This window comes from Thalassophryne amazonica, chromosome 4 (assembly GCF_902500255.1).
Source record: "Thalassophryne amazonica chromosome 4, fThaAma1.1, whole genome shotgun sequence".
Classification (NCBI taxonomy): domain Eukaryota; kingdom Metazoa; phylum Chordata; class Actinopteri; order Batrachoidiformes; family Batrachoididae; genus Thalassophryne; species Thalassophryne amazonica.
Window position 1 is genome coordinate 124184292 of NC_047106.1, and position 72089 is coordinate 124256380.

Consider the following 72089-nt stretch of genomic DNA (forward strand, 5'->3'; position numbering starts at 1 on the left):
TATTGATGTGAAACTGTCCGTTACTGATGTCCAGGTGAGACATGGGAAAGTTGAAGGAAGAGAGGGGTTGATGTTTGCCCTGATATCATGGATTTTATTAATAAAATAGGACAAAACGTTTCACACAGTCTTCGTTAGACTGAATGATAGCAGCAGGAGATGCAAGTGCGACAATGTCTCTGATTGTGTCAAATAAAACTTTTGGAATCTGTCTGCTGTTAAAAATTAATTAGAAAAATAGACAGCCCTCGCATCTTTCACCAAATTGTTAAAATTAAAAGCTCGTTTAAATGAAGGAGGTGGACCTGGCGCTTTGTGGATTTCCACAAATGCTCCACTTTTCGAGAGACTCTCTTAAAACTGCGAATAGTCATTCATCCAATGGGAGGAGTTATTCAACTCTGTCTATAATAGACAAGCAATGATGATTAAAAGAATTAGCTAAAATATTTACATCATTTGAAGTTAAGATCTCATCAGATCTCATCCAGATTAAGAGACAAATTAAAAAGAACACACATGATCAGAAATGAAAATGTCCTCAGAATAAATACAGTCAATATTTAGGCCAAGAGTAAAAACAAGATCTAAAATATGGCCTTTGTTAGGGCCCCTTCACACACTTGGCACTTACAAAATGTGTGGCCATTTGCGCTGTTAGCATGAAAACAGTCAGCAGACGATCACTTTTGAGCTGGATGTGAAATTTGTCTAAGTGCCCTCACAAGTGTGGTGTTACAAAAAGCAACACGTGTGTGCGTGTGTCACACCTCCCCACCCGCTCCCTCCAACACATGTGGCATGCCGGGGGGGAGCACACTTGCATAAAATACTTATATGTAAGTACAGATCTGATTACATGGAGGCTGGACAGGTCTGAGCACACACAGCATGGGGAGGTGCCTGTCAGCTGATCACAGCACACTGACAGCTGCATGATGGCTCAGTGCACACATTAAAAACACAGAAACCACCTCCAGGACAGGTATATAAATAATTATGGCAATACCTACATATGTAATTACATAACAAATAACAAAAATGAATGACCACATAACACAGAGTGACATGTTGGTCTGGCCACTGAACGGACAGGGTGGTATATCTGCCCACAGCTGCTGCTGTTGTGATCTCTACTCCTGGATGTCCCAGCTGGAGAACACATATTGTGTTTTGAAGGACATGAACATATCTTTAAACAACAAGAAAAAAAGAGTAGAGCCACTTAGGTGCCAGGTGTTGAGAACCAGGGATAGTAGGTTGAAAAGCTTTTTTTATCCCATAGGAACTCTCCCTACTTATCTAAATGGCTCAAGAATATGGACAGCATGTATATAAGTGACATTTACATGACATTACATGACATCTGACAATATTGAGATACGATATTTTGGCCATATTGTATAGCCCGACTGTCAACTAGCTGAAAACTTTGAATATTAGTTTACATCCATTCATCCATCCATCCATTTTCTTCCACTTTATCCGGAGTCGGGTCGCGGGGGCAGCAGCTCAAGCAAAGCCGCCCAGACCTCCCGATCCACACACACCTCCCCCAGCTCCACCGGGGGAACCCCAAGGCGTTCCCAAGCCAGCCGAGAGATGTAATCCTTCCAGCATGTCCTGGGTTTTCCCAGGACACCATGATCAACCAGGATCCCATTGGGCCTCCTCCCAATGGCACGTGCCCGGAACACCTCTCCAGCGAGGCGTCCAGGGGGCATCCGTAAAAGATGCCCGAGCCACCTCAACTGACTCCTTTCGACGTGGAGGAGCAGCGGCTCGACTCCGAGCTCCTCCCAAGTGACCGAGCTCCTCACCCTATCTCTAAGGGAGCGCCCAGCCACCCTGCGGAGGAAACTCATCTCGGCCGCTTGTACCCGCGATCTCATTCTTTTGGTCATGAGCCAAATCTCATGACCATAGGTGAGGATCGGAACGTAGATCGATCGGTAAATCGAGAGCTTTGCCCCCCTACTCAGCTCTCTCTTCACCACGACGGTCCGATACAGCGACCGCATCACTGCAGATGCTGCACCGATCCATCTATCGATCTCACGCTCCATCTGTCCCTCACTCATGAATAAGAACCCTGGACCCCGTACTCCCGGAGCACTCCCCACAGGGTGCCCCGAGGGACACGGTCAAACGCCTTCTCCAGATCCACAAAACACATGTGGACTGGTTGGGCGAACTCCCATGAACCCTCAAGCACCTGATGGAGCATGTAGAGCTGGTCCAGTGTGCTGCAACCAGGACGAAAACCACACTGCTCCTCCTGAATCCGAGGTTCGACTATCGGCACCGCAAAGCCTGCTGGTATGACCTGTACGTGTCACATATAATAATGTCCACCACCAAACCTCCATGTGCTACTGCTTGCACGCTGCCACAAATCTGAAAAGGCTGTTATATTCACAATAGACCTTACAGTACAGATATTGGTCCATTCCTTACCATGGGTAACATGAATAATGTGAACTATTGTCTCCATCATAACTGCATGTAACACAGGCAGCTGTGTCTCTCTGTTGTGTGCAGTAATGTGTCATTACCTGGGTCAGGCTCGGAGCTGGATGGATCTCACGCTGTAATAAATGATCAACTTCTAACTCTGTAGGAGATATGACATGGAACTTGTGCCAGGCCGTTACACCATTAATAAACATGAGTCTCACCTCCAACAGTGGTCCAGGAGTGTTTCACAGCACAAACATGGACGTGAAGCAGGGACAGCAGCCGGCGGTTAAAATCCTCTCACCCAAAAGAAAAAAAAAAAAATTCCATGTGATAATCCAACAATCGCGGCATCCAGAGTTGCATTGTTCTCCTGAAGGGGGCAAAAAAGAAAAAAGAAAGTTCCCTGGAAAGGCGCTCTGTCTGAAGTAGGGGACAGCATGGCCCAATGCCAGCAAACTTTGAGCGAAGCTGTCCAGTGGCATGTGCGCGCACGTGTACCCCACATGCACTTAGTGGCATAAAGTTGTATGCAAAAGTTTGGGCACCCCTGATGATTTCCATGATTTTCCTTTATACATCATTTGTATTATTTCCAGTTCATATGATTAACATGGCTTCATCAAATCAGGACCTTCAGCGTGCACTGGGGCAGTTTGCAGCCAAGTGTGAAGCGTCCGGGATGAAAATCAGCACCTCCAAATCTGCGGCCATGGTTCTCGACCGGAAAAAGGTGCTTTGCCTTCTTCAGGTCGGTGGAGTGTCCTTGCATCAAGTGGAGGAGTTTAAGTATCTCGGGGTCTTGTTCACGAGTGAGGGACGAATGGAGCGTGAGATCGATAGACGGACCGGTGCAGCATCTGCAGTGATGCAGTCGCTGTATTGGACCGTCGTGGTGAAGAGAGAGCTGAGTAGGGGGGCAAAGCTCTCGATTTACCGATCGATCTACGTTCTGATCCTCACCTATGGTCATGAGATTTGGCTCATGACCGAAAGAACGAGATTGCGAGTACAAGCAGCCGAGATGAGTTTCCTCCGCAGGCTGGCTGGGCGCTCCCTTAGAGATAGGGTGAGGAGCTCGGTCACTCGGGAGGAGTTCGGAGTCGAGCCACTGCTCCTCCACGTCGCAAGGAGTCAGTTGAGGTGGCTCGGGCATCTTTTCCGGATGCTCCCTGGACGCCTCGCCGGAGAGGTGTTCCGGGCACGTCCCATTGGGAGGAGGCCCCGGGGAAGACCCAGGACACGCTGGAGGGACTACCTCTCTCGGCTGGCTTGGGAACACCTTGGGGTTCCCCCGGAGGAGCTGGGGGAGGTGTGTGTGGATTGGGAGGTCTGGGCAGCTTTGCTTGAGCTGCTGCCCCTGCGACCCGACTCCGGATAAAGCAGAAGAAAATGGATGGATGGATGGATGATTAACATTGCCCTTTTGTGTAAAAAGTTAGAAATAAGCAAAACACTGATAAACCTTGGATCACTAACGGACTTCAGAATGCAGATTTTTATTTTTTTAATTTTTTTTGCACAACCAGTTTTTAAAATTTAGAACAAATGAAGCTGAGAGAAGATATATGGCATATAAAAACTAACTAACATTGTGCGATCTTGTAAAAGGCAGTACTATAGTGATTTATTGGAAAAAATAAAACAAATATAGAGTATTTGGAAGTTTTTAAATGAAATCATAAATCAGAAAAAGGTTGTTAAAGAATATCCTGCTTATTTTTATACAAATACTGACACAATGGTTGAAGAAAACAGAGCTATGGCAGATCATTTTAAAGGTTATTTTGTTAACATGGCTCAAAATTTAGCAAATTCAATTGTATCTTCTAAAACGTGCTCTTTGGATTACAGCAAAACAATTAATACAGTTCTGGATTCAATGTTCATTAAAGGAATGGACGAAAAAGAAATTATTGACATAGTTCATAAACATAAGGGAAAAAAATCAACTGATAATGAAAATTTTTATATGTTTTTAGTTAAAAATAGTATTGATTGTATTGTTAAGCCTTTAATGTATATCTGTAATTTGTCATTAATGACTGGTAAATTTACTTTGAAAATGAAAATAGCTAAAATTATACCATTGTTAAATTCTGGTGACAAACTTTTTTTTTTTCAAATACAGTTTTATAAAGAATCGCACTTCATTCGATTGGGCTGTAATGGATTTCGTTGAACAAATTTCAAAACCCAATTGAAAATAAGCAATATACTGCAGGGTTGTTTTTTTGTTTGTTTGTTTTGTTTTTTATTTACAGAAAGCATTTGATACTATACATCATACTTTAATAACAGACAAATTACAGAGACGTATGGCATCAGGAGACTGGCACATGAATAGATAATGAGCTACGTACACAATAGGCATCAGTGTGTCCACATTAGTGGGAAAAATTCTGAATTCTTGAAGGATTCAGTCCTTGGGCCATTGCTGTGTCTTTTGTATATTACTGATATATGTTTGGTTTCTAAGTCCGTAAGTTGTATTTTATTTGCTGATGATACAACTGTGTTTTGTAGTGGGGATCATTTGGTACAGCTCCTGGGCTTGATGGAGAATAAATTACAGAAATTTAAACAGTGGTTTGATTCAAACAAATTATCACTCCATTTTGGCAAATCTAAGTATATCATATTTGGGAATAATTCCAGGAACTTAAGCAGAAATTTATTATTACATGATATCAAAATTGAAATTGTAACAGATACAAAATTTCTTGGTGTTTATATTGATGATAAATTAAACTGGAAAACACATATTAATTATGTTAAATCTAAAACATCAAAAGTCATTGCAATTCTGCATAAATCACAAGACTTCCTCTCCCAACATTCATTAACCATTTTAGATCATACATTACTTGTTCCATATATAACATATTGTGTTGAGGTTTGGGGAAATACATATAGAACTAATACTAATCCAATATTTCTGTTGCAAAAGAGAGCTATAAGAATTATCAGTAATAAACCATATCGTGAGACAATGAATCTATTTGCTTGTTTACAAATTTTAAAATTCTGGGACTTGGTTGATTACATCACAATACAAATTATGTATCAAGTTAAAAATACACTTTTGCCTCAACATATTCAGGATGTCTTTAAAATGAGGGACTCCAGCTACAGTTTAAGAGGAACATTATTATTTGAGAAATTAAAGATTCGAACTATTGTAAAAAGTCATTGTGTTTCCGTTAAAGGTTTTAATATTTGGAACAACAGTCCTGATAATATTAAATTACTTGGTACCTTAGTTGGCTTCAAAAAGCTTTACAAAAATAATATATATATACCTTTATACCATAGTTTGAAGAACTAAGTTTACCATTTTTGTCATTGTGCATGGGGTTGTGCACTCTTGCTTGTTTGGTTGTGTTTTAAAATTTTAGTGCATTGATTAAGTTATATTGTTTGTGCACATTTCTTTTGTATTGTTGTGATGAGTATATATATTTATATATGTATACATTCTTTATTTTTATGGTATAAGGGGAGGGTATTTATAAGCTTTGCTTCTGCCTTCACCCTTTTAGCTACATGGGTCCACTGTGCATTGTTCTTTTTATGAGTTTTGTTTTTGTCTCTGTTGTTGTTCATCTGTGTGCCGAATAAATAAATTAGTTAATTCATTCAAATTCATTCCAGATAGAGAGGTTAAAGACAAGAGGATCATCAGCTCAAATCCTCATCAGACTGGAAAATCACAAAGGGCTCATGGGCATGGTACCTTATCTCCAAGTTGCTCCCGGTTTGTAGTTGAGTGGCTTGCACCCTGACATTGGGGTGTAAAAAGGGTGAAGGTGAAGTATCACTGAAAAGTGCTTTGAGCTTCTGATTCAAATTAGAACTCACCAATGACATGTCTGTTACGCCATTGGTGATTTTTCCCACTGATATAAGAACACTTAAAAGGCTGTCCCACTTGTCCAGTGGACAAATCTTAATGTAAGAGGTCTACAATTGGAAAGAAAATTGTGAATAAAAATTTGTTCATAATGTAAGTCTGCTTCAAATACAGGCTTGGATTATTTATAAATTATGAAACATCTGTATGACAATTTCCACTATGTGATTTAAAAATACTTGACACTTTTATCAGTGTACAGGGTCCCACATTCACATCCAAGATAATACTACATACTTTTTTGTTATCACAAATATGCAGCCTGAAAATGTCTTCACTGGTAATTTGAGCTTCAAGGTTTGCAGTAAAAAGTAGCAGCACTATAGGACTATTCGCTGGAGTGCGGGGTTTTTAATCTGTGACCTTTGCTCAAGGCCTGTGCTCTGTGATAATATCTGTTCCATGAAAACGGGACAAGAGGGCACTTTAAGTTTGAACTGAAATTGCCTTGATATTGTCAGAGCCTTTAGATGGGTCATGCAGTCAGGGATTGGAGGTGGTTTTTCTTTATCCATTTGTCTTAGGCATTGTTTTTTGAAGGCAAGTTTTCATTTTGTTATCACTACCTCTGACATTTTCTCTGGGGTTTTCCTATTCCTTTGGACTTAAATGACCTTGTAGTTTACTGGGCAATTTGTCAGTGGATCACAGTAGTCACTATCACTCATGGAAGTGGGCAGCCAACCAAACATGTGACAGTAAATTGTTGGGGAGTACTTATATACGTACACAGAATTCCCCACCACCACCCCTGCTGGCAGACTTTAATAAATATATATATATATATATATATATATATATATATATATATATATATATATATATATATATATATATATATATATACACAGTGGGGGGAAATAAGTATTTGATCCACTGGCCACTGTAGGTTTTCCCACCTACAAAGAATGGAGAGGTCTGTAATTTTTTACTGTAGGTACACTCCAACTGTGAGAGACAGAATCTAAAAAAAAAAAAAAAAATCCAGAAAATCACATTGTATGATTTTTAAATAATTAATTTGCATTTTATTGCATGAAATAAGTATTTGATCCCCTATCAACCAGCAAGAATTCTGGCTCTCACAGACCTGTTAATTTTTCTTTAAAGTAGACCTGCATTGAAATAAATGCAGTCAGATCTTTGGACCAAAAAATTACTTATATTTACACATAAGATCCTTCTGAATGTAGTAAAGTAAATCTGCAAGCCCAGATCTGTCATTCAACAGAGAAATCTTCATTTAAAAATGACAGATTTACAGCTAAAATTTAGCCCTCCGCAAAACTGTCATCACATCCGGGACGCTGACGAAACGTCAAAGAAAAGACCCTATCCCAGCATGCATTGCGTGCACCAACTGTAATTTGTGGATTTACGTCAGTTTGCATATGCACCTTTTTCTTGTCTTATACGGAAGGATCTACTTTTTTTAAAACTTCATATTGTCTTGCAGCACGTTTGGTGAGTACACATTTCTTTTATTTGTGCTTGAAAATTATTTTGGTGGACTTTTTCATATGCCCGTTTGATTGAGTGGTGTCGCATTGAAAATCTACTGTCTTTCGCCTCCGGTGTTACCGTCGCGGGGTACGGAGGCGGAACACGCAAAGAATCCAAGTCATTAAAAAGATATTAACCTCTCTCAGCGGCCACGGAGCTCTGCGGCTCCGATTACCGAGACGTGCGGCGCTGCGGAAAGTCTGTCCTTGCAGCAACAGGTGTCACCGGCTGCTCCGCATCAAAACAGCGAGCATAGTCTCTGGAATTTTGCCAAGTTGGCTGCACCTCCATTCAGTAGACAGGGAGGTGGTGCCGGCTGCACAGCAGACACGGGGGCGATGTGAGTGGCCCACTTCAGCATTTACAGGAGCACGCAGACTCGGTAAGCGCATCTGAGGCAGAGCGAGGCATCGGGGAAGAACGTTGCCCGCTGTCCATGTCGCCGCTGATCTGAGCATGCAGAGCTGTATTTCACATTCATTGCAGCTTACTTTTGGATGCTGAAACCAGGATGTGTATAATAGTAACATTACTAACAGATAAAATCAATTTCAATGCGGGATCGGACTGAAGGCGGGAGCGCTCCGTCTTCTGCCGGACGTCAATGCAATGTCCCGGATGTACAAACAGTTTTCTCCGAGGGCCAAATTTTAGCTGCAAATTTGTCATTTGTAAATGAAGATTTCTCCGCTGAATTTGGGCTTGCAGATTTACTTTACTGCATTCATAAGGGTCTTATAAATACATATAAGCTATTTCTTTCTGAGATCTGACCACATTTATTTCAATGCAGGTCTACTTTAAGAAGCCCTCCTATTCTGCACTCTTTACATGACAGGCAAGTAAAGAAAAATGCTTAAAATGGAAGTGGGTCAAGATGGCCATATTCGGGGGGTCTGGGGGGAGCACTCATTGATCATCAATCCAACAACTGGCTCCATGAACCCGCCCCCCCACCCCCTAATGGTGGACATTGGGTGGAAAACATCGAGCCAAAGGGCAGGCGTGAATGATGTCTCTGCAACGGTTTCATGCATGCGGGAACACAGTGCGAGCAAAAACAAACAAACCGCTGTGAAAAAACAATAAATAAAAAAATATGTGCTGCGATAGTTTCATGCACATGGGAACACAGTGTGCAAATAAAAAATACATGCCACCCACGGGATTTGAACCTGCACTTTCCAAAAGCTCTGATTGCCAGCCAGAAACTTTACCACTGAGCTACCATCACTGTCCGGTAAAAGATGCGGGAAAATGCCTGATATCAAGAAGGACATGGATGTATTTAAGAAAAAAATGAAACCACACACCGTATAAAAACACTGCATTTTATTGAAACTCTCTTATCAAGCGGACAATACAAGTATGACCCATGGTCACAGAGAGACTCAGAGCGCTCTTATCATGTCCACATCTGCTGACAGCTTGTCCAGCCAGCCCCGCATGCATGTCCTGCTCGAAACTTGTGTCTTGTGGATGGTGCGCCATAGGACAGACACTGCGTGATGTGGAACAGCTCTCATGTGGGTGATGTGACATTCAGATCGCCTGCTGCGTGTTATGATCTGATGGTCTGCACTTGCTACAGTCCATGGCAGCACTGACATATGTTTTTAATGCATGTCCACGTGAGGACAGCAAGCAGACACGCACATCACAGTGGGCAGTTGTTAGTTCATGTCCGTCCAAACACAGTACGTGTTCCCCAGCTGGGACGTCCACAACCACAGAGCTCCACAGCTGCTCCTGTCGGTGGACACACCCCGTCACTTCAGTGCAAACACCAATGTGTCACTGTGTCTGTTTGCAAAGCCACACTCGTGGGGGCACTTAGACACATTTCACATCCAGCTCGACAGTGATTGTCTGCTGACTGTTGTTGTGCTAATAGTGCAAATGGCCACACATTTTCTAAGTGCCAGACGAGCGGTGTTAGATATTCGTGTGTCAGCTGGAATTTGGCTAACAGCTGCCGCGATAAGGTTCAATGGGCTCTCACAGTGCATACTCTTTCTTTCAGCGACTGGTGTGCGCAAATATTTGTAGCAACAGGTGCACAATGCATTGGAGGCAGCTACAATTTTACATGTATTACATATGACTCCTGCTTCATGTGCACTTCATGCGTAATTCGACCACATTTGTACTATGTGTGAAGGGGCCCTTAGGGTTGAAAACCCAGAGCGTGACAATTAGGATCCAAATGACAGCGAACAGACTGAATAAAAAGGAATAACAATTTATTGTAAAGAGTGAACAATGAATGGTGGTTGTGGCTGAAGCAGGCACTGTAGAGCAGAGGCACGACTGAAGCTCAGGGCTGGATAGCTGTCCAGGATGTAGGAAGAACTAGAGTGCCTTAATTGAGAGAATGGTGACATGATGAGTCAAAAAAAAAAAACAGTCACGTGACTCGTGGTGCCATCTTGGGTTCAAAATAGCATTTTCTGTTAATGTGTCTGCATGTAAATCCAGCTATTTTATATATTTATTCACTAAAAATGCCGGGTTGCTGTGCATTTGGATGTACAAACAGACACAACAAGGGCTTCAAGATGTATAGATTCCTTTCAGATCTGAGCAGAAGAAAAATTTTGGAAAATAAAGTCAGCTGTGTGGGACAGAAGCCGACATCATCGTCAAAGTTTTGAGAGGTAAATATATTGTCCAGTCCCATGTACAGTAAAACTCACTTAAATCGTCATTGTTCAACTATAAACCGGATATTTGCATTCACCAGACAAAAAAGGCCGTTTTTGTATTGTTTCTCATGTAATAAACACCGTAGATATGGGATTTTGTATAACAGATTTTACTCACATCAGATAAAATGTCCCATCCGATCGCAGTGTATTTCTATTAAAGACCCCAAGCAGTGCAAAGTAACAGAGGTACAAATTAGTTCAGCCCTGACACTCGCTGATTTGAGGAAAGTGGGACAGGAGTCATTTCTGTAATTAAAAGCCAGAACGTTTATTTTTTTCACACCATGCTCAGACTCAGACCCTCAGCCTGGACATGCACCTGTTAAATAAGACACAAAAGGCTCTGATTTGACACTTTTCTGCTTTCACTCTTTCATACGAGGGCTGTCAATAAAGTAACAGTCCTTTTTATTTTTTTCAAAAACTATATGGATTTCATTCATATGTTTTTACGTCAGACATGCTTGAACCCTCGTGCGCATGCGTGAGTTTTTCCACGCCTGTCGGTGACGTCATTCGCCTGTGAGCACTCCTTGTGGGAGGAGTCGTCCAGCCCCTCGTCGGAATTCCTTTGTCTGAGAAGTTGCTGAGAGACTGGCGCGTTGTTTGATCAAAATTTTTTCTAAACCTGTGAGACACATCAAAGTGGACACGGTTCGAAAAATTAAGCTGGTTTTCAGTGAAACTTTTAACAGCTGATGAGAGATTTTGAGGTGATTCTGTCGCTTTAAGGACTTCCCACGGTGCGAACGTCGCTCAGCGCTCTCAGCCGCCGTCGTCAGCCTGTTCAAGCTGAAAACCTCCACATTTCAGGCTCTATTGATCCAGGACGTCGTGAGAGAACAGAGAAGTTTCAGAAGAAGTCGGTTTCAGCATTTTATCCGGATATTCCCCTTTAAAGGAGATTTTTTTTAATGAAAGACGTGCGGACAGATCCGCGCGTTGGGACGCAGCCAACGCGGTGCGGCGGCACAGGAAAAACACCTCCGTGTTGATAACCATTTGTAAAATCCAGGCGGCTTTTGATGGCTTTCAGTGGAGTGAGTATATGAGAAATTGTTTAACAGGCAGGACATGTTCCAACTTGTCCTTAAGGCTTTCAACAGAGGTGTTTTTCCTGTGGCGGAGCGTCGCGGCGGCTGCGTCCCGACACGCGGACCCGTCCGCACGTCTTTCATTAAAAAAATCTCCTTTAACAGTGGAATATCCGGACAAAATGCTGAAACCGACTTCTTCTGAAACTTCTCTGTTCTCTCACAACGTCCTGGATCAATAGAACCTCAAATGTGGAGGTTTTCAGCTTGAACAGGCTGACGACAGCGGCTGAGAGCGCTGAGCGACGTCTCGCACCGTGAAAAGTCCTTAAAGCGACAGAATCACCTCAAAATCTCTCATCAGCCGTTAAAAGTTTCACTGAAAACCAGCTTAATTTTTCAAACCGTGTCCACTTCGATGTGTCTCACAGGTTTAGAAAAAATTTTGATCAAACAACGCGCCAGTCTCTCAGCAACTTCTCAGACAAAGGAATTCCGACGAGGGGCTGGATGACTCCTCCCACAAGGAGTGCTCACAGGCGAATGACGTCACCGACAGGCGTGGAAAAACTCATGCATGCGCACGAGGGTTCAAGCATGTCTGACGTAAAAACATATGAATGAAATCCATATAGTTTTTGAAAAAAATAAAAAGGACCGTTACTTTATTGACAGCCCTCGTATTTCAGTAGTTTTTGCAGCGTGCATGCTGAATGCAAATGGATCAGAAAGTTTGCAACTTTACAACACTCAATGGAAAAAGAGGAAATGTTCAGCTTACCTTTGAATTGGAGGTGATGATTGTAGAAAGAAAAGCTTGTTGAGGGTCAAATTAGTCCAGAATAAAACATAATCCAGGGACGGAGAACTTTAATACTGTCACGCAAGTCATTGCATGACACAGAGTTCCAGAGCTGCAGAAGCATAAAATTAGGCTTTAAATTCATTAAATAAATCATCATGAATTGTAAATGTATGTAAATTTTTAGCTTAACTATTTTTATATTTATTTTGATAGCTCCTGTACCTGGATGCGTTGCTGTATGTGGTTAAATGATTTTTTAAAAATGTTGAAAACATTAAAGGTTCATTCAGTAGTTCAGAGCAGTTGGAACCAAAATGGCACCATGTTCTGAGTTGACGCTACTCTCACAATTAATCAATCAATCAACTTTTTTTATATATAGCGCCAAATCACAACAAACAGTTGCCCCAAGGCGCTTTATATTGTAAGGCAAGGCCATACAATAATTATGAAAAACCCCAACGGTCAAAACGACCCCCTGTGAGCAAGCACTTGGCAACAGTGGGAAGGAAAAACTCCCTCTTAACAGGAAGAAACCTCCAGCAGAACCAGGCTCAGGGAGGGGCAGTCTTCTGCTGAGACTGGTTGGGGCTGAAGGAAAGAACCAGGAAAAAGACATGCTGTGGAGGGGAGCAGAAATCGATCACCAATGATTAAATGCGGAGTGATGCATACAGAGCAAAAAGAGAAAGAAACAGTGCATCATGGGAACCCCCCCACAGTCTACGTCTAAAGCAGCATAACCAAGGGATAGTCCAGGGTCACCCGATCCAGCCCTAACTATAAGCCTTAGCGAAAAGGAAAGTTTTAAGCCTAATCTTAAAAGTAGAGAGGGTATCTGTCTCCCTGATCTGAATTGGGAGCTGGTTCCACAGGAGAGGAGCCTGAAAGCTGAAGGCTCTGCCTCCCATTCTACTCTTACAAACCCTAGGAACTACAAGTAAGCCTGCAGTCTGGGAGCGAAGCGCTCTATTAGGGTGATATGGTACTACGAGGTCCCTAAGATAAGATGGGACCGTTATTTAATTAAGGTAGTGATTGCATTTTGATTTGTTATTAACATATCATGAAGTATAAACTGTAAGGTACAATGGAGCTGATGGTTGGCAGGTGATCTGAGGAAGATAGGAAAAACAATTTGTCCAGGCTAGGAGTCGAAGAATCTGAGGAACATGAACAGAGGCCAGGTACCCTGCAGGTAAACTCAGTTTCTGGGTCTGAAGAGTGGAAGAGTCAGGTTATAAATATAGGTGCTGGTGATGAGGAACAGATGAGACCAATCAGCTCTGTGATGTGGCACCTGGAAGACACAGGAGGGGAGGGGAAGAGAGCAGACCAAGACAGCACAATACACTCATAAAATTAAATATTTGTTATTACTATTATTGGTGTATTTGCACTTGTGCAATGAGATGGATCAACCAACTAAATCAAAGACTGGGCAAACTGAGTCAATTACAGATGAAACCAAAAATCTTCACATCAACTAATTTCATAATCCTGTCCTGTGATGCAGTAATTCTTATTTTGTTTTGTTCATCCTTAAATACCTTCATACATTGTGCAAAGCTGATGACTTATATGCATATGAATACTCAATATGCATACCCATTAGGCCACTGGTATCCACATGATTGCCATGAAAGATAATCTTGCTGAAGTGTCTGAGACCTAAAGCAACATGCAGGCGCTTGTGAAACAGTCAAGATGTGCTTTGTGGGCTATAATTAAAAGGTTGAATGAAACTGTGATTTTCTATCCGATCTGCATTCCAGGTTGCTGATGTTTGCACTGCTCTATTTTTAAGCCACATGCATTCACATTTTCATGCTTTATAACAAACCATTTCATGAGGGGTGGTGGCCAAGTGGTTAATGCGCTTGGTTTCAGTGCAGAAGGTTCCGGGTTCAAATCCCACCCCTGCCACATTTCTCCATGTAAGGTGGAGTTGCGTCAGGAAAGGCATCCGGCATAAAACCTGTGCCAACTCAACTTGCAGATCCACCTTGGATTTGCTGTGGCGACCCCGAGTGCAAACAAGGGAGCAGCCGAAGGGACTTACTTATAACAAACCATTTCATGATCAAAATAAATCATAAAGGTGAGCAGCTTTGTGTTACTAAGGTTAGAGGACCTTGCTAAAGGGGAAGACAGTCTCATTTGCATAATGTCTCATCTCAGTTCTCATATAATAAGGGGTGTAAGCTTTAAACCTCAGCACCTGTGGCCACAAATTCAGATGGCGGCATATATTGTAACATTAGCATGAATATTGAGTTTATTTTTCTACTCTTGCTGCAAAATAGTTTGAGAGCTGCACTTATATTCATAGAATATATATATTCCCATCAGTCACTGTCATATGACATATTATTTGACCATCTTAAAGGAGAAAATATGTGATTGTGACACTGTGCTTTATGTTGTAACAGATGAAACTTTAAGAATGTTATTACAAAAATAAATCAATTTTATGAGGAAAAAAGTGTTTTGTAATATATATGAAGTTTTCATATGGCAGAAGATCCAAGTTGTGATTACAAAAAGACTACAACCCCTGGCAAAAATTATGGAATCACCGGCCTCAGAGGATGTTCATTCAGTCTCTACTTTTAAGATTAGGCTTAAAACTTTCCTTTTTGCTAAAGCTTATAGTTAGGGATGGATCAGGTGACCCTGAACATCCCTTAGTTATGCTGCTATAGACGTAGACTGCTGGGGGGTTCCCATGATGCACTGTTTCTTTCTCTTTTTGCTCTGTATGCACCACTCTGCATTTAATCATTAGTGATTGATCTCTGCTCCCCTCCACAGCATGTCTTTTTCCTGGTTCTCTCCCTCAGCCCCAACCAGTCCCAGCAGAGGACTGCCCCTCCCTGAGCCTGGTTCTGCTGGAGGTTTCTTCCTGTTAAAAGGGAGTTTTTCCTTCCCACTGTAGCCAAGTGCTTGCTCACAGGGGGTCGTTTTGACCGTTGGGGTTTTACATAATTATTGTATGACCTTGCCTTACAATATAAAGCACCTTGGGGCAACTGTTTGTTGTGATTTGGCGCTATATAAAAAAAAAATTGATTGATTGATTGACTGTTTAATTTTGTAGAAAAAAAAGCAGATCACAGACATGACACAAAACTAAAGTCATTTCAAATGGCAACTTTCTGGCTTTAAGAAACACTATAAGAAATCAGGAAAAAAAAATTGTGGCAGTCAGTAACGGTTACTTTTTTAGACCAAGCAGAGGGGAAAAAAATATGGAATCACTCAATTCTGAGGAAAAAATTATGGAATCATGAAAAACAAAAGAACGCTCCAACACATCACTAGTATTTTGTTGCACCACCTCTGGCTTTTATAACAGCTTGCAGTCTCTGAGGCATGGACTTAATGAGTGACAAACAGTACTCTTCATCAATCTGGCTCCAACTTTCTCTGATTGCTGTTGCCAGATCAGCTTTGCAGGTTGGAGCCTTGTCATGGACCATTTTCTTCAACTTCCACCAAAGATTTTCAATTGGATTAAGATCCGGACTATTTGCAGGCCATGACATTGACCCTATGTGTCTTTTTGCGAGGAATGTTTTCACAGTTTTTGCTCTATGGCAAGATGCATTATCATCTTGAAAAATGATTTCATCATCCCCAAACATCCTTTCAACTGATGGGATAAGAAAAGTGTCCAAAATATCAATGTAAACTTGTGCATTTATTGATGATGTAATGACAGCCATCTCCCCAGTGCCTTTACCTGACATGCAGCCCCATATCATCAATGACTGTGGAAATTTACATGTTCTCTTCAGGCAGTCATCTTTATAAATCTCTTTGGAACGGCACCAAACAAAAGTTCCAGCATCATCACCTTGCCCAATGCAGATTCGAGATTCATCACTGAATATGACTTTCATCCAGTCATCCACAGTCCACGATTGCTTTTCCTTAGCCCATTGTAACCTTGTTTTTTTCTGTTTAGGTGTTAATGATGGCTTTCATTTAGCTTTTCTGTATGTAAATCCCATTTCTTTTAGGCGGTTTCTTACAGTTCACAGACGTTGACTCCAGTTTCCTCCTTTCCATAATTTATTCCTCAGAATTGAGTGAGTCCATATTTTTTTCCCTCTGCTTGGTCTAAAAAAGTAACCGTTACTGACTGCCACAATTTTTTTTTTCTTGATTTCTTATAGTGTTTCTTAAAGCCAGAAAGTTGCCATTTGAAATGACTTTAGTTTTGTGTCATGTCTGTGATCTGCTTTTTTTCTACAAAATTAAACAACTGAATGAACATCCTCTGAGGCCGGTGATTCCATAATTATTGCCAGGGGTTTTAGGATGGAAATTTCAGAGGGCATATATCAGACAAATCTGGACAGTTCCAGAATTTTTAATTGGGATTTTAACTTTATTGCATATTTGCAGACCTATTTGTTACAATAGCCAAATTTCATAAAGATGACACCTGCCCTTTCAGTGCAACAAGTCCAGAGGTTTTTTCAAGACCAGTGTTGACAAATCTCAGCAAAAACAATGAACCAATATTTATGAAAAGAATGCTTAAAATTCCTGTTTAATGAGTTGGTTTCAATTTAATTCAATTCGTTTCCTTTATATACAACCAAATCACAACAAAGGTGCCTCAAGGTGCTCCACACAAGTAAGGTCTAACCTCACCAACTCCTAGAGCAAGCACACAGGAGCCACTGGTAAGGAAAAACTCCCTCTGATTTGAGTAAGAAACCTCAAGCAGACCAGACTCAAAGGGGTGACCCTCTGCTTGGGCCATGCTACAGAATGTTAGGGTTTGGATTTTTGTTTCTTGCTTGTATTGTTTTGCTCTGTTTCATTTTTGTATTTGGTTGTTTTTTATGTTTGTTAGTTATCTTGCTGGGCTTTTCCTACTTGGGCTTTCTCTGTCCCTTTCTCTCTCCATGCTTGGTGTGGTGCTTTCCATGCAACCCTGGTTCTAATTAGTAGCTCATCACCTGAGTGTATTTAAGGCTCACAAGTTTCACTAGTCACTGACCAGATCGATCTGCCTTGTGCCTTCTTTCCAGTTCTGTTCATGTCTTTTCCCTAGTCCTGCTTGCCTCATCAGTTTTGATCACCTGCCTGTGTACCTGACTCCGCCTCTGCCTGATGTTTTTGTACTGCTGCTTGTTTTGTACTGCCTTCATGTGTACTAACCTCTGCTTGATACCTCACTAAACCTTTTTGAACCACAGAGCTGCTTGTCTGAGTTTTGTATTTGTGTCCAACCATTCCTGACCATCGAACCTGATAGATTGATCTGGCCAGCCATGGACGCAGCAGTCTCAGACACATTTCTGCGAGTGGTACACCACAACAGTCAGCATCTAGCACTGCAAGAGGATCAGCTGACCACGCTTAGCTCTGGAATTAATGAGCTGGCGAAATGGCAAGACTCGTTCATGTCCTCTGTAAGCACTCAAATGCAGCAGCTCTTGTCCAAGTTGGATCATCAGGCGAGCTACCGGCACTTCTCTTTCGGGTTCATCAGCAGCCGCGCCGGCTTCTGTACTCGCACCTGGGTTTTGCAAACAGCTGTCTCAACCAGAATGATTCTCCAGAGAAACGGGTGATGACAGACCCTTCATAACTCAGTGTGAGTTACACTTTGAACTCATGTCATCAATGTTTCCATCCGAAAGGATGAAGATAGCAGTCATGATCACCCACCTGACCAGTCGAGCAGTGGCATGGACCACAGCAGAGTGGAGTCATCAATCTGCTTCCTGCACATCCCTGAGTGCCTTCACGATGGCTCTAAAGTAGGTGTTGCAGCATACCTCCCTGGGGCGCGAAGCTGTGCGCTCATTGATGAGGCTGAAGCAGGGCAGCTGCCATGTCGCAGACTACACAATACACTTCTGTATTCTGGCAGTGAAGAGTGAGTGGAATGCAGCACCACTCCTCAGTGTGTTCTTCCAGGGGTTAGCTGAAAACATCCAGGATCAACTCATCGCCGTGGAACTCCTAGAAGATCTCGACCAGCTCATCGCACTGGCAAGCTGGACTGATCCATGACTGTTGGATCATCCTCGTCATGAAGTTCGTGATCCTGCACGCCAATCTGCCATGCAGTTGGGCAGGACTTGCCTGTCTATGGAAGAGTGACAGTGATGCCGAGAGGAAGGCTTATGGTTTTACTGTGGACAGAGGGGTCACATGATCCCCGGTTGTCCTGTCAGGGGGTGCCTCTGTGCAGTCCAAGGCCAACTTGTGGGTGAGTCAAAATTCCATTTCTCCCTCTCCCACTCAAAATTCAATTCCTGCTAAATTAATTTCTGACCATTCATCCTGTTCAGTATCTGCATTGGTCGATTCTGATTCAGACACTAATTTATTGTTATCTTCTCTTGCCAGGATACTCCGTCTTAAGCTGTTTTGGCTCTCACACCCTCTAGTGGTCTGTGCGGTGGATGGTCATGAGCTAGGTCGCATAACCCACTGCACTCAGTCAGTTCATATGATTATCGCTGAAAATCATTCTTAATCAATCAATCAGTCAATTTTTTTATATAGCGCCAAATCACAACAAACAGTTGCCCCAAGGCGCTTTATATTGTAAGGCAAGGCCATACAATAATTATGTAAAACCCCAACGGTCAAAACGACCCCCTGTGAGCAAGCACTTGGCTACAGTGGGAAGGAAAAACTCCCTTTTAACAGGAAGAAACCTCCAGCAGAACCAGGCTCAGGGAGGGGCAGTCTTCTGCTGGGACTGGTTGGGGCTGAGGGAGAGAACCAAGAAAAAGACATGCTGTGGAGGGGAGCAGAGATCAATCACTAATGATTAAATGCAGAGTGGTGCATACAGAGCAAAAAGAGAAAGAAACAGTGCATCATGGGAACCCCCCAGCAGTCTACGTCTATAGCAGCATAACTAAGGGATGGTTCAGGGTCACCTGATCCAGCCCTAACTATAAGCTTTAGCAAAAAGGAAAGTTTTAAGCCTAATCTTAAAAGTAGAGAGGGTGTCTGTCTCCCTGATCTGAATTGGGAGCTGGTTCCACAGGAGAGGAGCCTGAAAGCTGAATGCTCTGCCTCCCATTCTACTCTTACAAACCCTAGGAACTACAAGTAAGCCTGCAGTCTGAGAGCGAAGCGCTCTATTGGGGTGATATGGTACTACGAGGTCCCTAAGATAAGACGGGACCTGATTATTCAAAACCTTATAAGTAAGAAGAAGAATTTAAATTCTATTCTAGAATTAACAGGAAGCCAATGAAGAGAGGCCAATATGGGTGAGATATGCTCTCTCCTTCTAGTCCCCGTCAGTACTCTAGCTGCAGCATTTTGAATTAACTGAAGGCTTTTTAGGGAACTTTTAGGACAACCTGATAATAATGAATTACAATAGTCCAGCCTAGAGGAAATAAATGCATGAATTAGTTTTTCAGCATCACTCTGAGACAAGACCTTTCTGATTTTAGAGATATTGCGTAAATGCAAAAAAGCAGTCCTACATATTTGTTTAATATGCGCTTTGAATGACATATCCTGATCAAAAATGACTCCAAGATTTCTCACAGTATTACTAGAGGTCAGGGTAATGCCATCCAGAGTAAGGATCTGGTTAGACACCATGTTTCTAAGATTTGTAGGGCCAAGTACAATAACTTCAGTTTTATCTGAGTTTAAAAGCAGGAAATTAGAGGTCATCCATGTCTTTATGTCTGTAAGACAATCCTGCAGTTTAGCTAATTGGTGTGTGTCCTCTGGCTTCATGGATAGATAAAGCTGGGTATCATCTGCGTAACAATGAAAATTTAAGCAATACCGTCTAATAATACTGCCTAAGGGAAGCATGTATAAAGTAAATAAAATTGGTCCTAGCACAGAACCTTGTGGAACTCCATAATTAACTTTAGTCTGTGAAGAAGATTCCCCATTTACATGAACAAATTGTAATCTATTAGACAAATATGATTCAAACCACCGCAGCGCAGTGCCTTTAATACCTATGGCATGCTCTAATCTCTGTAATAAAATTTTATGGTCAACAGTATCAAAAGCAGCACTGAGGTCTAACAGAACAAGCACAGAGATGAGTCCACTGTCCGAGGCCATAAGAAGATCATTTGTAACCTTCACTAATGCTGTTTCTGTACTATGATGAATTCTAAAACCTGACTGAAACTCTTCAAATAGACCATTCCTCTGCAGATGATCAGTTAGCTGTTTTACAACTACCCTTTCAAGAATTTTTGAGAGAAAAGGAAGGTTGGAGATTGGCCTATAATTAGCTAAGATAGCTGGGTCAAGTGATGGCTTTTTAAGTAATGGTTTAATTACTGCCACCTTAAAAGCCTGTGGTACATAGCCAACTAACAAAGATAGATTGATCATATTTAAGATCGAAGCATTAAATAATGGTAGGGCTTCCTTGAGCAGCCTGGTAGGAATGGGGTCTAATAAACATGTTGATGGTTTGGATGAAGTAACTAATGAGAATAACTCAGACAGAACAATCGGAGAGAAAGAGTCTAACCAAATACCGGCATCACTGAAAGCAGCCAAAGATAACGATACGTCTTTGGGATGGTTATGAGTAATTTTTTCTCTAATAGTTAAAATTTTGTTAGCAAAGAAAGTCATGAAGTCATTACTAGTTAAAGTTAATGGAATACTCAGCTCAATAGAGCTCTGACTCTTTGTCAGCCTGGCTACAGTGCTGAAAAGAAACCTGGGGTTGTTCTTATTTTCTTCAATTAGTGATGAGTAGAAAGATGTCCTAGCTTTACGGAGGGCTTTTTTATAGAGCAACAGACTCTTTTTCCAGGCTAAGTGAAGATCTTCTAAATTAGTGAGACGCCATTTCCTCTCCAACTTACGGGTTATCTGCTTTAAGCTACGAGTTTGTGAGTTATACCACGGAGTCAGACACTTCTGATTTAAAGCTCTCTTTTTCAGAGGAGCTACAGCATCCAAAGTTGTCTTCAATGAGGATGTAAAACTATTGACGAGATACTCTATCTCCCTTACAGAGTTTAGGTAGCTACTCTGCACTGTGTTGGTATATGGCATTAGAGAACATAAAGAAGGAATCATATCCTTAAACCTAGTTACAGCGCTTTCTGAAAGACTTCTAGTGTAATGAAACTTATTCCCCACTGCTGGGTAGTCCATCAGAGTAAATGTAAATGTTATTAAGAAATGATCAGACAGAAGGGAGTTTTCAGGGAATACTGTTAAGTCTTCTATTTCCATACCATAAGTCAGAACAAGATCTAAGATATGATTAAAGTGGTGGGTGGACTCATTTACTTTTTGAGCAAAGCCAATAGAGTCTAATAATAGATTAAATGCAGTGTTGAGGCTGTCATTCTCAGCATCTGTGTGGATGTTAAAATCGCCCACTATAATTATCTTATCTGAGCTAAGCACTAAGTCAGACAAAAGGTCTGAAAATTCACAGAGAAACTCACAGTAACGACCAGGTGGACGATAGATAATAACAAATAAAACTGGTTTTTGGGACTTCCAATTTGGATGGACAAGACTAAGAGACAAGCTTTCAAATGAATTAAAGCTCTGTCTGGGTTTTGGATTAATTAATAAGCTGGAATGGAAGATTGCTGCTAATCCTCCACCCCGGCCCGTGCTACGAGCATTCTGACAGTTAGTGTGACTCGGGGGTGTTGACTCATTTAAACTAACATATTCATCCTGCTGTAACCAGGTTTCTGTTAGGCAGAATAAATCAATATGTTGATCAATTATTATATCATTTACCAACAGGGACTTAGAAGAGAGAGACCTAATGTTTAATAGACCACATTTAACTGTTTTAGTCTGTGGTGCAGTTGAAGGTGCTATATTATTTTTTCTTTTTGAATTTTTATGCTTAAATAGATTTTTGCTGGTTATTGGTAGTCTGGGAGCAGGCACCGTCTCTACGGGGATGGGGTAATGAGGGGATGGCAGGGGGAGAGAAGCTGCAGAGAGGTGTGTAAGACTACAACTCTGCTTCCTGGTCCCAACCCTGGATAGTCACGGTTTGGAGGATTTAAGAAAATTGGCCAGATTTCTAGAAATGAGAGCTGCTCCATCCAAAGTGGGATGGATGCCGTCTCTCCTAACAAGACCAGGTTTTCCCCAGAAGCTTTGCCAATTATCTATGAAGCCCACCTCATTTTTTGGACACCACTCAGACAGCCAGCAATTCAAGGAGAACATGCGGCTAAACATGTCACTCCCGGTCCGATTGGGGAGGGGCCCAGAGAAAACTACAGAGTCCGACATTGTTTTTGCAAAGTTACACACCGATTTAATGTTAATTTTAGTGACCTCCGATTGGCGTAACCGGGTGTCATTACTGCCGACGTGAATTACAATCTTACCAAATTTACGCTTAGCCTTAGCCAGCAGTTTCAAATTTCCTTCAATGTCGCCTGCTCTGGCCCCCGGAAGACAATTGACTATGGTTGCTGGTGTCGCTAACTTCACATTTCTCAAAACAGAGTCGCCAATAACCAGAGTTTGATCCTCGGCGGGTGTGTCGTCGAGTGGGGAAAAACGGTTAGAGATGTGAACGGGTTGGCGGTGTACACGGGGCTTCTGTTTAGGGCTACGCTTCCTCCTCACAGTCACCCAGTCGGTCTGCTTTCCCGGCTGCTCGGGATCTGCCAGAGGGGAACTAACGGCGGCTAAGCTACCTTGGTCCGCACCGACTACAGGGGCCTTGCTAGCTGTAGAATTTTCCACGGTGCGGAGCCGAGTCTCCAATTCGCCCAGCCTGGCCTCCAAAGCTACGAATAAGCTACACTTATTACAAGTACCATTACTGCTAAAGGAGGCCGAGGAATAACTAAACATTTCACACCCAGAGCAGAAAAGTGCGGGAGAGACAGGAGAAGCCGCCATGCTAAATCGGCTAAGAGCTAGTAGCTACGCTAAGCTAGCGGATTCCTAAAAACACGCAAAGTGAATAATGTGTAAATAATTTAGAGGTGATTCAGCAGAAGGAGTGCTTTAGTTAAGGCACGTAAAGATTACACTGGGAAACAAATCGTAATCTAGATAACTAGATCAATCTAACTGCGCAGATTAAACAGCTAACAGATACAGAAAAACACCGCTGTGCTCCGGAACAGGAAGTGATACAATACCGCAGTGAGAGCCAACCACCAGTAGAGGCAATCCATCAGCTTTCATGTATTTGATAACATGACTCACCGGGCTACTCTTGGGCACCTCTGGCTCCAACAACACGGCCTGAATTTTGATCGGTTCAAAGGACAGATGTCATGGGGGCCGACGTGTAAAAAAAATTGTCTCCCAAAACCTGAATGCTCTCAACCCAGTGTTAACCCGGATTTCACTGGCGTTCCTCCTTGTTACTATGATTTGGCACCCGTCTTTAGGAAAGTCAAAGCTAAGTTGTTGCCGTCGCTCCGCGATTATGATTGTGCCATTGAGCTACTGGCCGGGACTAGTCCCCCTTGGGGAAAGTTGTTGGGCTGAACTGGAGGACACCGCCAGATCTTTTCATCTATGGAAGTGGAAATCTGGCCTCACAATTGTCTCCTTGTCACCTTAACTTGTTTCTCATTGTGTTTTTCCTGGATTACTCTGTTTGCTCATTGTTTTATTTTTTTTTCCTTCTCTTGCAGTCCACAACCGCCACCCGCTCCACTGGCTCACCTGGCAACCTGCACCTGTGACACATCCTCCAGTGACTTCACCTGTTAGTCTCCTACTCGACACCTCAACAGCACAATAAAATTGTCACCTTTGGCTTTTTTCACAAACCTGCCTCATTGCATTTGAGTCTGTTTTCAGTTCCGAGTGATTTGCAACAAAAGGCTTGTGATCAGTGACCAATTTAAAGTTCTCAAGGCCCACAAGGTACTTTTCAAACCTCTCACATGCCCAGATGCTTGCCAGACATTCCTTTTCCATCTGTGCAGATCTTGTTTCAGCATCTGATAGCTGGCAAGAACAGTATGCGACTGGTTGCCAATCTCCATCATGTTGCTGCAGCAGCATGTTTCCATTGCCATAGCTGCTGGTGTCTGCTGGTCAGTTCATATTGTAGAACTTCAGTAGTGGAGACGTAGACAGGATGTCTTTGATATCCTGAAATGCCTCCTGTTGTAGGTGGTCCCACGTGACGTTCATAAGTTCTTGGATCTCAATAGTTCAGACAGTGGCTGGTCCACTAATGTCAAATGAGGGATATATATTTCCCAAATATGTGACCATCCCCAGGATCCGTATGAAATCCTAGACGTTCTGTGGCTGTGGTAGCTGTCTGACAGCTTTTACTTTGTCAGGATCAGGCTTTACTCCTGACTTGTCAATCACTTGGCAAAAGAAGTGAAGCTGGTTCTGTCTGAATATACACTTGTCTTTGTTTAACTTTAAGCCAGCAGTCTCCATTCTCTCCAGGATTTTGCTTAGGTGCTGGTCATGCTGTCCTGTAGTGATGCCGTACACAAGTATATCATTCATGTAGACTTCTACTCCCTCAAGACCACTGAGGATCTCAGCCATCTTTCACTGGAAGACCTCTGAAGCACTTCTGATGCCAAAAGGAACATGTTTGAACGAGTATCTCCCAAAGGCCATTAGGAACATGGTTAATCTACTACTTTCTGGATGCGGAGGTATCTGCCAAAACCCTGAGGCAGCGTCCAGTGACGTAAACAGTAGTATTCCACTTTGTGTGGTGTGATACTATCTCAGACTATAAGCATGCACTACTGGCTAAAATGCGGGCCTATTACACTGATTTGATCAACAAAAACAAGCACAACTCAAAGTTCTTGTTCAACACATTGGCAACACTTATTCATGGACAACCACCTGTAAGTCATTCTTCTTGTACATCACAAGATTTTTTAGATTTCTTCGAGAAGAAAATAGATGACACTGAGTTAAACATATCCCAGCATGCCAAAACCCAGCCATGACACCCTGCTATCGAAGTGGGTGCCATCACTGAGGTATTACCTAGACTTACAGAATTTGATAGTATCTCACTAGGAGAATCTTAGAAGCATGGTGTCTAACCAGATCTTTACTCTGGATGGCATTTCCCTGACCTCTAGTGATACTGTGAGAAATATTGGAGTCATTTTTGATCAGGATATGTCATTCAAAGCGCATATTAAACAAATATGTAGGACTGCCTTTTTGCATTTACGCAATATCTCTAAAATCAGAAAGGTCTTGTCTCAGAGTGATGCTGAAAAACTAATTCATGCATTTATTTCCTCTAGGCTGGACTATTGTAATTCATTATTATCAGGTTGTCCTAAAAGTTCCCTAAAAAGCCTTCAGTTAATTCAAAATGCTGCAGCTAGAGTACTGACGGGGACTAGCAGGAGAGAGCATATCTCACCCGTGTTGGCCTCTCTTCATTGGCTTCCTGTTAATTCAAGAATAGAATTTAAAATTCTTCTTCTTACTTATAAGGTTTTGAATAATCAGGTCCCATCGTATCTTAGGGACCTCGTAGTACCATATTACCCCATTAGAGCGCTTCGCTCTCAGACTGCAGGCTTACTTGTAGTTCCTAGGGTTTGTAAGAGTAGAATGGGAGGCAGAGCCTTCAGCTTTCAGGCTCCTCTCCTGTGGAACCAGCTCCCAATTCAGATCAGGGAGACAGATACCCTCTCTACTTTTAAGATTAGGCTTAAAACTTTCCTTTTCGCTAAGGCTTATAGTTAGGGCTGGATCAGGTGACCCTGGACTATCCCTTGGTTATGCTGCTTTAGACGTAGACTGTGGGGGGGTTCCCATGGTGCACTGTTTCTTTCTCTTTTTGCTCTGTATGCATCACTCCGCATTTAATCATTAGTGATCGATCTCTGCCCCCCTCCACAGCATGTCTTTTTCCTGGTTCTTTCCCTCAGCCCCAACCAGTCTCAGCAGAAGACTGCCCCTCCCTGAGCCTGGTTCTGCTGGAGGTTTCTTCCTGTTAAAAGGGAGTTTTTCCTTCCCACTGTAGCCAAGTGCTTGCTCACAGGGGGTCGTTTTGACCGTTGGGGTTTTTCATAATTATTGTATGGCCTTGCCTTACAATATAAAGCGCCTTGGGGCAACTGTTTGTTGTGATTTGGCGCTATATAAAAAAAAAGTTGATTGATTGATTGATAGGTGTGCTAATTTGATCCTATACCAACACAACTGTTTAAGGACCTGTGGCCCACTCTTGTTCTGACTGTGCGAGACATTATTAATCTGCCATTAACCGCTGGATCTGTTCCTAAATGTTTCAAAACTGCAGTGATTAAAATCTAATCTTGATCCTAAGAAATGTAATCTTGACTCTAGTATGTTGAAAAACTGTAGGCCAATATCAATCGAGGGGGCAGCCACATGACACGATCACATCATCAATCAAATCACAGCAGCTGGTGGACCACCTTACTGAGAATAATCTTTTTGAGCCACTACTTTTAGAAAATCCCATTCCACAGAGACAGCTCGCACTGAAGTAGTAAATGATCTTCTCCTTGCAATGGATTCGGACATCACTATGGTTCTGGTACTGTTAGATCTTAGTGCTCTGTTTCATAAGGTGAATCACCGTATTCTACTCGATAGGCTGGAGAATCACTTTGGGATAACTTGGAATGCCCTTGCATGGTTGACATCATACCTGACCAGTCATTCTCACTATGTGTACCTCTAACCTTAGTGACATGAAATTTGGGGTTCCACAGGGGTCCATCTTAGGCCCCCTGCTTTTCTCCCTTTATATAGCACCCCTTGGGAACATGTTGTGGCATTTTAGGATTACCTTTCATTGCTATGCTGATGATACTCAGTTATATGAGGTCTGTGAGAAAACTATCCAACCTTTTTATTTTTTTCAAAACCTATATGGATTTGAATCGTGCGCTTGCATCAGACAAGCTTGAACCTTCATGCGCATGTGTGAGTTTTTTCACGCCTGTCGGTTGCGTCATTCGCCTGTGGGCAGGCTTTGAGTGAGCACTGGTCCAACCCCCTCGTCAGATTTTTATTGTTTAGGAATGGCGGAGCGACTGCCGCTTTGTTCCATGAAAATTTTTTCAGAAACTCTGCCAGACAGCCAGATGGAAACCATTTTAAAATGGATTAAAAACGGCCCACGGCGGCGGAGGGCGCACCGCGTCCCGAGCGGCCATCGACAGGCTGGAACGAGCAGATCACTTCCAAATTTAAGGCTCCGTTGATGCAGGACGTCGTGTGACTAGCAGAGAAGTTTCAGAAGAGGTCGGGATCTGCAATTTATCGGCACATTCCACTGTTAAAGGAGATTTTGTAATGAAAGACATGCGGACGGATTCGCGCATCCCGACGCAGCCACTCATGGCGCTGGACAAACAACACCTCCGTGTTGGAAACCATTCATAAGATTCAGACGGCTTTCAGTGGCTTTTCAGTCGAGTGAGTATCCGAGAAATTGTTTAACAGCTGGGCATGTTCCAACTTGTCCTGTGAGACTTCGAACTCACAGGAGAATTTATTTTTTGAAAAAAATAAAAAGGACGGATACTTTTCTAACAGACCTCGTACATGCCAATAACTGCTGGTAATGTCATCCATGCAAAATCCTTAGATGACTGCCTTGCATCAGTGAAAAGCTGGATGTCTAGCAATTTCCTACTTTTAAACAAGATTGAACCAATGGTTCTTGGTCCAGTGAGACATTGGCATCAATTTGACCAGCTAATGCTTAGCCTAGGCTCATGTGTCATACATCACGCTGACAAAGTGAGGAACCTTGGGGTAATTTTTGATCCAACGTTGTCCTTTGACCTCCACATTACAGATATTACCACTGCTTTCTTCCACCTTCAAAATAGAGCAAAGATTTGTCCCATCCTGTCTATGGCTGATGCTGAGACCCTGATTCATGCATTTGTTACGTCCGACAAGGACGTAATAAAATGACCTGCGTTTATTTGTCTGTCTGTCCATCTGTCGGTCTGTTAGCAGGATTAAGTCAAAACTACTGCATGGATTTTGACAAAATTTTCACCACGGATACATTTTAGGCCATGGGAGACTCTATTAAATTTTGGAGTTGATCCAGAACCGAATCCAGATTCTGGATCAGGATTTGACTTTATATATGTGGATATATATCACAGATATATATTAGGCCATGGAAGACTCAACTGAATTTTGGAGGTGATCCAGATATGAATCCGCATTTTGGATCAAGATTCACTTTATGTAGGCTTTGAAGGATTATTCTCTTATTGTGCACCTGCTTTGAGGAATGATCTCCCTGCATAAATAAAACAGTCAGATCATGTAGAGACTTTCGAGTCCAGACTTAAGACGCACTTATTTTCTCTTTCGTATGGCTAGCATAGTATGGTACTATGCTTTCTACCTTTTAACATTAATTTTATTAGTAAACAGAGCGGGTTGTGGCCTCAACTTTATCTGAAGTCTTTATCTGTTCGTTCTCAGCTGGATTCTAGCCCAGATCTAGCAGGGGTGCCGTCATGCTGTCATGATTTGGCACTCATATTTAGCAAGAGCAAGGCTAAACCATTACTGCCCCACCGAGAGTATGATTGTTCTATCGAGCTTCTCCCTGGGGCAAGCCCACCTCGGGGAAAGCTCTTTTCACTGTCGGCTCCTGAACGCAACGTGATGAATGAATACATACAGGAGTCCTTAGTGGCTGGTTTGATTCGACCTTCATCGTCGCCCGCAGGGGTGGGGTACTTTTTCATCGAGAAAAGACAAGTCGCTCAACCCTTGTATTGATTATCGTGGGCTAAAAGACATTACCGTAAAGAACTGTTATCCACTACCTCTCATCTCATCAGCATTTGAGTTGCTGGAAGGAGCCAAAATATTTACCAAACTCGATCTCCGCAGCGCCTGCCACTTAGTCCAGATTAAAGAAGGAGATGAGTGGAAACACACTTTTAACACTCCCTCACGTCATTATAAATACTTAGTTATGCCGTTTGGCGTCACCAATGCTACTGCAGTTTTCCAGAACTTGGTTGACATAACATGACATGCTACATGAATTCCTGAACAAATTCGTTTTTGTGTACCGTGACAATATTCAAATTTTTTCTCCTGATCCTAAAACTACACCAACCATGTTTGCACCATACTCCAGACCTTGTTATGTCACAATCTGTTCATAAAAGCAGAAAAATGTGAATTTCACAAACTGACCATTTTGTTTTTTTGGGTTTGTAATCGCGGAGGGAGAAATTAGGATGGACCCTGATAAGTTTGCCGGTGTGCGTGACTGGACTGTACAAAGATTCCTTGACTTTGCCAATTTCTATCGTAAGTACATACATAATTAGTATTGTTGTGTTGTGTAATCAGTATTGTTGTGGCTCTGTTACATGACGTCACATCATCATTCTGGCCGTTTATCTGGACACTGGAGTACAATGAGGCTTTCAGGGTTCTAAAGAAATGCTTTACAGCAGCCCCTGTGCTGCTACTCCTTGATCCCGCTCGACAGTTCCTGGTTGAGGTTGATTCTTCCGATATTGGTGTGGGTGCGGTCCTCTTGCAGTGTAACCCCTCTGACAATAGGCTGCATCCATGTGCCTATCTGTCCAAAAAGCTGATTGCCGCAGAGCGAAATTACAGCATCAGAGACCGCAAACTGTTGGCAGTGAAAGTGGCCTTGGAGGAGTGGCATCACTGGTTGGAGGGGACACGTGCCGTTTTTGGTTTTCGTAGCTCATAAGAATCTAGAATATCTGTGATCCGCCAAGCGCCTAAATGCCCGACAAGTGAGGTGGGTGATCTTTTTCAGTCGATTCAACTTTGTACTTTTGTACTGACCAGGTTCTAAAAATGGGAAACCAGATGCTTTATCCCATCTGGGTGAACCACTTGATGCCCCGTCTGATCCGGGAACAATTCTGCCAGTGTCCTGCTTTGTTTCTGCTCTCACGTGGGAAATTGAATCTGAGGTCCGGTCTGCTGCTGCTGGGGTCCCGGTGCCTCCCGGTTGTCCCACCGGCAAGCTTTTTGTCCCAGCCACACTTAGAGGGGACGTGATCAGGTGGGGACACGATAGTCATTTCTCTTGCTACCCGGGAATAAAGAAGACTATTTTTTTGTGATTCGACAGAGGTTTTGATGGCCTGGGTTACTCAAAGATGTTACTGAATATGTAAATGTCTCTCAGTCATGTGCCATCTATAAGTCGTCCAACCGTTCTGTACCCTCACATCCTTGATCTCACATTACATTGAACTTTGTAACCGGTCTTTCGCCCTCAAAGGGTAATATAGTAGTTCTTACAGTTGTAGATAGACTGTCAAAGGTGGTGCATTTCATTCCTCTGCCCAAACTCTCCTCTACCAAGGAAACAGCCGAGGTTATGCTCAGCCAAGTGTTTAGGTTACACGGTCTCCCCCAGGATATTGTGTCTGACCGAGGGCCCCAATTCCTGTCAAATTTCTGGAGGGAATTCTGCCATCTCATCTGGGTTTCAGCCAGTTTAACATCGGGCTACCATCCACAGACCATGGTCAGACAGAATGTTTAAAGCAGGAATTAGGAAAAGGTCTCCGAATCCTAGCCTCGCAACAAGCCAGCCACCTAGTCTTCACAATTACCATAGATTGAATTAGCTCATAGCCACCTGCCCTCTGTATCTTCTGGTTATTCTTCATTTCATGTCATTTATGGTCATCAACCCTCTCTATTTCCACCCACAGATCTTAACTCCTCAGTCCTCTTAGTACCCAGTCTCATTCTCCACTGCCGACGAACCTTCGCACCTCCCAAGCCTGTAAGTCTGCTGCTAACTGGAAGAGGTCCTGTGTGCCATCATACGAGACTGGCCAAAAAGTTTGGATCTCCACTCACCATCTCACGTTAAAAGGACTGTCCAGAAACTGACTCCCAGGTTCGTCGGTCTATTCCCAGTATCCAAAGTTATTAATCCAGTGTTTGTTCGTCTCCGTCTCCCTAGGTCTTTATGTATTCATCCCACCTTTCACATCAGTCATGTCAAACTGGTCAAAACCAGCTCTTTATGCCCTCCGACTGTTCCCCTGCCTCCCACCCGGTGTGTGGATGGTGGCCCAATGTTTACTGTGCGGCAGATCCTGGACTCTCGCTGCTGTGGACATGGGATCCAATATCTTGTTGATTGGGACAGTTATGGCCCTGAGGAGCGGTCATGGATTCCCTCCCGCTTCATCCTTGATTCTGCTCTTATCCATTAATTTCATGCCTCCCATCCTGCTGTGCCTGGGCTATCTGGGGTTGGCTGTGGGGGGGGAGGGGGGAGGACTGTCAGGGTTTGAGTTTTTGTTTCTTTTCTGTTTTATTTTGTTCTTGTGATCTGTTGGTTATGTTTACATTTCTTTGGTTTTGGTTTGTTCATTCTCTTGCTGGGATTTCTGCTTGGGTCTGCCTGCCTCTGCTTCTCTTGTCTTTCTCTTGGTTCTTGGTGATGGGTGTTTCTCTCTCTCTCTGGCACGCCTTTGATCTGGTGCTTTCCATGCACACCTGTTTCTGATTTGCTGATTGTTACCTGGGGTTTTAGAAGATCACTGGTGTATTTGTCCCTCACCAGTTTGTCGTGCCTTGTGGCTTCATCCCAGCTCTGTTTCTGCATTCATAGTCCTGCCTGCCTCATTGTGTGTACCTGACCTCCAGCCTGTTGCCGCGACCATGCCGTTTGCCTGATGTTTTTTGTACTGCTGCTTTTTCTGGACTGCTTACTTGTATACTAACCTCTGCTAACCACATCATTAAAGCCTTCTAAAAACCAGAGCTGTTTGTTTGAGCCATGCATTTGTGTCCTGCAATTCTTGACCATCCAGCATGAAGAGGTTTCTTCCTCATATCATCAGAGGGAGTTTTTCCTTACCACTGTCACCTACCTGTGTGCTTGCTCTAGGTGTTGGTAAGGTTAGACCTAACTTGTGTGAAGTACTTTGAGGCAGCTTTGTTGTGATTTGATGCTTTATAAATTAAATACATTGAAAACAGTGGCGCCACTCATTTTGTAGTGATTTCCTCAGCAGTTGGAAGGACATACTTCTCTCTTTTTGCAAAAAAAGAATGTTTTCAGCCTCTGGAACCATGGCACATATTAAAGAACTGACTTGAACGTCACCATCATCTTTGTTCAGTTTTGTGGTCATGTGGAAGTGCTGGAAACGCTGCTTCCAATTACAGTGCTCGGTCAACTGGTCGAACTTCGAAATTCTCCACAGCATCAAACTTTGCCATTTTCTCAAAGCTGTACATCCTTCACCAGCTTCTGACACCATGTAAAAGTATGTGATGCCCACATGCTGCTTTCAGCTTTAATAGAATGTCTTCAATCATGAACTCAGGGTAGCAGATAGGAAGAGGTGCAGACCGGGAACACGGCACATACAGACAGAAAGGAGACATGGACACGCAGACACACAGCAGGAGTTGCTGTAGCAATCTAACAGTCATGCTTTACGGGATGCCCATATATGACACACATATATGTATTGTCACACATCTGCCACTTCCATGTTGGGCTAGAGTTAATTGCTTCCAGATTCACAACCCTGCCCTTGTCACTCTTTATCAGTTGCAGGAAGACTTGTGGGTGTGCAGTGCAGCATGGAAAATCTATATTCAACATTCAACACTGGGATTGGGTCGAAGTTCGTTGTTTTCCTACCGTTGACTGACTGAACACACTGGTCTGGGTAAAATAGATATGGGTTGAACAGGGAGAGATCTAAAATGAGCAGATGATCTCCACGAAGATTGGGTACCCCTGCATCTAACCTTCTACACTCCTCTTACACCTTCACTACTCACAAAAGAAAAGGAAACCTGTTCAAGAATAATCATCAGCGTCACAATCTATTATCTTTCCAAAGTAATTACATAAAAGCACTTTCACCAACTTAATAGTGTGTGTCATTACAGATACAGTTCTTAGGGGCCCTTCACACATAGTACGAATGTGGTCAGATTGCACATGAAGCAGGAATTGTATGCAATTCGTGTGAAATCAGAGCTGCCTCCAACATCTCGTACACCTTTTGCTACAACTATCTGCGCACACCAGTGGCTGAAAGAGAGTGTACACTATGAGAGCCCATTCGATCCCTCTCGCCGCAGGTGTTGGCCAAATTCCAGGTGACACACCTAACATCTAACACTGCTTGCTTGGCACTTAAAAAATGTGTGGCCATTTGTGCTATTAGCACGAAAACAGTCAGCAGACGATCACTTTCGAGCTGGCGATGAAATTTGTCTTATTGCCCCCACGACTGTGGAGTTGCCAAGTACAAATGTAATGTGCCAGAGTGTCAGCTCCCCCCATAACATGTGCGTGTGTTTCGCATGCTACCCCCTCTTGTGTGTGTGTGCGTGCGAGGCACCTCTCATTTGACCACAGAGTAACACCTTGGTCTGTGCGCTGAATGGACAGGGGGCATGGTGGTTGCCGACAGCAGCGGCTGTTGATAACTCTGGTCCTGGACGTCACAGCGGCAGAATGCATACCATGTTTTGATGGACATGCATGTATGTGTGCTTGCTGTCCTCATGTGGAAATACATAAAAACATATATCACTTGTGCGACAGGCTGGAGAGCGCGCACACTGACAGGCTATCCCAGCTGAAATGGACAATCAGTTCATGTAGACACGCAGCTTGCGATCAGAATGTAACATCTGTCTGACAGGACATGTGTGTCCTGTGGGCGGCGCACCACAGGACTATATGACCAGCCAACAGTGCAACAAATACAGCACTTTCAGTCATGTATCAACAATAATACACCGTAACAAACGCCGTTTGGTCAGTTATCACAGCGCTTTTTTTTCTTTAAAAAAAAAAATACATTCATGTCCTTGTTGATTTCAGGCATTTTCCACACCTTTTACAGGACAGTGATGGTAGTGCAGTGGTAAAATTTCTGGCTGGCAGTCAGAGCGTTTGTAAATTCCAGATTCGATTCCCGTGGGTGGCATGTTTTTTGTTTTTTTTTCAGCAGCTGCACAATGTGGTTACACATATTCCAGCTGCTCAATTTCAATTTATTTTCATTTATATTGTGCCATATCACAACAAAGTTGCCTCAAGGTGCTTCACACAAAGTAAGGTCTAACCTTATCAACCCCTTGCACTGTGCTCGTGCGCAACACCATCACATGCAGAAAACTGTCACAGCAGGATCGTGCATGCCTACCTGTCGACTCAATGTTTTTGTGGTTCGTTCATATGAGCTATTCCGCCGTGATTCACCCTGATTTGTATTTATTCGTACTATGTGTGAAGGGGCCCTTAACAAAGTTAATTCATGCTGAAGAAAGTTCCAATGCCACTGCAACCAGTGGCTGCATGATTCATATGGGAGTTTCCAGTACTGGACAAATAAATGACCGGAGACAGTCACACCTACCAACTTTTATGTGTTCTGTATGAGGATGTTAAATTCAATTCTTTCTTAGTAGTTGATTAGAAGCATTGGTGGGGATGTTTGTCTTTTTTTCACTAGATACTTCCATATGTTATGCAAAAAGGAATTACAGCTCTGGGGTAGGGTGTAATAGGGTGTACCCCGCCTCATGCCCTATGACTACTGGGATACACTCCAGCTTCCCCCGTGACCCTTCATGATGCCAAATAATTTTTTTTTCTCCCTGTCTGCATATATAGTAATGGTAAGTGCCACACTGGCAGAACCATGTATGAACATTAATACCCATATATGTGATTTATTCTTGCAAGACAGAAGGTATGTAGTGCATAAGTGAATGTGGTGTGTGTGTGTGACCCCCATCCGCCCTTCCCGATCAACCTACAACATCCTACTCAAAGTCAACTGAAACCTATATCAGGAAGGGCCGACCACCAAAACAACACAAAGACAGACAAGAACGAGAGACAAGTGGTGAAGACAATAACTGTGACGTGAGACACCGAGGAGACGGGGCCCTAACCATACAATATACCATGAAAAAACAACTACATATGAACAAACAGTGACAGCAACAGTCTGTTGTCTAATTAGTGACCATCCATACCCTAATCTAGAACACCATAGTGTTAATCCTCTTAAGAGCACCCAAAAACCGAATTGTGGTGATGGCCACAAACACATAACCATCCACACACAGAGACCCAGATGACAGCTAAATATCCGGTCACTACTGTGACTGGTGTGTAGTGCCAAGACAAGAGTACAGAACCTTACCATATGACATGGACCACTCCGGCACGTCAGCAGCCACGCGGCCGGCCGCGAGCACTGACGGAAGTGGGTCCAGGATGCAGGGCCCCGGGGGAACCAGGAGAAAAGGGGCAGCAGAGGGGCATGGGGCCAGGAAAGGCAGCCCCCACAGCCACCGGGCAGCACAACAAGCCAACAGGGGAGCGGCCGGACGGTGCCGGAACACACCGCCAACGCAACCCCCCCCCATGGAGGCACAGGGAGTCACCCCAGACCCAAGGGAAGCACACGGGGCTCCAGCATAGGCCCACCAATAGGGGGAGCCCCAGAACCACACCACCAGGGACACGGTCCCGGAGGGTGGGAGCGAGCGGCGGCAATGACGGGGAGCAAAGGACCCACCGCAACCGAATCCAAAGCACAAGGTAGGAACACCGACCCACATGAGGGCGGGGCCCAGCCCCCAGACAAGAGGCAAGGCCCGACCCCGGGGCCAGGAGCAGCACAAGGTCCCCCAACACCAGGCCCCCCAGCGCAGCCAGCAGGGCTCCCCAAAGTCCCCCACCCTGGATCCCACCCCAACCACCAAAGCCCATGACCAGGAGACCACCCGAGTGAGAGCAGGGCCCATCCCGCGGAGTCACATGGGTCCCCATCCACCCAGCAGCTGCCAGCCCCCCAGTGCCAACTCCCACCCTCCACCGCCACCACCCACCTCCACAATGGGCCGCAGGACCCCGGGCCCCACAGGCCCAGAGCAGGGGCCAGGGGACCACGGCAGAACCGGCGAGGCAGACCACCTACCCCAGAGCCCCAGACATCCACAGCCATCCGGGGCCAACCGCATGTGCCATACTCACCCTACCTACCAACCCAACCATAATTATTATGCTGCCGTGGGTGGCCGCAGCACACCGCTGTGCCACAGCCTGCCCTGCAAACCCACCACCCCACCAGGTGCATTAAAAGGGTGTGACACATGAGGCCCAACCACAAGCAGCAGGCAGAAGGAGAGGTGCGGAAAGGGGAGGAGGCCACCCACACCAGCCCCACTGGGCCCCCAGCCCAACCCCAGATCCGGCGGAGCTGCCAGGGAAACTACGGGACGGGAGAGGTGGGCAGCCCCGGAGGAGCACCGGAGGCCAGGGAGGAGCAAAACAACAGGGGGGACAGGGGGCCACCCCGCCCAGAGGTCCCTGAACCAAGGAAGGTGCAGGATGAGACCCCGGAGCGGCAGCCGAGGAGCCAAGGGAGACAGGTGGGCCCCACAAACCCGGAGGGAGAGGCTGGGGCACAGGGAGCCACGCACACCCGAGCCCTGGGGAGAGGCACCACCCTCTGTCCAGCCACCGGACCCCAACCCACCAAAGGTAGAGCAGGCAGACCCAACTCAAAAGGAACATTGCCCGCCAAACTCCCCCCCCCGCCCCCCACCGCTAATAGCACCAGAAGCCCTGCGGCACGGCACCCGGGCCCCCACCGGCGGGCCGGTCAGCCGCACAGCCTCCCCTCAGGCACAGAGGTGCACCCACGCCTCGAAAGGGAGGAGCCGAAGGGAGCGCGGGCCAGCACCTGACCCAACCCCCCCAGAAGCCTGCAACACCAACCGGCAGCACCGGGAAGCAACCCCCCCAAACCCCGCCCCAACCTCAAATCCCCCAGCAAGTCCAGGACCCAACACCCGGACACCAAACCATCCACACACAGCCAGGCCACACAGCCCCGCCACACCCGAGGGGCCACCCACTCTAAAAGACACAATCTCTCTCCTTCACCAATTCAATCATATTCAATAAAAGAAGAGGGAAAAAAAAAACAAAACCCCACAGTATCGGTCTCTGACAACAAGAGTACCCCAACAAACTGCAACCTGGATCAGCAGCACAAGAGAGAGAAAAGTCAGTAGGTCAACAATAATAGGAACAAATCATAATCTAATATTAATACAGTGCAGGTGCAAAAGTGGCATTCCCTAACAGGCAAAAAGAAAAGAATTATATTTTTGATTTTTTTATATTAGCCCTCCAAATTCAAATTTATTAAATTGATAAATAAGGACCATGTTTCATTAAATTTTGGTGCTTGGTTTTTTTGATGAAGTGGCTATTTTTTCCATCGATATATATTCGATAAGGAGGTTTGACCAGTGGTTAATATTGATTGATTGTTTATTTTTTCAATTCAGCAAAATTGTTTTTTTTGGCAATAGTGCAGTATAGTATAGTATAGTTTTAGATTGTTTAGTTGGCAGTTCAATAATTGTCGTGTCTCTAAGTAAACATAAATTAGAAGATAAGGGAATTCTATATCCCAAGATAGAGGACAGTTTTTCAGTGACTTTTGACCAAAAACACTCGACAGGTGAGCAGAGCCAAAGAGCATGAAAATAGGTATCAGTGGTGTTTAGCTCATACTGTGAACAAACATCAGAGTCTGAGAAGCCCATTTTATATATCTTATATTGTGTAATGTGTTTTCTATGAAGAACTTTGTATTGGATGAGTTGTAAGTTGGTGTTTTTTGTCATTGAAAATGTGTTCTTACAGATCTGTGTCCAGTGGTCAGGGTCAGAGGTGAGGAGGAAGTCCACCCCCCATTTTAAGCTGGGTAAATGTAAGACAGTGTCTACACCTGATATTAACATATATACCTTAGACAAGGTTTTCTTTATTGGGAGGTTCTTGATGTCTGTCACTAATGCGGGTGGTTCTGGTGGGCACTGATGCATCTGAATTTTTGACATCACAGCATACTTTACTTGATGGTAATGAATAAAATTTCCTCCTATAATTCCAAACCTCTGCATCAAGCTATTAAATGGTATAAACCTTTTATTTTGAAAGTGATGCAGATGTGTGATTCCTGTCTGTTCCCATGTGCTGACATGAAGAGTTGCTTTACTGATCTTAAAGTCTGGGTTGTGCCAAATAGGAGTCTCTATACAGATTTCCATTGGTGAGTTTGTAATTTCTAAGGTTTTCCACGAGGCATTCAAAGTGGAAGAAATCAATGGATTTTTAAAACGTTTATGGCATTTAATGGAAGCAGTAATAAAGGGTAAATCTGAGAGTTTGATGTTGTTACAGTCTAACTGTTCTAATTCAATCCAGGAGCTGTGGACTGGATCGGGATGAATCAGTTTAATCAGGTATTGTATCTGGTTAGCCAGATAATAATGGAGTAAATTTCATGCTTCCAGACCTCCTTGAGATTTATTTTTCTGAAGAGTAGCGAGACTAATTTTAGTTTTTTAATTTTTCCAGTAAAACTTTGAAATGGCCGAATCTAAAGTCTAAAACCATTTGACTGTGGGCTTCAATGGAATCATTGAAAAATTGTAGTTAATTTGTGGTAATACTTTCATTTTGATAGTTGCTATCCATCCTAATAAGGAGATGGGGAGGTTGTTCCATCGTTTCAAATCATTACAGAGTTTGTCAGTGAGTGGGGCAAAGTTCAAATGGGTCAGCTCTCGTAATTTAGAAGAGATATTTATGCCTAGGTACTTAATATTGCCAGTGGGAAAGGTATAGTGTGGATCTTGAGGTGAAGGGTTCCATGAATCCTTGGTTAAAGGAAGTATCATCGATTTTGACCAGTTAATAGAGTAATCTGATAGTTGTGAGAAAGTAGTGATCAGTTTCAATACTTCTTGTTGTGATTTTGAGGGTTCTTGGAGATATAGTATGATATCATCAGCATATAAATTGATTTTGTGGTCAGACGTCGAAGACTTGATACCCTTGATGTTGACGTTCTGACGTGTTGCAGCCGCAAGTGGTTCTATAAATATTGCAAATAATAACGGTGAGAGTGGGCAGCCTTGTCTAGTCCCTCTTTGCAAAGTGAAACTTTGAGAGGTAATCTCATTAGTTGTGATTGTGGCCTGTGGTGAGTTATATAGAGTTGTTGTTGTGTGTTGGGGGGTTTGGCTGGATATTTTTGTGTTGTTTTCTTTTCTTTGCTCTCCAGGTGGTATGCAAACTGGTTTTTGTCTGTGGAGACGGTGCTGGCAGAAGAGTCCTTCGCCCTCATCAGCATTATTAGCTGCACTTGTGGAGGATGTTCACGTGCAGGCCTAATGACTCGCAGCACCTGTGGATGATGCTCACGTGCAGACTTAAAGACTTTCAGCTGAAGCAGATAATGAGATGGCGTTCTGCATTTAAGCCATGAGTGATTCAAGCAGAATGGCCGGGAACTCGACCTTGTGACGTTCGTTTGTGAGACGCTGCGGACCGCGCCAGGGTTTGACACATCGTGCCTGTGAAGGAGGACGGGTGAGGGACACATGCTGTCAGCACACATCAGAGGTGATTATTGTCTGAATGATCGTTAATAGTAATTTGGCATTTTGTTACGCAGTATATTTGAACATTGATGAGAATTGTGCAGTTTGCTTCTCACTGCCGTGGCGTACAGACTGATGATCCTCCACCTGTTGTGAGAAGCTGCTCATTTACATAAAGCTTAAATTCAGACCTGAATGTGTTGCTGATAGTGTGTGCCTCTGAAAGATATTTGCTGTAGCTATGTTGACTTACCTCACCTTTTCCATCCTTCACAGAGTCAGTTTGTCGTATCCACCTGGGGGGTGTTCGGCTGTGAGTCTGGGTCCATAAGCGCCGAGGCTTCGATCCATTTGGGCGCTGGAGAGCGCGCCGTCCTTCACTCCGCCAGACAAACTAAATATTTATGTTGTACACTAATTATTGCACCGGAGGGGAAATAAAATCGTTTTGTTTGTGGAACCGCTTTCTGGTTATTTAGCGCTGGGTTCGGTCAGACGTTGGTCCGCTCCTCAACCTGCGTCTGCACATAACAGTTGTGATCCAATGAATAAATGATTCTCCAAAGCCAAATTTAAGAAGTACTCTATTAAGAAAACTCCATCTGACTCTATCAAAGGCTTTTTCTGCATCCAATGACACCACTATTGCCTTTGTATCGCTACACTGTGATTTGTCAATGAGATTGAGAAGTCTTCTGACATTATTGGTAGAATGTCGACCCTTAATAAACCCAGTTTGGTCCTTATGTATTATCGATGGCAATATTTTTTCTAAGCGAGATGCCAATGCCTTAGCAATGATTTTTACATCAGTATTTATTAATGATAGCGGACGGTAATTAGAGGTCAGAGTAGGGTCTTTTTCTGGTTTCAATATAAGTTTTATTGCTGCAGTATTCATATGAGTGGGAATTTGACCTTTAATCCAAATTTCTGAAACAGTCCTAAAGAATAGTGGAGTCAGTATCTCCCAAAAATGTTTCAGGAATTCGGGAGGAAAGCCATCTGAACCTGGAGCCCTGCCATTAGGCATTTTATTCAAAGCTGCATGTAGTTCTATGATAGTTACAGGAGTGTCTAATGATTCAGTGTGCTCTTTAGAAAGTTGAGGTAAGTTTAGATTATCAACGAATGACTGGATATCTACTGGATTAGGTGCATTCTCTGGTGAATACAGATTACTATAATAGTTCTTAAATATCGGACTAATTTCCTGTGGAGACTGTGTGTAGTTTCCAGCTTGATTCCCGGATAGATGTTATCCTTGATTTTACTTATTGCGTTGTAGTTGATTTGCCACAAATTTACCTGACATATTATTATGTTCAAAATTATTATATCTAAGTCGTTGGATGAGGAACTGGTTTTTTTTTTCAATATAATATTTTTCAAGTTGGAACTTTGCCTTATTTAAATCAGACAGAGTTTGATCACTTGCGTCTGCTGCATATTTGTTTGTTAAATATTTATTTTTTTCATCAAGGTCATTTTCTAATTTATGTTCCATTTTATTTTTATAAGAGGAATATGAAATAATTTTCCCTCTGATTACTGCTTTCCCTGTTACCCAAAGCCAAGAAGGAGAAACATGCTGAGATTTCATTTCTTTCTATAAAGTCTGCCCACTCTTTCCTTATGATTTTATCAAATTCACAGTCCTTTAAAAGTGAGGTGTTAAAGCACCATGAGTGGGATGGTTTAATAGTGGATTCTATTTGTAATAAAAGTGACACAGGTGCATGATCGCTGATAGTGATGGAATGAATTTTAGAATTAATTTTGGGAATTATAGAATTACTAGTTAGGAGCAAGTCAATTCTAAAATGAGACTGGTGTACAGGAGAGAAAAATGTGTATTTCTTTGTCAATGTATTTTTGATCCTCCAACGTATCCACCAAAGAATTTTTGATGCAACACATCCATTATGTCTTACTGCTTCCCAGTTAGGACATAGACCATGGAGTTCCTCAATGGGACCCAAGCTGAGTGCGTGATAGATTAATTTTATATTGGTAAGAGGCTTCTCTGTCTAACTTACAATTAAGTTTTCTTTTACATCTGACATACAGTGGAGTAAATAAGTATTTGATCCACTGTCGATTTTGCAAGTTTTCCCATCTACAAAGAATGGAGAGATCTGTAATTTTTATTGTAGGTACACTTCAAATATGGGAGACAGAATCTAAAAAAAAAATTGCACTGTATGATTTTTAATTAATTAATTTGCATTTTATTGCATGACATAAGTATTTGATCACCTACCAACCAACAAGAATTTGGGCTTTCACAGACCTGTTAGTTTTTCTTTAAGAAGCCCTCCTATTCTGCACTCTTTACCTGTATTTATTGCATCTGTTTGAACACCTTACCTGTATAAAAACAGTTGTCCACACACTCAGTCAATCACACTCCAACCAATCCACCATTGCCAACACCAAATAGCTGCCAAAGGATACCACAGACAAAATTGTAAGCCTGCACAAGGCTGGGATGGTCTACAGGACAACAGGCAAGCAGCTTGGTGAAACACAACAACTGTTATGATTATTTATTAGAAAGTGGAAGAAACACAAGATGACTGGGATTTCATGCAAGATCTCACTTTGTGGGGTAAGGATGATTCTGAGAAAGCTCAGAACTACACAGGAGGACCTGGTCAGTGACCTGAAGAGAGCTGGGACCACAGTCACAAAGATTATATTAGTAACACACGATGCTGTCATGGTTTAAAATCCTGCAGGGCAGCAAGGTCCCCCTGCTCAAGCCAGCACATGTCCAGGCCCATTTGAAGTTCACCAGTGGCCATCTGGATGATCCAAAGGAGGCATGAGAGAAGGTCTTGTGGTCAGATGAGACCAAAAGAGAGCTTTTTGGTATCAACTCCACTCGCGGTGTTTGGAGGATGAGAACCCACAATCATTGAGATTTTCACCAGGATTTACATGGTTGAGATAATGAAAATGTTTTTGCCAGACATCAATTGTCATGATTGTGCCCTTATCTATACAAAATGATCGACATGGGTGCTGGTGAGAATTTTATTTTTTTTTGACTGAAACTTTTTTGACGTTGCATGGATTGCACAACACGAGCGCCAAAGGAGCAAAGTCCTAGGGTTCTCCAGGGACATGTCCTCCTGGAAAAAAAAAAAAAAAATGGTGCATTTTGGTGCTTTCAGGTAGATTCTTGACACACAATTCTTACTTAGAAAAAAAATCACTTTCTATGGTTATATTTTGTTCAGATATAACTGAGAACACTTTTTCTAAGTAAATCCTTTGACCGCAAGAGAAATTGTATACAGTGATACTTACCAATTTTTTTATGATACCACCATAACTCAATATATCACCCTACAATAAGACACCCAAAGTAATTGGTTTAAATAATTTTATATGTACCAAGTGCATTCGGAGATTTCTGACATCTGTCAAGGGTTGACGAGAACTCAAAATAAGAGATATGTGGTTCACATCGTGACCTGGACTTTGCCTGGATTCAGATTCCACCACACAATGCAATAATTGCATACTGAATGTTTCGACTGATCAAGATGTTGCAATCTGATATTTAATTCACAAGCTGAAACAAAATGGTGTCTTCCTGATCTTGGTTTTACATTGTGATGTCATATCTTTCTGCTGCAGAACCTGCATATTAATCCAATTCCCAACAAATCCTGAGTCACAATCCAGATCCGGATCACCTCCAAAATTCAGTGGAGTCTTCCATGCCCTAATGCCTTTCTGTCATGCAAATTTGTTGAGAATCCGTGAGGTAGTTTTTGATGTAATCCTCCAAAGCCTGTTTAAAGTGAAATTTTGATCCAGAATCCTGTTCCAGATCACCTCCAAAATATATCCAACCATCCATTTTCTTCCGCTTTATCCGGAGTTGGGTCGCGGGGGCAGCAACACAAGCAAATTCGCCCAGACCTCCCGATCCACACACACCTCCCCCAGCTCCTTCAGGGGAACCCCAAGGCGTTCCCAAGCCAGCCGAGAGATGTAGGCCCTCCAGCGTGTCCTGGGTCTTCCCCGGGGCCTCCTCCCAATGGGACGTGCCCGGAACACCTCTCCAGCGAGCCACCTCAACTGACTCCTTTCGAAGTGGAGGAGCAGCGGCTCGACTCTGAGCTCCTCCCGAGTGACCGAGCTCCTCACCCTATCTCTAAGGGAGCGCCCAGCCACCCTGCGGAGGAAACTCATTTCAGCCACTTGTACTCGCGATCTCATTCTTTCGGTCATGAGCCAAATCTCATTACCATAGGTGAGGATCGGAACGTAGATCGATCGGTAAATCGAGAGCTTTGCCCCCCTGCTCAGCTCTCTTCACCACGACGGTCCGATACAGCAACCGTATCACTGCAGATGCTGTACCGATCCGTCTATCAATCTCACGCTCCATCCGTCCCTCACTCGTGAACAAGACCCCGAGATACTTAAACTCCTCCACTTGAGACAAGGACACTCCACCGACCTGAAGAGGGCAAAGCACCTTTTTCCGGTTGAGAACCACGGATTTGGAGGTGCTGATTTTCATCCCGGACGCTTCACACTCGGCTGCAAACCGCCCCAGTGCACGCTGAAGGTCCTGATTTGACAAAGCCAACAGAACCACATCGTCCGCAAACAGCAGAGACGAGATTCTGTGGTTCCCAAACCAGACCCCCTCTACACCCTCAAAATCTGTGCAGTAGTTTTGATGTAATCCTGCTAACAGACAGACAAATAAATACAGTTGTGCTCAAAAGTTTACATACCCTGGCAGAATTTCAGTTTGTTTTTTTTGTTTTTTTGTTTTGTTTTTTTTGGCCATTTTCAGAGTATGAATGATAACACAAAACCTTTTTTTCACTCCACTCATGGTTAGTCTTTGGGTGAAGCCAATTATTGTCAAACAACTGTGTTTACTCTTTTTAAATTAAACACAAATTAACCAAATGACCATGATTAAAAGTTTACATACCCCTGTTCTTAATACTGTGTGTTGCCCCCTTTAGCATCAGTGACAGCTTGGAGTCTTTTGTGGTCGTTGTGAACGAGGCTCTCTGATTGTAAAACTGCCACTGAATATGTCTTGGACTTTATTTACATCAATTACAAAAGAAAGAAATACAAACAGTATGACACTCTGTGGTAAATCTGCACGGAGTAGACAGTTCTCAAAAACTGAGTGACTGAGCAAGAAGGAGAAGAGTGAGGAAAGCCACCAATACAACCAGACAACCCAGAAGAAGTTAAAGGCTTATGTAGCTGTGTTCGGAGAAATTGTGCACAGCACAGATTTTGCCACTCTTAGCTTCATAGTGGAGTCGAGAGACGTTTTCACCAAAGCAGATCAAATCTAGGCTTGCATCTCAGATGTACCTTCTGACAATTTGTAGCTAAATTTTTAGGTCTTATTTAAGAAAACCCTCCTCTATACCACTTATTGTGAAGTTGTATAACTGGTAATACAAAATAGAAACTGCACGCTGTGCTTTGTAGATTTCCACAAATGCTGCACTTTTTGACATAAACTCTAAAAACTGTGTATACTGTCATTCACCCAGGTGGTTATTCAGAGGGGCACATGTATGCTTTTAAAAGGATCCGCTCTGTCCAAAATAGAAAGGAAATGATGATTCGAAGACTTAACTAAAATATTAATGTCATCTGAACTAAAAAAAAACTCATCGGGTTAAAAGCAGCAGAAAATACATCTGTAGTAATGTGAGAGCAAATCACATGAGGAGCAGACAGACAATCCAGATGAAAAAAGAATACAAACATGATCAGAAATAAAAATGTCCTCAAAATAAATAGAGACCAAGAGTAAAAACATGATTTAAATTAAAGCATGACGTGGGGGGTGATGCATGTTGGATCAAATTAGAAGATTCCATCACACTAATGAATTTCCCTGCACATTTATCTGAAGCATCATCAACATTGAAATTAAAATCACCAACAATTAAAAGCATTGACAGCTTGAGAGTTGTAGAAAAAAAAGTCACTAAACTCCTTGTGGAATGAGTTGCATTGACCGGATGATGGTAACGACTCTCAGTTCACCTGCTGGCACACAGAGCTACTGTTACACACCGCAGCAAGTTCTCCACCACGCCCTGACAAATGCGGCGAGCTGAGATATTGATAATTTTTGGAAGAGAGCTCAATGATGGGGCGAATTCCATTTCCCTCTGCCAGGTTTCAGTCATAAACAAAAAGTCCAGTTCATTGGACTACTTGAATGAATGTAATCATTCAAGATAAAAGTCTTATTTGTAACAGCACACATATTATCACCGCCATCCTGAGAGGAGCTGTAGCAGGATTCTTTGCAGCCAAGTCTGGCACACAGGACCTGCAGAGACGAGCCAATGCACCCGTAGGTTTTACACACCGGCGGGGGGGCATCACAGCCAGAAAGTCAGACCTGACAGAGGCAGCAGGGCCTCCCGTGATGATCCAGTGAGGGAGATGGTTCGTACATCTGCACATCCAGAGAAATCAACTTGATCAAACAAGAAGGATAAAGTTTTGCCACAACTCCGCATTTTCAGAACAGCCTCAGCCTCACCTGGACACTAGCTCATGTTCACTTCCGCTGTCTGGATTTTGACGGAAACATGTCTATACATACAGAGCATACTGTACACACAGAATTAGGTTGATTAGTATGATTTCTGTCCCATGTAATTTAATAACTATTACCCTTAAAAGTGCCTGACGAGTCTCTGTTGTGCACTGCACTTTTTTCCACATTTTTCTGTTACAGACTTATTCCAAAATGGATGAAATTCAAATTCTGCACACAATACCCCATAATGACAATGTGAAAAAAAGTTTTGAGAGTTTTGTGAATTTATTCCAAAATAAGAAAAAGAAAAAGAAATAGCATGCACATACATATTCACCACCTTTGCCATGAAGCTCAAGATTGAGCTCAGGTGCATCCTGGTTCCAGTGATCATGCTTGAAATGTTTCTACAGCTTAAATTGGAGTCCACCTGGCATAAATTCAGTTGCTTGGGCATGATTTGGAAAGACACACACCTGTCTACATATAAGGTCCCGCAGTTGACAGTGCATGTCAGAACACAAACCAACCATGAAGTCAAAGGAATTGTCTGCAGACCTCCGAGACAGAATTGTCTCGAAGCACAATTCTGGAGAAGGTTACAAAAACATTTCTGCTGCTTTGAAGGTCCCAATGAGCACAGTAGCCTCCATCATCCATAAATGAAGACGTTCGGATCCACTGGGACTCTTTCTAGAGCTGGCTGCTGTTATGGCATATATTGTTGCATATTGTTGCCAGTGACAATATATGCCAATGTTCACAGCACCGGCACATAATGTCACTGGCACATATCATCCTCAGCGACAAATATACCGACAATGAAGGTACATATTGTCACCAGTCATCAGAGCAAGAAGTAAAACTGAGAGGTGATAGCGATTACGCTGATGACCACGATGGCACACATCTTTGTACAATAACACTACCACTAACCTTAGTGACATGAAATTTGGGGTTCCACTGGGGTCCGTCTTAGGCCCCCAGCTTTTGTCCCTTTATATAGCACCCCTAGGGCACATATTATTGCGTTTTGGGGTTACCTTTCAATGCTATGGTGATGATACTCAGTTATACGTGCCGATAACCGCTGGTAATCTCATCCACATAATCCTTAGAAGATTGCCTTGCATCAGTGAGAATCTGGATGTCTAGCAACTTTTTACTACTACTACTACTACTACTACTACTACTACTACTTTTAAACTCTGACAAGACTGAAATGATGGTTCTTGGTCCAGTGAGACATCGGCATCAATTTGACCAGGTAATGTTTAGCCTAGTCTTGTGTGTCATACTGACAAACGGAGGAACCTTGGAGTAATTTTTGATCCTATGTTGCTACGTTGTCCTTTGACCTCCACATTAGAGATATTATCCACCTGCGAAATATAGCAAAGATTTGTCCCATCCTGTTTATGGCTGATGCTCAGTCCCTGATTCATGCATTTATCTCTTCGAGATTGGACTACTGCAATGTTATATTTTCTGGTTTACCGCAGTGCAGCATTAGGGGTCTCCAATTGGTTCAGAATGCTGCTGCCATACTTTTGACATGAAGCAGAATGTTTGATCACATTCCACCCATTTTGGCATCCCTTCACTGGCTTCCTGTCCCAGTGAGATCAGATTTTAAGGTTCTGCTACTAGTCTATAAAATTGTTCACGGACTGGCACCTCCCCACCTAGCTGATCTAATTAAGCTCTGTGTACTGGCCGGGGCTCTGCATTCTCAGGGTGCAGGACTACTTTGTGTCCCTAGTGTGAATAAAAAGTCTGCGAGTCACAGAGCTTTCTCTTTTCATGCCCCTGTTCTGTGGAATGATCTCCCTGCTTCAATAAAACAGTCAAGAGTCTGTAGAGACGTTCAAGTCCAGACTTACGACGCACTTATTTTTCCTTTCATATGGCTAGCATACTGGCACAGTATAGTTTTATGCTTTTTACTCTTTTAATTCATTTTATTAGGAAACGGAGTGTGCCACTGCCTCAACTTTATCTGAATTCTGGGTCTTTTTGTGAAGCTTAGGGCTAGTGGCCGGCGATCACCTTAGTATTTCTTTTGTTCTTCTTGTTGCTTAATTCTGACAAATCATACTGTATTTGTTGTCTTTCTGATGTCTGATTGTTTTTTTTTTCTCTCTGTTTGATGTGTGGCTCCATCCAGAAATGGGTGTGGTGTCTGTTTCTGAAACCCTCTTGTCCTGTGCACCGGAAACATGTCCTGTACATTCATTTTGTGAATTGTTTTGTAATTTGTGTCAGTAGCATGGCCCAAGCAGAGGGTCACCCTTTTGAGTCTGCTCTGCTTGAGGTTTCTTCCTCAGAGGGAGTTTTTCCTTATCACTGCCACCTGTGTGCTTGCTCTGGGGGTTGGTAAGGTTAGACCTTACTTGTGTGAAGTGCCTTGAGGCAACTTTGTTGTGAGTTGGCGCTAAAATTGTACCAAAGATAGAGACCGCACAGCCATGAATGATCCGCACAGCCACAGCGCTTGCTCTCTCTCTCTCTCTCTCTCTCTCTCTCTCTCTCTCTCTCTCTCTCTCTCTCTCTCTCTCACACACACACACACACACACACACACACACACACTGTTTTCCTGCTGAGCAATCTTGGAACGTTTTGGAAACACAAAGTCTTTCAACTGTAAAATAAACCATAAAGTTATAAATATATCATCGGCTACGCTCATACGAGAAACTCTGGATTAATACTGAAGGATTTTGATGGAGATTTTTTCCTTTTCCGGCACAGAATCTGTTCAGCTGTTCTCCTCAGCTGCACTCTGAACTGGCGCTTGATAGCATTTCATAGCCTAGGGACACTGTAACTGTCCAGGGGACAGATAATTGATTTTGAATTTATTTTCTATTTTTTTTAAGAGTTTGAATTCATGTTCTTTAAAAAGGTTAAATAAATAAATATGTCAAAGAGTTATTGTAAAATGTACATATTTACAATGGGTTTATGTTAAAATATAAGTTTACTTTTAAAGAGTTTTGTTAAGTCACATGACGACTGTTTAGTTTGGGTTCTCATGTGTGAATTTTGGGTAATGTAATCTGGCTACAGAGCAGAGCACGCCACAATTGCTACAGAGAGAGAGAGAGAGAGAGGGAAGAAGATGATGACCCCAACTAACTGATAACTGTTAACTGATAACTAACTGTTTGATTTTAGAGGCGCACACGGGAAATGTGACTTTAATTTTGTTTCATATTTATTTGTGGAAGTGTTTGTGTTGTGTATAGACAATATTATTTTGTTGTGGCGAGCTAGTGTTTTTGGGGTCCGTCTATTGACTGAATCTAGCGTCAGCAACTTATTTGAATCTGTGTAATTAGCGGTGCTTGTGTAACTTGAACTGTTTGCATGTATTATTTTTAGTTTTCATGGTGTCTGGAGGTGTCTGGAAGTGTCTGAAGGTGTCAGACGGTGTCTGTGAAGAATAAACGCTAAAAAGACATCTGTATGATGCATGGCCTTCATCAACTAAAACCTGAGTAGTTATAGTGAAAACGTGTCATCGGTGCGGCTGAGCACAAGAGTCCCGAAGAGAGGAGAGCCGTGTACGCGCTGGAGAGAGAGTGACGCCGTTCCCAGAAAAGCAGGTGATCGGGATGGGCCGAAACAGAGAGAGACTGCCGGTAACGGTGACAGCACCGCTGAAGAGCTCTGTGTTTCACAGCAGCGTGGACTGTGCAGCGAAGCAATTATTCACTACGGGCGCCGGAGTGCAGTGATTGTGTGATCCAGGTTCTGCTGTCAGAGGAGGCACAGCTGTGCAGGCGGCAGCAGGTTTGACTGTCACAGAAAGACGATTTTCAAACAGGTTTAAGTGAGAGAACATTATATTCCTCTTCATAACTTTTCAGTTTGTGATTTATTAACATTTGAAGGACCTGTTTTATCTGAGGTTTAAGTTTCCATTCAGAAGAGTTGATCAGTAAGTTGTATTTGCATTTCATTGTTGCAGTAAATCACAGTATATGTTTGTGTTTTGCACAAATTGATGACACATAGTGTCCTTTTGAAAAACTGTAAAATGTCAGTTCAAAGGGAAGAATTACAAAGTAACGAGGTATAGTTTGAGCATCTTCAAGACGAATTCAACAGATTAAATGAATTACTAAAATCACAAAGTGATGCTGCTGAACAGAAGTTAGAGTCACACATGGGTGACATTCATGCTCAAAATGAAATACTGAAAGTAACAATGACAGAACCTAATCCCACACAGCCGAAATAGGGAAATCTATTCGAGAAAAAAGGTTAACCCCAAAAATGCTAGAACTAAAGCAACAAGAGGCTCTTCAGAAGGAGGGTAAATTCTCAAAACTATATGAAAAATGCAAAGTGCAAGTTAAAGGTGTACGTGGCAAACTTAAGGAAGAGTGCTCTGATGAGGACTTAATTGATGGATGCTGTTGAGGAGCTTGAAAAACAAGTGAAAGATGCGTATGATAATATATGATCTCAATCAGCACCTTCTACACAGGCTAGAAGAAAAATGGATTCCTGCTCAGCAGTAACGAAAGATTTGATGAATCTAATGAAGTGGGTCAAGATGTATTCGATGCTGAAGCAGAAAATGTAAGGCTTCGTTCAGTACTTCACAAAGAGTATGCCCAGTCAATTTTTGGATCTTCAATGTCCAAATCCACTGTTCAGTCAGAGAGAAGCATCACATCTAAAAGAGCAGAGTATGCTGCACTACTGGCCGCAAAAGAGGCTGAAATTAACATGGAGGACGCAATAGCTTCACAAAGGGTAGAACTTAAAAGACTAGAAAATAAGAGAGATCTAGATGTTCTCGCTACTAAACTTAAGGTGTACTCTTAAGCTGAATCAGTTGAGATCTTTGATAAAAGCAAAGTAACACACAGTAAGAGTCCCAGTTATCCTTTAGCACCTATTGGGGAAAACAAAAAGGATAAACAATGTCAGAGTAATGCAAATGAGCAAATAAGCAACAACACAGGGGAAGTCTCATTAGTTCAAGCTCTCCATGATACAATGGTTCTTACAAGACTACCTGCACCTGAGCCTCGAATCCTCTCAGGTGATCCTCATATTTTTTTTTTTAGAGTGGAGCACAAGCTTCAAAACATTGATAAACTGCCGCTGTACCAATCCAGGCGAAAGGTTGTTCTATCTTAAAAGATACATTAGTGGAGAAGCACAATCTGTAGTTGAAGGAAGCTTCTTCAGAAAAGATGATGAAGTCTACAGTCAAGCATGGCAAGCACTGAATGCTCAGTATGGTCATCCCTTCGTCATCCAGCGGGCCTTTAGGGAAAAACTGAATAACTGGCCAAAGGTGGGTTCTAGAGAGTCATTTAAGCTAAGGCAGTTCAGTGACTTTTTGATAGCCTGCGGCAATGCCATGCCTCACGTCAAAGGGCTTCAGGTATTAAATGACTGCGAGGAAAATCTAAAGATGCTTCAAAAACTCCCCAATTGTTTGACCTCTCACTGGAATCAACACGTTACAAAACAGCTGCGACAATCAAAAGAATATCCAAACTTTCAGGAGTTTGCTAATTTTGTAGCAAGAGAAGCAGATATTGCATGCAATCCTGTAACATCTCTTCAAGCCCTAAAGTCTCAGGAGGAGAAACCATCAAGAGATGTAAAACGACCAAAGGCTAATGCATATGTTACAAATGTGAGAGCACCAGATCAGTTACTTTCAGCCACTAAAGTAGTCAGTGTTGCGGAAGGCAGCACTAAGAGTCCACATGACTCAAAAAGAGCAAATACTTATTTTCATCTGCACAACCAGTTCCTTGCAAGTTTTGTGAAGAAAATCACTCCATCCACAAATGTCAGAAGCTCTCCAGCAAGTCTGCAGAAGAGACAAGAAAGTTTATATTGGACAACAATTTGTGCTTTGGTTGTCTCAGAAAAGGGCATAATTCAAAGAACTGCAAGAATAAAGCTACTTGTAGCATTTGCAAGAAATCTCATCCCACACCACTTCATGAGGACCGTCCGGCTGCACACACCGCTTCTCAGGTCATACAAGCAGAAGAAAACACATCCTCGCTTTCCTGTTGCGTGGACAGAGGTGATGGTGGGAGTACATCCATGATTGTGCCTGTATGGATTTCACTAGCCGCGACTCCTGAAACAGAGACCTTAGTGTATGCACTTTTAGATACACAAAGTAGCAACACCTTTGTAGATCAGTGGATTTGTGAGAAATTGGGAGCAGGATTAGAGCCAGTTAAGTTGAAGCTTACCACTATGATGGGAAGAGATTCCATTGTACAGAGTCATAGAGGTAGTGGGCTTAGAGTAAGAGGTAAGAGGGCTTTCCACACAAAGCTTTGTTACCCTGCCACCTGCATATACCAGAGATTTCATCCCACTTGAACGTTCTCACATTCCCACATCTGAAACTGCCAAAAGGTGGAAACATCTCAACCAAATTACACAGGAGATGCCAGAGCTGATGGAGTGTGACGTTGGACTTTTCATAGGTTATGACTCCCCAAAAGCCTTGGCTCCACATCTGGTCATAACTGGAGGTGACGATGAGCCATACAGCATCAAGACTGACCTCGGTTGGAGTATTGTTGGAGGCTCATCAAGCATCGCAAAGGTCAACTAAAGTAACTGGTTTTTGTCATTGCGTGTCTGTTAAAGAGTTTCCAACTTTGACACCAACTACTGTTATCAGAGCTCTTGAAGCTGACTTCAAAGATACCAATGCTGGTGTAAAGATCCTTTCACAAGATGACATTCAGTTCATGCAGTTTCTTAATGAGAATACACAACAGAATGCTGATGGCCACCTGGAAATGCCACTTCCTTTTAAAACACGTCCACAGCTGCCAGAGAACAAGTGACTGGCCTTGGTAAGGCTGAAGCAGCTTCAAAGAAAGTTTGACAGAAATCAAAATTTCAAAGAGGACTACATCCAGTTTATGGAAGGAATCTTCAGAGATGGAGATGCAGAGAAGGCTGAAAATAAACCCATCAAACTGGTCAGAGAAACACAAAGTGTGTGTGAAAGAGGAAAATTACACATGCACAAGTCCATCTCAAACAACAGAGAAGTTTTGGAGTCAATACCTGACAGTGAATGTGCAAGTGGGGTTCATGATGTGGATCTCAGTCACAATGAGCTCCCAGTCCAGACTGTGTTGGGTGTAAAATGGAATGTGAATAGTGACACCTTCTCCTTCAATGTCAATCTGGATGAGAAGCCTGCAACACGATGGGGAATTCTCTCCACTGTTGCCTCAGTGTTTGACCCGCTAGGTTTTCTAGCTCCTTTCCTGCTGTTGGGGAAGAAAATCCTGCAGGAAATGTGTCAAAAGGGAATAGGATGGGATGAACAACTCCCCACAGAATTAAAACCACGATGGCAGTGCTGGTTAAGTGATCTAGAAAATCTACCCAAACTACAGATTCCAAGATGCTTTACTCCTGAGAAAAACTGCATCACGTTTCAGATGCAAGCAGCTATGGATATGGCCAGTATTCGTACATCAGGGTGATGACGGAAGACAAAGTGCATTGCTCTTTAGTCCTAAGTAAAGCAAGAGTTGCACCAGTCAAAGTTGTTACCATACCTAGACTAGAGTTGACCGCGGCAGTCGTTTCTTCGGCAGTCAGTTGTCTAAAAAACAAGGAGCTGGAGCTCAAAATAGATCAGGAATATTTTTGGACAGATTCACAGGTAGTTTTGGGCTATATTAACAATGAAGCTCGAAGATTTCATGTCTTTGTTGCAAATAGAATCCAAAGAATCAAAGAAAGAACAGATCCAGCTCAGTGGCACTATGTAGACACTAACCAAAACCCAGCAGATCAAGCTTCCAGGGGCTTAAAGGTGTCAGAGTTGATGAGTTCAACTTGGTTCACAGGGCCACAATTTTTGTGGGAAAGAGAGATTGCGATTCAGAAAACTACTCCGCTGCTTATGGTGGGAGATCCAGAGGTTAAAATAATGTAGGTACTACTTGCCAAAGCTGCTGAGGATGACAACTTTTTGGAGAGATTTGAACGGTTCTCAAAATGGCATACGGCACTGAATGTTGTTGCTCGAATTAAGAAATTGGCAAAAGGAGCCAAAATGATAGAGCCTGTGAATGTCGAAGATAGGAGAACAGCTAGTCTTGTACTTGTGAAGCTGGCACAAAAACACGCATTTAAAGAGGAAATGCAGATGTTAAGTAACAGTAAACTGCCATGCAGTCATCAGCTGTTGCAGCTTCACCCTATAATGCAGGATGATGTTCTAAGGGTGGGAGGGTGACTAAAGGGGGCGTCCTTACCTCAGCATTTACCTTACCTCTATTTTCTTTTTGTGGGATGGATTGTTTTGGGCCATTTGTTACCAAGCAAGGTCGTAAGGAGAATAAGAGGTACAGTCTTTTGTTTACCTGCTTAGCTTCCAGGGCAGTACACATTGAAATGTTGGAAGACTTAACAACAGATGCATTCATCAATGCAATGCGATGTTTTATAGCCATTTGTGGAGCTGTGAAACTAATTAGATCTGAACGGGGAACAAATTTTGTTGGAGATAAAATTAGCTAACAAATGTCTTGAAAGAAGTAGACAAAGACAGGTAACAAGTTTACCTGGCTGAGAGACAATGTGACTTCATTATGAATGTTCCTGATGCCAGTCACATGGGAGGAGTTTGGGATAGTCAGATCAGGACAGTTAGGAGCACCCTTAACTGGGTTCTCTCTAAGAGTGCTGGAAGATTAGATGACGCCTTGCTGAGAACGTTTTTCTATGAAGCCATGTCAGTTGTAAATTGCCGCCCACTTACCACTGACAGTATTAGTAATCCCAAGGGTTTGGAGTCACTCACGCCCAACCACTTGCTCACTGTTCCACTCCCTCCTCCAGGAAAATTTGTGGCTGAGGATATATATCTTAGAAAAAGATGGCGCAGGGTTCAGTACCTATCAGAGCAATTCTGGAGTAGATGGAGAAAAGATTACTTGACTAACATCACGATTAGAAAACGCTGGCATTCCTCAAAAAGAAATGTTAAGATTGGAGATGTCGTCATTGTGAAAGAGAATGAAGTTCCCCGCAATGAGTGGAGGCTTGGAAGGGTGATAGATGTTTGCAAAGATGCAGATGGACTGGTACGAAAAGCCACAATACAAATGGGAGACCGAAAGGGCAAAATTAAAGGTCAAAAGATCACAACATCAAGCATACTTGAACATCCTATTCATAAATTAGTTGTGCTTTTTGAAAACAACTAAAGTGTGATTTGCTTCAAATCTTGAGAGGCACAAACGCTAGTGTTCAAAAGAAATTCCTGGATTTATTCATTTCAACAAAAGTGTGATAAATCATAGTAATTTGGTGGGAGTGTAACTGTCCAGGCGACAGATAATTGATTTTGAATTTATTTTCTGTTTTTTTAAGAGTTTGAATTCATGTTCTTTAAAAAGGTTAAATAAATAAATATGTCAAAGAGTTATTGTAAAATGTACATATTTAAAATGGGTTTATGTTAAAATGTAAGTTTACTTTTAAAGAGTTTTGTTAAGTCGCATGACCACTGTTTAGTTTGGGTTCTCATCTGTGAATCTTGGGTAATGTAATCTGGCTACAGAGCAGAGCACGCCACAATTGCTACAGAGAGAGAGAGAGAGAGGGAAGAAGATGATGACCCCAACTAACTACTCTGTTTGGTTTTAGAGGCGCACACGGTAAATGTGACTTTAATTTTGTTTCATATTTATTTGTGTGAGTGTTTGTGTTGTGTATAGACAATATTATTTTGTTGCGGTGAGCTAGTGTTTTTGGGGTCCGTCTATTGACTGAATCTAGCGTCAGCAACTTATTTGAATCTGTGTAATTAGCGGTGCTTGTGTAACCTGAACTGTTTGCATGTTTTATTTTTAGTTTTCACGGTGTCTGAAGGTGTCAGACGGTGTTTGTGAAGAATAAACGCTAAAAAGACATCTGTATGATGCGTGGCCTTCATCAACTTAAACCTGAGTAGTTATAGACACTGAAACAGCTGACTTTTCAGCACACATTTTCACCAACAATTCAGTTCATTTTTCAGAAAATCCGTGCTTAACGAACAGACAATTTGAACCAGGGAGCCAGGCGGAAAATTGCCGCTACCCATAGCTTAGAACACTGCGGAAGAGAGCTTCAGAAACCTCTTCCCTCCCCTCCTCATGCTTGGCAGCAAACAAAGCAGAGTGCATGCAGCAGCAGTTGAGAGGTTTCACAGTGGCTCCTCTCCAGTATCGGAAAAGGTTGCAGGTTGTATCGGTATTTTCCGATACTTGAATTACGTTGGTGTCAGTGTTTTCGCGCGCGCGAGAGAGAGAGATAGACAGATAGGGCAGATTCTCTGTCTCCTTCTCACTTTTCAATTGCCTCGGTGCATGCATCACTTAATTGTTTGTTGCTAGGATGGTACACTGTTTGTGGTTTAAGAAGTGCCAGTGTTATGGCTGAGCCTGTGAAGTTCAATAGATGTCTCTTGGAGTTACCAAAGTTCACCGTTAATGATGTGCATCGTATCGTCAGAGCATCAAGTACAACATACAGAATAAACTTGAAAAAGGTTTCAAGTTTTACGTTTTGTCCTACCTATGCAATTTTGAAGGTAAGTCTCTGACGCTGACGCTAATTGAAGATAGCCTGAGGTGGGAGTTAGCACTTGACTGTTGTTTTTTGGTCACAAACCAAATAACCCTCCTGTTTCAGGTTAACCATGTTTGTAGAAATGCCCATTTTTGTATATTTGATTGAAGTAGCAGGCAAAAACAAGGCTAACGAGGTAACAGTCAGAGCCCACAGGTCCAGGTCGTATAGTCGTTGTCGTCCAGCAGAAATGGTAGGCTCGATCAAATCAGCAGTGACAAAGTGTCGCGAACACACTCGGGAAGTACTTGTGACAATAAAATGGTCTCTCCTGATCTTAACAACCCACTGTCTCTGCAATTCCGAGTCCTTTGGAAAATTGTGGAAACTCAGCAGAGAACTGCACCTAGTTGAAGCTGTGCAGAATGGCACGCAGCAGTGGTGATTAGCCCTACTATCTGTGCATTGCTGAAATGATAACTTTGTCCGTTTACATGTCATGTTTGCCTAGAACATGTAAATGGAAAACATGACATGTAAACGGACAGAAGGTATGAAGGTAGGTAGAAGCAGAAGTACAAGTACGCAGCTAGCGAGCACCAAAGTGCCAGTTTTCTTGCTATGGCTACTGGCACCGCATGTTTACAACCATCCTGACATCTCAGCGGAAGTTACGTCACGTTCCGGCGTGCACACAGCCTATTTCAATGGAGCTTTATTGACATGGGAAACATGTTTACATTGTCAAAGCATGTGTTAAGAGTAAAAGTAAAAAATTAAGTCCTCTCTCTCCCTCTTTCTCTCACTCACTCTCTCTCGTTTTCTCTCTCTCTTGCTGTTTTCCAGCTGAACAAACTTTTTTTTGACAAGCCTTCTCGATCGCTCCAGGAAATTTCACGACCAGTGTGCACAGGACCAAGGAAGATGGTTTGATCCATCCTGTACTGACTGGTGAGGCGTAATGCGGAGATGCTTCTGCGCAGGCTACAGAATGCCACATCATTTCAGCATGACTTTTAGCACTCAGATGTTGGTGAATTATTCAAAACATTTGGGTGGTATTGGCTCAGTAATAATAAAAATGCCAGCACTGCTGTTGCTTTTGCTGCTGATGGCGGTGATACAGCAGGGTGCGTGCCAGACACCCTGATCCCTTGCACCGTGCATAAGCACAGTGACAATTTCTGATTAAATATTCACCATGCTTGCAGTTGCTGAGTCCTCTCGCATCCTCCCTTCCTCTCCTGCAACCATGGGTGTGTCAAAGCTTGCAGTTGAACAGAAAATGAAAGTTGCATGGTGATGTGATCCCCAAAATAAGACTTGGGATGGTGGTGCAGATCATAAGAGGAGAAGTTTTATTTCATCATTCATGTGTTAGAATGACAGGATTCATTGGAGTCAATTTTGGAGTCATGAATTTACACTTCCGAGGAAATCCTCCTATACATTGCCTTCAGATTTATATATTTTTATAAAACTCATTCCATATTCAGTGTAGCCCTTGGAGCGAACAGAAAGCAATGACTGGCATAATTCCAAATGAGAAATATGTATGAATAGCCCCTGCCAGTAACAGCACACATTTAAACAAGTGCTCTTTGCTGTGAAGTTGTATTAAGCATGCCCGAAATTATATTGTCGTGTATGTGCAAATGAGGATGAGTCGGGCTGCCGGAGGCGGAACAGTCACACGGGGATTTACACTGCGGCGAACATTGTTGCGCTTATCCACAGATGTAGGCATGAATCCAACCACGTTTTACACACGAGGTGTTCTTAAAATAGATCAATATGAATGCAAGTGGAATAGAATTTCAACAAGAGCTGTAATATAGATACAATGGGGAAAATAAGTATTTTGATACACCTATTTTTTTTTTTTTTTTTACCTATGATAAAAACTACAGACATCTCCATTCTTTGTAGGTGGGAAAACTTGCAAAATTGACAGTGTATCAAATACTTATTCTCTCCACTGTATATATACAGCAGGTAAAATGAGAATGTAACGTGTCACCATTTTTCTCAGTAAATATATTTCTAAAGGTGCTGTTTACATGAACATTTCACCAGATTTCACTAACTACCCAAATAATGCAGAGACATAAAAAAAAAACAAAAAAACAAATACCTAAGTACAGAAATTGCATTATGAGTAATAATGTGAAATGACAAAGGAAAAATGTATTGAACACATGAAGAAAGGCAGGTATAAAAAGACATGGAAAGCCAAGACACCAGCTAAAATCTACCATTAATTAGAATGTAGTCCTGCCCCTTGTCAGTGCAAATTAATATCAGCTGGTTCAGTCCCAACTAATGGCCTATTAAAAGGTATCTCATTGCCAAGGTGTCACCCAAGAAACATCTCACAATGGGTAAAAGCAAAAAGCTCTCTCAAGATCTTCACAATCTCAGCAAACATACTGATGGCATTTTTTTTTAACAGAAGGATATCTAAACTTCTGAATGTTCCAGTGAGCACTGAGGACCATAATCTGGATTTAAAAAGAACATAATTTCATCATAAACCAGCCACGACCAGGTGCTCCTCTCAAGATTTTTGACAGAGGATTGAAAAGAATATCAGAAAATAGGGATGAGCGAGTATACCACTATCTGTATCTGTATCTGTTCAACCATCTAAATTATTTGTATCCACATCTGTACTCTTAGTGGGCGGGGCCCAAAGCAGAAGTAGGCATAGTTTAACCTGAAATGGCTGGGGCTTAAATCAGTACATTATTTTAAGTCTGAAATTGATATGGATTGAACAGAAGTTGCAATATTTATTGTTTATTTGAAAACTATTTACAGAACAGAGAGAGAACTGAGATTCAAATCAATGTTTTTGATCACAAAAGTAAGTGAACTATTTACAGAACAAGTTTTCTATGAACTCAGAACATGAATATTCTTAAGTGTATGAATGAATATTTACAGAACAGCCTCAGAATTGAGCTTCAGTGTTTTTGATCCCAATAGTAAAGGAACTATTTTACAGAATAAGTTTTTTTATATACTCAGAATATGAAAATTCTTAATATGAATATTCTTATTCTTCTATTTGATTGCAATAGTAAAGGAACTATCAGTCTGCTCCATTTCGCTACATTTAACCCATTTCATTATGATCAGTGCCCATTTTGCTCATTCGCTTAAAAATAATTAAATCAAAGTAATTAACTTAATAATATTTAATCATATTTGGAGTCAGTCTGCTCTATTTTGTTACATTTTACCCCGTTTCATTATTATCAGTCCCCATTTTGCTCCATTTCACTTAAAAATAATTAAAGTAATTCATTGAATCATATTTGGAGTCAGTCTGGGTCAATCCGCCCCATTTCATTACTTTTTACCCCCACTTCTTGATTATTAGGCTCCATTTCAAATCCATTTCATATTTTAGTTTAGCCGAGAATGGGGACATTTCTTGAATGGAACACTTTTTGAAAATGACAAAGAAAAAGACTGTATAGCAAAAGTTTAGTTTCAGTGTGGACAAGGCGTTAAAAACATGGGATGAAATTAAATTAAAATTATAAATGAGGAATTATTTTCTTGGGGGTGCTATGACAAATCCAGGGGGGAGCTCTAGCACCCCCTTGACGCCACCCATGACATCCAGTGATGGCAAACAGGGAAATAATATGCAAGCCTTGTTTACTGTATTCTTCTCAAAAACACTGCGTTCAGTAGGAGCAAAGTTTTCCAGGTGACTTTATATCACCCAACCAAACAAGGAACAAGCAAACGGATAAAAATAAATAAATAAATAAAAAACCCGACTGGATTGGAGGCAGTGACTGATGCGACATGAGCCATTTTCAGCTCTGTCTTGTCAAAAGCACCACGTACGATACGAAACAAGTTCACCAAGTAACTTTAAATATCATACAAACTGAAAAAGAGGCGAGCTGAAGAAAACTTAAGGAGTACTGAGCCAAGCACAGAGAGAGAGATCAGTTCCTGTCTGTGTGTGTATCTCTGCGAGAGTGAGAGACAGGTTGGAGCGGCTGCAGAGACGTGTGTAGGGAGGGGCGGGCACTGTGTGTGACTGGTCAGTCACAGAGTGTGAAGACAGTCAGTTAGCCAATGAGAATTTTCCTTCAGCACGAGCACAGATATTGATTAGTTTTACTCGTATCATGCTCATACTTGTCAAAAAATGTTTTATCTGTACCAGATACTCGTCTGAAACGAGTATCCGGCTCAACCCTACCAGAAAAGTTGTCAAAGAGTCAAAGACCAATTGTGGAGAGCAACTGAACAATAAGTAATGGACTGAGCCACCATGGCCTGTATGCACACTCACCACACAAGACTCCATTGCTGAAAAAAGTATGTTGAAGCTTGTTTAAAGGTTGCTGCACAACATTTAGACAAGCCTGTGAAATAATGGGAAAATATAGTCTGGTCAGATGAGACAAAAACTGAACTTGTTTGATGCCATAATATATAACATGTTTGAAGGTCAAATGGCACTGTATATCACCCCTAAAACCACCACATCAGCAGTGTAGCAAGGGGTTGTAGCAATCTAACTTGGTTATTTTCAAGATTGAGTACTGATTACTCAATCTTAAGAGTAACCAAGTTAGATTACTAGTTATCTTATTCGATGCATTACTTATTAGTTGCAAGCTGTCAGCAGCTGCCAATAAAGTAACTGCATAAAGCTGCTAATGAAGTAATTGTATAAAGTAACTGTATAACATGACTAAAAAAGTAACCAATAAAGTAACTTTTCAAAGTAACTGTGGCAACACAGAGAGACAGACTTATAGAAACATGACACACCAGGGAGCTAAAATGACAAGACACTCAATGAAAGGGGAAATTAAATTAAACGCACACTGTGAAGGTAGCCCATGCCTGTGCACGACTGATGTCCACCGGCTTCTACAGCCGATGGAGGGCATCCGATATGATCTGTTTCATCCATCGTGGCTCCGTGTCACTCATAATGGGGTTGAGACAGACTTTTCTTCTGCTGAAGATGCCAAATGTTACACTGAGACATTGATCAATAAATGATCTGGATGACCTACAGAAATAGTATCCTTCATATTTGGGTTCGTAAGTGTATTATTGCTTAAAACTTTCCTTTTCGCTAAGGCTTATAGTTAGGGCTGGATCGGGTGACCCTGGACCATCCCTTGGTTATGTTGCTTTAGACGTAGACTGTGGGGGGGTTCCCATGATGCACTGTTTCTTTCTCTTTTTGCTCCGTATGCATCACTCTGCATTTAATCATTAGTGATCGATCTCTTTTTCCTGGTTCTTTCCCTCAGCCCCAACCAGTCTCAGCAGAAGACTGCCCCTCCCTGAGCCTGGTTCTGCTGGAGGTTTCTTCCTGTTAAAAGGGAGTTTTTCCTTCCCACTGTGGCCAAGTGCTTGCTCATAGGGGGTCGTTTTGACCGTTGGGGTTTTTCATGATTGTTGTATGGCCTTGCCTTGCAGTGTGGAGCGCCTTGGGGCAACTGTTTGTTGTGATTTGGCGCTATATAAGAAACAAGTTGATTGATTGATTGATTATAAATAGTTGCAATTGTATTATAAATTATACATTTGTCTTTGTGCTTTATTTTTTGAAACCCAGTAGGTTTTAATTATAATGTTTATAAGGGAGGCTGTCACACATTTGGCTGCTTAGCAGTTTATTAGTTGGTCAATAGTTGAACAATGGGCACACACCATTTTATTTTATTTACAGAGATAAGTACATTCTTTGTGTGTGTCACCCCTTAAGCCTCCACTTCGAGATGTAATTTCATTTATTAGGTGAACTTGCTTGGTCTGCTAATTGCCCTTTCAGTATGCTTTTTTTCTCTTTCCTTTCTTCTACTCTATACAGTTGCTGTGGGTTCAGTACCATAACCCTTGTCTACGGCCTTCATTAGGTGATTCCACATTGCTCTGGGCAGAGGACACTTTAACACGGGTTGTGCCTTGTTTATTATATTATATTTACAGTGAGGCAATTAAGTATTCGATCCAACGTTTATTTTGCAAGTGTTCGCACCTACGAAGAATGTAGAGGCCTGTAATTTTTATTGTAGGTACACTTCAACTGTGAGAGACTCAATAAAAAAATCACATTGTATGATTTTTACTAATTTGCATTTCATTCCATAAAATAAGTACTGATCAACTACCAACCAGAAAGAATTAGGGTTCTCATAGACCTTTTAGTTTGTCCTTAAGAAGACCTCCAATTCTGCACTCTTTACCTGTATTAATTGCACCTGTTTGAACTCGTTACCTGTATAAAAGACATCTGTCCACACACTCAATTAGTCACACTCCAATCTTCTGTTGTGTGTCGACCACACGACCATAACACTATCCACCATGGCCAAGACCAAAAAGCTGTCTATGGACACCATAGACAAAGTTGTAGACCTGCACAAGGCTGGGATGGGCTGCAGGACAATATGCAAGTACCTTGGTAAGAAGGCAACAACTATTGGTGTAATTAATAGAAAATGGAAGATGACAAGATGACTGTGAATCTTCCTTGGTCTGGAGCTCCATTGCAAGATCTCGCCTCATGGGGTAAGGATGATTCTGAGAAAGCCCAGAACTACACAGGAGGACCTGGTTAATGACCTGAACAGAGCTGGGACCACAGTCGCACAGATTAGGGCCCGTTCACACATAACACGATTGAGGCAGAATGGCGCACGAAGGAGACAAATGTCACTCGTGTAAAATCAGAGCTGCCTCAAATGCCTTGTACAGCTGTTGCCACAACCACTCATGCACACCAGTGGCCAAAAGACAGCGAGTGCTCTGTGAGTACCCATTAGGGTTATGACAAATCTCAAATTTATTAGCCTGGGGTTATAAATGATGAACTTCATATTTCACATTAAAACACCGAGCGGCTCAAACACTCTTTATTATAACATGTCAGTTTTACATACAATACACATGAGGAATACATGAAAATACATGTACATATAGTACATATAGCAGTTGTAGTGTTTTTAATAGTGTTTCAGATTTGTGTATTAGTGTTAATAAATTTGCTGTTAAGATATTTGTTTGTTTTGCAAGTAAATGGTTCCTTTTTCCAGTGAGTAGAGAAGCATTTCACAGCTTTGGGACACTTAAGTGTGGATATTGCTGACAGCAGGTCTTCATGATCTGTCTCTGAATAGTGTTGGTTAGAAAACCAGGCCCGCGACCATGTAGTTGCAATGAAATCACGTTACCCTCAGCTGTTCTCGCCAATTTGGAAGAAGGAAAAATGCAATAAGTGCAAAAATTCCTCGTGAGTTCTACCTGGCCCTGTGAAGTGATCGCAGCTTGTGCCATTTGATGCGAGACCATTTTTCCTCCGTTTTGTAAAACTTGTATGCTTCACAAAGCTCAAAAAGGAATTTAAAGTCATTTCTCCAGCCAAGGTTCTCATACTCTGGTATCCCTTCTGTGCCCATGTGTGCATATTGCAAATCATCATACTGTTCCAAAATCTCATTAAACTCGCAATTAATGTTAGGTGACCATGACCGTATAGGAAAAAAGAAATCCAACACGTCGCAGAATAAGATCAAGAATGTGGTGCTGGCAGCCGATGTATTGAGGTTCATTGAATCCCTTGTCTCGAAATGTTCTCTGAAGCCTGGCTACAACACCATTTTTGTGACCAGTATTGACTGTCGTTGTGTCAGAGATGATCATCTGAATACTGTTCCATGCACTGTACTCATCAAGCAGGTCCTGTAGTGGTATATACAACCCCTGGCAAAAATTATGGAATCACCGGCCTCGGAGGATGTTCATTCAGTTGTTTAATTTTGTAGAAAAAAAGCAGATCACAGACATGACACAAAACTAAAGTCATTTCAAATGGCAACTTTCTGGCTTTAAGAAACACTATAAGAAATCAAGAAAAAAAGATTGTGGCAGTCAGTAACGGTTACTTTTTTAGACCAAGCAGAGGAAAAAAATATGGAATCACTCAATTCTGAGAAAAAAATTATGGAATCACCCTGTAAATTTTCATCCCCAAAACTAACACCTGCATCATATCAGATCTGCTCGTTAGTCTGCATCTAAAAATGAGTGAACACACCTTGGAGAGCTGTTGCACCAAGTGGACTGACATGAATCATGGCTCCAACACAAGAGATGTCAATTGAAACAAAGGAGAGGATTATCAAACTCTTAACGCAATGTTGCAAAAGATGTTGGTTGTTCACAGTCAGCTGTGTCTAAACTCTGGACCAAATACAAACAACATGGGAAGGTTGTTAAAGGCAAACATACTGCTAGACCAAGGAAGACATCAAAGCGTCAAGACAGAAAACTTAAAGCAATATGTCTCAAAAATCGAAAAATGTACAACAAAACAAATGAGGAACGAATGGGAGGAAACTGGAGTCAACGTCTGTGACCGAACTGTTAGAAACCGCCTAAAGGAAATGGGATTTACATACAGAAAAGCTAAAAGAAAGGCATCATTAACACCTAACAGAAAAAAACAAGGTTACAATGGGCTAAGGAAAAGCAATCGTGGACTGTGGATGACTGGATGAAAGTCATATTCAGTGATGAATCTCGAATCTGCATTTGGCAAGGTGATGATGCTGGAACTTTTGTTTGGTGCCTTTCCAATGAGATTTATAAAGATGACTGCCTGAAGAGAACATGTAAATTTCCACAGTCATTGATGATATGGGGCTGCATGTCAGGTAAAGGCACTGGGGAGATGGCTGTCATTACATCATCAATAAATGCACAAGTTTATGTTGATATTTTGGACAATTGAAAGGATGTTTGGGGATGATGAAATCATTTTTCAAGATGATAATGCATCTTGCCATAGAGCAAAAACTGCAAAAACATTCCTTGCAAAAAGACACAGGGTCAATGTCATGGCATAGGGTCAATGTCAATGAGCAGATCTGATTTGATGCAGGTGTTAATTTGGGGGATGAAAATTTACAGGGTGATTCCATAATTTTTTCCTCAGAATTGAGTGATTCCATATTTTTTTCCTCTGCTTGGTCTAAAAAAGTAACCGTTACTGACTGCCACAATCTTTTTTTCTTGATTTCTTATAGTGTTTCTTAAAGCCAGAAAGTTGCCATTTGAAATGACTTTAGTTTTGTGTCATGTCTGTGATCTGCTTTTTTTCTACAAAATTAAACAACTGAATGAACATCCTCTGAGGCCGGTGATTCCATCATTTTTGCCAGGGGTTGTATGTCTGCAGCAGTTCCACTGTCACAAGCCAAAATGCCAAGTTGTAATGTTCTGTCATTTTTCAAGCACACATCTTGGTACTCCTTATTGTTAATTTTCTTACCATCAAACTGCAGACTATTTATTTTGGTATATATTTTATTTGTATATATTTTCTTGTTATTTCTTGATACTTCTTAATTCTTTTCTTGTTACGTTATTTTAAATAGTATTGTGTAAACTTGTATTTTTTAAAAGTGATGTGGTACTAGGTGCGGGAGGTTTTCTCATGATCCAATGAAATAAACTTCAAAAAAGTGAACTATGGGTAAAAGTTCAGCAAATGCAACATCAGGAAAATTAAAGTTTTGAAAAACGTTTCGTAATCATAACCCTAGTACCCATTCAACCCCCCTCTCGGCAGGTGAAGGAACACTCCACTCCACTCCACAAGCCAAATGGCTTGTGGAGTGTGTCGTCATCGCCCCAACACACATGGCTTGTGGAGTGCCCCCCCCACACACACACCACGAATCCAACATTGTCAACTGTGGCTGAGGGTCACAGAGTCCGGTCGCTGTCCAGTGCAGTGCGCTGCTGAAACAGCTGACCACTGTAGACTGCAACTCAGCTGGTGAACATGCAATGCACATGTGTGGGCGGGCGCTCATGCCCTCATCACATGTGACCAGACAGCGTCTGAGTGCGCACAGCTGGGTGTGAAATTAATGAGCCGGCCAAGCAGGCTGATGTCACTTCCACCAGTTAAACTGTAGTTTACATGACAGACAGAAAGACTGGAAGTTAAATAAAACATAAGGGTAAAGGCATGAACTCATTAATTTGTGATCGCTTTGCTCATACCCTGTCAGCTGACCACCAACTGTCAGCTGGACGTGATCATGCACGCAAGGTGTTACATTACTAACACAGACATCAGGCAGATGCAGGACAAACAAATAATAATAAATACATAAAATAAAAATCAGAGAATAAAGGTACAGAGAGTGAGCCTTTATTCTCTGAGCTGGTGAGGTCTGCAGACAAAGTTGGGCATGTCTCCCTGTGACCTGCAGCTGTTCAGATATCTGTGCTTGCAAGACACGGCTGGGGAACACCTGTAGTGGCTTGTAGATGTAGCCAGCATGGCCTTGCTTCATCGCAATTAAATAAATACATTAATGATTTCTCAACTAAATCCTGAGGTTTAAATTGAGGACAGAGACTACTGATCACTCCTAACTTGGAAATTTCTGGTTCCAAATGGATTCTTGGTTCCCAGATGTGCCATCATTGGGCTCTAATTTAAAGCTCTTCAAAGGGGTCCTTGAAACTTGTGTATCGGTGAAATTTCAGTCAGTGGAAATTATGTAACATTAGAATTGTTTCACGTCAAGCTTGAAGTGTTCCAGATCATCCAGAGAGGAGCTCTTCCAAGATAAGGCTACCATAAACTTAGAGACTTGACAACCACCTTATCTCCACAGCTCTAAGTGAAGAAAAAGGACCTTGGGTTAAATGAAAAAGAACAGGATTTTTCATATATATATATATATAAAACGTCTAATGTTGTTTAATCAAACAAAATGTTTTGCATACATTCCATTTAATGACGTGTTCCTTTAACTGATGTTGTGTTAAATGTGATTTTCTTTCCTGAATTATTGATATTTTGATGGTGAAATATTCTGTTTTAATCAAGGATGTGTAAGTAACTTTGATAATGTTACATTCATTCAAAAATATCTTAGAACAGGGATTTTCAAAGTGTGGGAGAATGAATAGCTGCGCACCCCCCACCACCACCAACACACATACACACAATTTCAACATCTTTGTGTGTTTCTTTTTATTCTTTTACACATCTTAAACACATTTTACAGCCTTTATAAACATTTTAAACATGTTTTTAAATAACTTTCTATGCTTTCACACATTTTACACCCTTTTAAACATTTACATGTCTTTTTAAAGAACTTTCTATTCTTCTATTTTTACCTTTTGTCATATTTTAAACATCTTTTTTAAACATTTAAACATCTCTGTGTGTTTTAAATGTCTTTGACATAACTAACACATTTTAACATAAGTAATATTAATTCAACTTTACAGGGATAGGTATTGATAAGATTTTATCCATATTGATGCCATTATCGATTCTGCTTATCGATCCAATTGCTTATCAATTCCCTTATCAATATCTCCTATGAATTTTCTGTATACTTAAAGTAGGCTTTACAGGTTTTCTATGTCAATAATATTTTATTGACTCTTAAAGTAAATAAATATGAAATTGATCTCTGGACATAAATAAAAATAAACAAAAGCTGTAGTTTTTGTCAAGAGCATTTCCTTTCAGACATTAATGGCATGAATGTCACTCCATACCTCTGAGCTGAGCTCTTGCAGCCTGCTGTGCTGCAAATCAACATCAATGTATTTCATAAAGAACGCAGGACGTCTCACTTTGAGAGGAAAAAAAATGAGTCTGTTGTAGTTTGTTGTGTGTATTACAACACTTGGAAAGAGGTCTCATTTGATTTAAAACGGTGATTCACTTTGAAGTTATTAATTCTAACTTGAGTCAGCAGAGAGCGGCACAGCATTTGGAGCTGTGCGAATGGAACAGAGGATGATTCTTGTTTCTTTCCTGCAACAAGACAGGAGTCCCAGTTCAGTTAGTGACTTTAATCTGCACAAAAGCGACTCACAATTGACATTTTTAAATGGCTTTGAGAGGGGTGAGTCAGAGCACTGCTTCGTTGCTTCAAGCTTCAAGAACAGCCACTGCAGAAGCGGCTGATTACAGACCTGCTGCAGGGTCTGCAATCAACATAAAGAAATGATCATTTTCCTGATAAAACACACTCAAAAACAAGGGCCGCTCTGAAGGACTGATAAGGGAATCGTTAAGCGAAAAGGCTAGTGATGTCAGTGGATCAAATAAATTCTTAACAATTCTTGAAAAGAACCCATTCTCAATACCCATCCTTTGCATGCCCCCTGAAGAACTGTGAGGTTATCAACTCCCTCACAGGAGTTTGAAAACTTCTGTCTTAGAACAAAGTGTATGACAACATAGTTAATGTTTTTAAATAGTTGACTCATTTATTTGTGGCTTCTACACATAAAACTCTTCTGAAGTTAAATTTCACAACCACATGGGTGGAGTTTAATCACGTAAGTCCCCTTTAAAAGTTCCAAAACGGAGCTTCTCTGCCCTTTCGGCAAGCCTCTTCTGCTCCTTCTTTTTCTGCCTTCCAGATGTTTCTCTTTTTGAAAGCTTAACTTTTCTTTTGTGGCCCGAGCCATGTAGCTCAGCTTCCATGTGGCTCTTTGTTCTGTATTTCATTCTTTGGTTCAGAACATTGACAATGATTTACAAGCCGATAACTCTTTTTAAGGCTTGTCAAGTTGTTCATGTTTATAAGATAACTTAGCAGCAAAACCTTTCAGAAAAAGAGCAAATTTAGAGAAAAGAGACTTTTCAGTTTTTGTAATTCACAATGCCGCTCTAAATGCACAAAGTCTTTTAATCCGGTTCCAACAACTTTTTTTTAGGACACCCGAAGTACCAGAGAACAAACATCTAAACCTTTTATCCTTGGTTCAAACAAGCTGCACGGACCTGCTGAGAGCCCCAGCCATCCTTACGGTAAAACCAGTCGACACTGAAGCCTTGGGATCTCTGGTTTAACCCTTGACCCAAGTGAGCTCAAGCTGCAAAGGCCAACCACACCAATGACTGACGGCGATCAGGTAATTTCACCTCTTCAATGGATCAGGATTAAGGGCCCCTTCACACATAACAAAAGATGCAGAACCCGGAAGACAATCCACAAACCAAAAATGGGGAACCATGAAACATTCCACCTGCTGTCGTGAGGAACGCACATTCAGACATGCTCATGTTCACATGCACAAACACAGAGGATGACTGTGGAAAGTTGCACACACAATACCAAATAAACACCACAGTTTATAATACTTAATTCCTATTATAAAGAGCGGATTTACCTTCCAGGAAGTAATGAAATGACGTAGATCACTGTTCTCTCTTTCATGTTTTACATGAATTACCTGATGCGCTCAAGCCGGCCGGCTCCGGAGTCATGAAGCGTCGGCTCCTGTCTCATGAAGAGCTGGGCTCTCGTGTCGTGAACACATCAGCAGCGATCGGCTGCAAATGTGATATGTGTTTTAATTATTACAATGTGGGGAAATCCTGCAGTGACATGCATCTTGCGGTGACATTCCGTGGGTTGATTTCCTGCATGGCACAATATTCAGTAGCTTTGCAGTGCGCTGACGCCATCGTCAGCTGAAGTGATATGTTTTAATTTATTCCCACGTGAGGACGGCATGCCGACATCCGCGCTTCATGCTGTAGTTATGCGTCCTCATATTCAACAAGCCAGTACAGGTGGTCCCCAGCTGTGAGTTGTGAGCACAGATATCTGAACAGCTGCACATCGCAGGGGGAAATCGCGGTGAAATCAGCCTCAGCTTCACACCGTGCCATGCGCTCAGACGCCGGCCGGTCTTCATGAAAGTGTGAGCGCGCGCACACACATGTACACTGCATGTTCTCCAGCTGAGGTGGTCAGCCGGTCCAGCACCGCACTGCCATGAACAGCAACAGCTGACAATGTTGGATTCATGGTGTGTGGTGGTGGGGAGGGGGGGCGCGTTACACTCCACAAGCCACTTGTGTTGGGGGGCGGACAGCAATAACACACTCCACACGTCCTTTATGTGTGTGGGGGGGGGAGGGGGTCAGCACAGTCACACCCATGTGTGTTGCTAGGTTACACCACTTTCATGTGGCACTTAGACACTTTTCACAGACAGGTCGAATGTGATCGCCTGCTCTCTGCTATCGTATCAAGTGCGCGAATAGCCCTCCTTTTCTAAGTGTGCAGTGAGTGGTGTTAAGTGTTCGTGTGCGACACCGGGAATTTGGCCGACACCTGCCGTGAGGAGGATCGAATGAGCATGTGCAGGGCATTCGCTGTCTTTCCACCACTTGTATGAGCAAATGTGGTGACAGGTGTACAAGGCATTTGAGGCGGCTTTGATTTTTTACAAATGGCATGCAATTCCTCCTTTGTGCGCTTGTCGGCTTCAATCGTGTTATGTGTGAAGGGGCCCTAAAGGTTTCAACAGTCGGGCTTTGTTAAGTGGTACAAGGTGGCTTCATGTATTTGTTTGATAATTTGCTGAATAAGAATTAGCTTGAAAATTCATCACTAAATTCAAATCAGATTTATTTACTTAATCCCTTAAGCTTTATTTCACTGCTTTCTTTCAGTGTCTCATGAGTAACAAAATATGTCCATAAATTAACTTATTTAATCACTGTCCTGACTCAAAATGCCAGTAAACTGTTTGTTTTCTTGTATATTTGTAAATAAAATGTAATTATTTCTGCTGTGGTTCATTGTGTCAGATGGAAACTTTTGATCAACTGTATCAGCTCAGGAGCCTGGCTGATGTCTTCATGAGAGGGGCACATCAGAAAATTCATGAAAAACATACAAGGGAGAACATTAATCCACTTCATTTCATTACTTCCTGGTGTACGCCTAGGCGGAGGCTAAATCCACTCTTTATAAGAGGAAATAAGTATTATAAATTGTGCTGTTTTATCAATATTTTGCTCTGTTGCTATGTGGGGCTGCTATGTGTGCATGACTTTCCATATGCTCGCACTGTATTCGTGCACACAAACTCGAGCGTGCACCCACTCACGAGCGTCCAACCGTCTGTCTTCCCCCTGACAGCAGGCGGAATGTTTTGCAGTTCCCCATTTCATTTTTTGTTCACTGACTTTTTTTCCGGTTTCTGTGTCTTTCACCCAACGTTGTGTTATGTGTGA